This window comes from Setaria italica, chromosome IX (genome assembly GCF_000263155.2).
Source record: "Setaria italica strain Yugu1 chromosome IX, Setaria_italica_v2.0, whole genome shotgun sequence".
In the NCBI taxonomy this organism is placed as follows: domain Eukaryota; kingdom Viridiplantae; phylum Streptophyta; class Magnoliopsida; order Poales; family Poaceae; genus Setaria; species Setaria italica.
The window spans coordinates 16,047,360-16,119,182 of record NC_028458.1 but is presented as its reverse complement, the minus strand read 5'-3'; the positions used below and the strand labels follow the sequence as shown (position 1 = coordinate 16,119,182).

Here is a 71,823-nt window from a genome sequence, read left to right as displayed (position 1 = left end):
TTTCTTCGAAAAGGTACCATATGTTGAATTTGAATAATTCGTGATGGATCCTCCTTAGACAAACACACAAGACATGGGACAACCATTTAATACTTGGATGTTTTGAAACCTCTGATAAGAGATCATGCAAAAATCATAGCAGTGTTCAAACAATACTTTTGGATTTCCACAACTCTCTGTTCAGGTTTTTCTTTTGTATCTTGTGATGTCACTGGTTTGGGAACATACAGATATTAATCCCTCAAGGGCCAAGATTTCAGAAACGGAATATGATATTCTCGAACTTGGAGGTTTCTCCTAAAATTTTTAATGCCATCAATACCACACTAAATTCTAATCAGTTTAGTAAAGCAGCAAGAGAAACATTGATCTAGATAGCATGGAATTGATGAAAAGCACAACCAAACCTTTTTTTTCTCTCGAACACATAGGAAAGCTGCGTATCTTTGTATTATAGAGAGAAAGAAAGGACAAACCCATACCCTCTCTTCTCTCACCTAGGAGAGAAAAGCACAACCAAACTAAGGTGCATTTCAGTCTTTCCTTTCTTCCCAAATTCCTTGGCTTGGACTATGATACTACTCCCTCTGTTCATTTTCATTTTGATTAAGCATACTTTGACCTTAATTTCTTTTATAGCATATTGCCAATTATTACAACATCAATAGCATATTAAAAGTATCTTGATGTACAAATAGTGATATAACTTTGTACACTATACTTGCATAAGGAATTATGAAAAATAAAATCCAATCAAAACACGACATATAAAAATGGATGTTGGAAGTAGCTATTATATTGGGTTTGCAATGTGCACATTTCTAATGAAGTGGGGATTGTGGAATGGACCACCTCCAATGTGTGATCCTAATGGCCGCACCATGGCACCAACCCACTTGCTTTACTGAAGGACTATTTTTGTTGCACTAAATCATAGAAAAACCAAGAGGATTCTTCAAACCAAACACCTATAACTAACTCCATGGAACCTGTGAGATTAAAGTCTGTCTGTTGACATGCTAGTGGCGGTAAAAAGGTCACAGCATAAACAAAAAAAAATCATGAATTCTGATGGTCACTAGAAGTCTGTCTTGTGTTCTATGGAAAACTAAGCCGTGAATCGCCACAATAGTTCAGAAAGCAGACATCAGCTAGGCTCGGAGGATGAAACCAAGGTGCTGACCTGGTAGAAGTAAGACGATCCGTCGGCTTCGGCGAGGGAGCGGTAGATGGCGCGGCGCTGGTGGAGGACGAAGCCGCCCATGGAGACGGAGCCCAGGGCGAATCCGAGGAGGCGCTCCTGCGCGCAGATCCAGACCCCCAACCCACAAGAAAAGGAACCGAATCAGCCACAATAATCAAACGGGGTCCCGTCGATTTCTCGATACTCAAGGGGTTAGGCCGGGTTACCTGTGCGAGGATGCTGATCATGGTGGTGACGGTGGCGGCCGCCGGCGAGACGTGAGATTGGGCGTGTAGGCTTTGTTTTTCCTTGCCCTCTTCGGCTACGGCGGTTTCCACGGCGCTGGGTGATGTGCTCGCCGGTGATGTGGAGGTTGGTAGGCTCCGAGAATGCGACGCTCATGGGCCGTTGTGGTGTGTTAGTGGGCCGGGCTGGTCCCAGCTATCTCACACTCATCTGGATTATCATTTCCCTTCCTAAAAAAAGTACGGAGGAATGTACCCTTGTCGCCGTCTGGACCGGCGGTAAGGCTATTCCGCCGATCCAACAACCGCCGCCTGGGCCGGCGGTAAGATCCTTCCGCCGGCCTAGCAGGTGACAATAGTCTAGTTTTGCAATTTTTTTGTTTAACCATATATTTTTGCAAAATGTTAAAATAATAAATATAAAAATAATAAAGTTTCCTAAAAAAAAAGCACATCACGGCTATAGTGCTTTGCCTGTCTCCATCCAACGGCTAAGAGGGTTGTAAAAAATGAGAATTCAGAAGGGAAATGTAAAAAATTTCTTGGCATGTGAAATTACCATCGCTATCAGCAGCTAATAGGGGCTACATCCAACCCAACTTAGTGCTCAAACGATATTAGAAGAGTTAAACAGGCATGCATACCACTGCAAAGCCTACATCCACAGCTAGCCTTCACAACCATTGCGGTCATCAGAACAAACCATGAGGCTGTGCTGCATGATTAACCAGGCAGCATCCATACTGTGGCTGACAATTTGGCATCAATACTTGCCCGTGACCATTGAGCATCAGGAACTGGGTATTTACATTGGAGCATCCCGATCGTGATCAACACGCTTTGAATCTGAGCTCTGATTTTTAACGAGACGTGTGAGCTAAAGCTAATCACGAGAATAATCCAAAAGCCAGCACGAGCTTAGATGTTCCTACGCTATTTACAGACCCCATAATCATACTACTGCAGGATGGTACCCGGTCGGCGGTATGTTCTCCAGCCTTGGCATGTTACTCACGTTCCTCCTGGAGCCCCATTCCTGGCAGCACTCCAGAGCTAGGCGAAGGGCGGTGCCCAAGCCGAGAACAATAAGAACGCCTGCAAAAATCAGGAAGGTGAGGTAACTCAATTAACAAACATCCAGTGCGCAGAGCTATCTTCAAGTGAACCAACGCACAAGTAGCAGCAAGATAATCAATCAAATGAGAATATGACTCCAATATGTCTTGTTATTATAGAACCAAAAGTATGAAGCACAACAAACATGGATTGCCAATAAACTTAATGGGATAGATCCCATGGACACATTACGGCCATTATCTATCATTAGCTACTCCAAGAAATTAGATAACCACTATCTATCATTAGCTACTCCAAGAAATTAGATATGATTGTTGAAGCCTATAGTTATTCCAGAGAACTCTGTTTTGAGTCACTTGTCTTCCCTTGAAAATCTGTAGCTTTCTTTTGAGATTCTAAAGCCTAAGACTTCAAAATTAGTACAATAGAAAAAATGTGTTTAATAAGCTGCCCATTTAATGAAATGATGCTAGGAAACAGTATCAACAATAACAACATTCGTGACTCAGTTTCATCCTGTGACTTCTGATTTTGTTTTTACATGAAACAAGTGTAGTTCCAAACTCCTATTTGCCAATCTAGCGATGGTAGGTTGGACATTTTGCGTATAAAACAACAGACTGAATAATAGTCGATTGTCGATGAAGAATAAACTGTAAGGTTAAGTCTCATGAAGCTAAACCTTACCCTGCCTTCCACTTATCTCTTTTTTGGAGTTCAACAAATGGTAAATAATAACAGAACTGTTAAGGATATTGGAATATGGTAGAGCAAAACATTGTTCCATACCAATTATTATGTTGACAGGAAGTGCGGAGACGCCCAGGGAAACAGATATTAGCACGTCCAATAAGAGACCGCCAATCAGAATTGCAAATGCAACCCAAAGTGGGCTAAACCATCCCTACACATAAAGAGAAGAAAATAAAATATGAAGCAGAACGAAATGCCCGGGTTCAAAAAATTGAAAACTTGCACATGATTACATGATTGCTAATTCATTTTTTGCAGATACAGAGCCAAATTAGTGCATTTGTTTCTTATTTATCGTATCCACAGTCATAAAAATACCCTTTCACGTCCTCCTCGTCCCCTTCCATAAGTCGAATCAACCCTCCAAACCCAATAACTTGTCTGCTGAATGAAAACAAGTAAATTTCACAACTAGAAAGAAGAATTCGACTTGCAATTTTATCAATACTGTTACTACTCAAATTTCAAGCTGATGTTAATTTATGTAATTGTGTATCAGAGGTCTTCCAGAACAAAGTAAATTGAAGTTGTTATACTTAACAAGGTACTTCAACAGATATGAACTGACAACAGTTACTTTATCTTGGCTATACATAAACATAGATCAGTTTCTTAGTTAAGGCATAATGACAATGGATAGACATATGAAATAGGAAGCATACATTCTCCAAAGGAAAAAGTCCAAATTACTCCCTTCAAGTATAGCAAAAGTCCAGATAACCCTCTAAACTATGTTTTGGTTCAATTTACCCCCTAAACTATGCTATTTGGTTCAACTTACCCCATAATCCAATTTGTCCTTTTTGCTTCTCCATACACAAGTTGAATTTTAATTTGAGACTTTGCAGGGTGGTAGTGAACATCATAATCTATATTAAAAAAATATTTTTTGAATTTGTCATCATTATTTTTTATATAATTTTGTATCTCAAGGATAAATTTTATTATTAAGTATCCTACCCTATCGAAATAATGACAAAAAATTCATGATATATTTTTCTAACATGTATTATGATGTCTGATATCATCTTGCAAAATTTGAACTGAAGACTCCACTTGTGCATGGAGAAACAAAAAAGACAAATTGTGTTAAGGGGTAAATTGAACCAAATGGCATAGTTTAGTGGGTAAACTGAACCAAGAAATACTTTAGGGGTCATCCAGACTTTGGTTATACTTGAAGGGAGTAATTTGGACTTTTTCCTTCTCCAAATGGTCCAACACACATATTGAAATATATGAAGTACATAACAGTAAACATACACTTGCTTGTGTCTCTGGAGGGGGGATATTGACAGCCACCTGTCTGTATAGCAAGGAAAATCAGCTCGGCAAAGCAATTCAAAGCAACAGCCACCAAGAACCATCTGTGTAGAAAACTTACTGGCATATCTCACACTTGTTTGAACCTCTCGTGCGAAACCAAACATCAATGCATGTGCGGTGTGCTTTAGCAAGATCACCACGACATCTGCATCCAAGATCTACCAGAGGTTCTTCTGTCTTCTGCTGACAGACTCTGAATACGTGAAAAAAATATTAATCCTCCAGGAAAAAAGGAAGGTAATACCAGCAAAGAGTCAGGAACATATAGATATTGAAGTTAAAGCAAATGACAGTATACAATGAAGAAGGGCCTCTAGATTTGTGTTTTACATGACTGGACCTAATGATCAAATGGCATTGCAATGTCTAACATTAAAAATGTTTTTGTATACAGAGAAACGCCACATTAACTTAAAGCACTACACAAAACATAGCTCAATGGTGCAACACTAGGCCACCACAAGAGAACAAAACTGTCAATGCCAATGCATTGTTCATGTAAAACAAGGGTAACCAATTGGTCATAGGTACCTTAAGTCCTTAACTGGGACCTGGGCTTATTAAGAGTAACGAGTATTATTCCTGTTGAACAAGTGACCCAAAGCGCAAACTCCCTTAGCACTACTAACCAATATTGATTCCAGGTGGCTGCATTGGGAACAAAATAACCAAAATAGGGCTCCCATGAATATCTATAAATGTCAAAATAAAGAGCCAGGATGATTTGACCAAGCGAAACGGAATGGATGTGGACATGTGGTATTACTTGTAACAAGTATATTAAAAAGATCCCACAAGAACATCAATAAATGCCAAAGCAATGGTGTGCAGTCCATGCTTACAGCACCAAAAATGTTCAACCAGATGTTGATTATCACTTTATAGCATGTGTTCCATATTATTTTTCATCCGCAGCCTCCTAGCTGCTAGTTAGCCCTTAATAGCCAAGAGATAAATGCTACATATATTTATTGAATCCATGGTGTACTGATCTATCATAGTACTGTACGTAAAAGATGTTAGGACCTCCAAGCTTGAGCATAAAGTTGATGTATTCATTCTGAATATCCTTTGCTTCTACATGCAAGATTGCAAGGTCAACCAACTGCATTGGGAAGCATAACCTACCTTCCCTATGATAAAGCTCAAATACCTTCATCAAGATCCTAAAGTAACATAACTGCCAGCAATTCATGTAGTCCCTTTTGCACTCCATAACAGCCTAATCAAACTAATGTATGAGCTTCATGAGAATTAGAAGTTTATCACTTTAACTAAATCAGCACACATCAAATGCACTGGTAAGGTCACAATACTAACGAAGAGTCGGGTAAATTGTCAATTAACATATTCAAAGACTTATTGCTTGTAGGTGATAATTGATGAACAACATTCATCTGCACTGCAGCCAAAAATCCATTCGTGTTATCAGAATCAGAAAAGCCAGCTAGGGAAATCACAAGTCCATACAACTACAAGACAAACAGAACAAGTTTATCCATACAACTACAATAAATTCCCTGCAGGAGCAAGTTCAGCAAGCAGTGCCCCAAGACAGGGATCACCAAACGCCATCGCAGGTAAATCATGGATGGATAGAACGCGCCGCTGCTAAACCTAACGAGGTCAACATACAAAATTGGAACACTTCCAGGCAAAACACACTCCCGTTCCCTTCCGATTCGCGATTCAACGAAATGGTCCGAGCTTGGGCACAGCCGAACCCAAAACGACGGGTTACCTGCATTGCTCGTAGTCGTCGAAGCTGTCGGACCTCGCCAGCTCGGCCTCCTTCGCGGCCGCCGCAGCAGTCACCGACACTGAGGCGGCCATGGCCTTTACGCCATCTGCCTGCGGGGAGGACGCCGGGGAGACGCCCTTTGCATCGGGCACCTGAACCTCCTCCCCTGGGCGCGAGATCACGATGGTGACCGCCGGCGCCGGAGCCTCCGTCTGCAACGCTACCACCTCCTGCTGCGGCGCCGGCGCCTGAACCTCCTCCCCTGGCCGCGACATCACGATGGTGACCGCCGGCGCCTCCGTCTGCAACGCCACCATCTCCTGCTGCGGCGCCGGCACCAGCGTCGCAGCTGGAGCTTGCGGCAAGGGCGGCTGCGGCTCACGGTCCGGCTCGGGGCCCGGCCCTGGGTCTAGGGCCGCGCCGGGCGCCGATCCGTCCGCGCCGCTCGACATGGGTGGCCCGCCGGCTCCCACCTCCTCCTCCTGCTGTGCGACTAGCAGTCGAGCACCTCGCGTGCCGTGCGAGGAGGGGAGGTGGCGCCCCCTTTTGCGTGTTGGAGGGCGGGGCACGGAGCACCTACTCCTGCGGCTACTGGCTGCTCGGTCTCGCGACGGCCAGGGGAGGGGGGATGGGAGGCGGTGGGGACCTACGCCGACGGGGGAGATCAGATGGGGACGGATGGGATGGGGAGCTGCCGTTGCGGATTGGGGATAAGGACGAGGGCTTTGCGGGGGAAGAGGGTGTGACTGACCGGTGGGCTTACCAAGACATAGGACCCAGATATCAGTGGCTTTGCGTCGTGCAGGTACGAGTAAGGAAAGCTGCGACGCGTTTCGGATCTGGAGAGGCGAGAACGGACTTGCGTCTCTGGTGAGTGTGCCAGTGACAGTGCGCGCAGCCAAGTACGAATGAGGGCTGTTTGGTTCCCCGACTTCCAACTATAACACTAGGTATTCTTTTTACCTATCACATCAAATTTGCGGCACATGTATGGAGTACTAAATGTAGAAGAAATTAAAAATTAATTTGACAATTTTATTGTACTTTGCGAGATAAATTTTTTGAGCCCAATTAGTCAATATTTGGACAATAATTCACAACAAACGAAACGCTACAGTGTGCTACACTGCTACAATAGTGATTTTGCATCTTTAATAAGGCCTGAGCTTTTGCCATTTTCTCTCCTCGAACCGATCGAAATGAAATCGTAGATTAAGGGGCCGTTTGGATACCAGGGGCTAAACTTTAGCCCTGTCGTATCGGGATGTTCGGATACTAATTAGGAGGACTAAATATAAGCTAATTAGAAAACTAATTGCAGGATTCCTAGGCTAAATCGCGAGACGAATCTATTAAGCCTAATTAATCCATCATTAGCGAATGGTTACTGTAGCACCATATTATCAAATTATGGACTAATTAGGCTTAATTGATTCGTCTCGCGATTTAGCCTAGAGGTTGTGTAATTAGTCTAGGTATAATACTTCTAATTAGTGTCCAAACATTCGATGTGACGGGGGCTAAAATTTAGCCCCCTCCTCCTAAACACCCCCTAAGACCCCGTTTGGATACTCACTGCTAAAGTTTAGCACCTGTCACATCGGATGTTTGGATGCTAATTAGGAGTATTAAACATAGGTTACTTACAAAACTAATTGCATAGATAGAGTTTAATTCGCGAGACGAATCTATTAAGCCTAATTAGCCCATGATTTGATAATGTGGTGCTACAGTAACCATTTGCTAATGATGGATTGATTAGGCTTAATAGATTCGTCTCGCGAATTAGCATAGGGTTCTGCAATTAGTTTTATAATTAGCTCATGTTTAGTCCTCCTAATTAGCATCCAAACATCCGATGTGGCACTGCTAAAGTTTAGCACCTAGTATCCAAACACACCTAAAGCTGCCAAAAATTCTAGAAAAGTTTAGCAAATTTTTGAATTTTACTTTACTCCGTACGTTAGTTAATTATTAGGACCTTAATATAGCTACAACTACAAGAGGTTAAGGTTGAGTGAGAAGAATAACCAGCGAGGATTGGTGTTCGACTAGGCAGTAAAAGCTAAATAGCCGATCAACCAGCATTTAGCCAATTAATCAGATACAATGATCGATTAGACCTAAAAAAGGTTGGCATTTGATCGGTCTAAACATCCGTTTAGACGAACATGGCTGGCCGGCTAGCTAGCTCTTGCCTAAATGACCACTTGGACTGGGGATGCGACGTTGTTGTGATGAAATTAATGATGCGTAAGAGTTTATAATTGTAGAACTAGAGGGTAGTAAGCATATTTAGGTATTGATAAAAAGGAAGACAATATTCAGTTTGTGCACCGCAAATGATTTGAAAGGTTCCTCTTCGCTTCAACTATAAAATACGGTGAAAGATATATAATATTCCCTCCAATCTCAATAAATAGTAGTCTCGCACAGAATCTCTCTCTAGGCGAGAAAGCCCCAGCCAGCTCGCTGGTGACCGCCCGGTCCTGGTGTCCACCCTCCCCGCTCCCACCCACCACCCACCACCAATGGACGGAGCCGACGATGGCTGGGAGGGGGAGGATGAATCCTCGCACCTTCCTCCGCTTGTTGCGGCGGCTGTGGCCGCCTTGGCAGGGGTAGCGTCCTCCTTCCAGCACCCCTCTTCCCCTCCCCACCCGGCTTCCCCGCTCAACCTGCTAGCTACCTCCTTCGAGCTGAGACAAGAAGCCCCCTCGGGAGGGACCCCAGATTGGCTCAGGTACAGTGCATTGTCCGACTCCGATGGGCCAGATGCGATGTCGCCTTGGTCGCCCGCTGCTCCTGCGCGTCATCGCAGAAGGAGGTTGCTTGCGAGGATGGGCCACCCTCTCACCGGGAGGCCGCCCCACGTGCCATCGCCGGAGGATTTATGGTCGATGCCCGGAGATCTGGAGGCATGCCACCTCCTGGGGTGGCGCTGCTGCCGGGTGGTCGCCGGCTAGCACCGCGGTTGCAGCGGGGGTCGCTCCGACGGCACCTGACCTGAGGAGGGTTGGGAGATGGCTTGAGGTCGTCGTCGCTGCTGGCAACGCAGAGAGCGCCCGTTCGCTCGCCCGCCACCTCACCCTGTTCCTATCGATCTGGTTCGTAGATGCTTCAACTGCCTCGCCACCGATCATGTCGCGGCAGCCTGCAGGAACCCCTCACGTTGCCTCCGCTGCAGGCAGGAGGGTCATCGATCATGCCACTGCAGGAGGGGTCGCTCTCCACATCACCAGGAGGCATAGCGACCACTGGTTCATCCACCGTCACCGGTCGCCCATGGTCGCTCCACTTCGTCCGACACAAAAAGATCAGCGCATTCGCAGTCCACGAGGCGATCCTTCTCCCCTCCGACGGTCTGCGCACCCTCCTCGCCCAAGGTGGGGGATCAAGACATGGTTGCAGCCGATGACGACATCTCCAAGCCCTCACCGCCCCCATCGCCGCGGCCTCTGGGCGACCTCTCTCGGCGACCGGCAAGGGAGATTTGTGTAGTGCCTCGATCGCATGAGATTGATACTACTGAAGAACGGCTGTCCACCTACGCCTTGGTCGGCATGGTAGGAGGGACACGTCCTGCAGTTTCGCCGATCCAGGTGGGTCACTTGCTCGAGGAGTTCCACGCGCTCATGCCGGTGAATTCTCTATCTACCAGTTCGAACCAGAAGATTTCCTGGTGGAGTTCACTTCGTCGTCTGCTGCGGACCGGGTGCTCCACTCCTACCTGTCGGCGGATGCCCCCTTTCAGCTAGTTTAGAAGCGATGGCGTCGGCAATCCATGGCAAGCCTGGCGTCGCCCGGGTGCTGGTGGAGCTCAAGGGTATCCCTGCCCATTCCCGCAACGTCAACACTGTGTAGATCGTCCTGGGTTCGGCATGCTCTAGCTTTGTTGAGGCGTCGGCACCACTAGCTAGTAATAATCGTTGTTCTCTTTATGTTGCTTCTTGGTGCATGCATCCTGATCTCATTCCGACGGAGAAGCTGCTGTTCATCCCGGAACCACCTGAGCCCTACATGGAATGTGGGCTCTTCCTCAAGCCACACGAGCTCATCCACTCCAAGCAGGACGGGCTATGGTATTTGGTTCATGTGCGTATTGTTGAATTTCAAGATTGGTCGCTGTCAAGTGATTCTTCGGATGATTCCCCGGATTGGTTTGGTAGCTCCAATGATGAGGAGTACCCCAGCTCCAGGCACGGTGGCCGCGACCACCCATGGCTGAGAACCTCCAGGTTCAACCATGATGGAGCTTCCGGATCAGGTGGGGGTTCATCCCTGGGTTCGGGCTGGGGACCGTCCTTCTTGTCAGCGTCGAAAGGTCTCTCCAGTCGGGCTTGGAGCCTGGCAACCCCGATGTGCTTCGAGCAGTGCACGATTACCGTAGTGGAGGAGGACAGATGCGGTGATGCTGTCGAGCGGGGATTGGCACCCGAGTCCCAACGGGGGCCATCCCTCGATGCGGTGGCCATGCTTGTTGGGCCCAACCGTGAAGTCAACAACTTGGCGTGGTGGGGTTGTCTGCATGACCCTATGATAGAGGAGGCTGGTCGCTTGGCTAGGCGACGAATTTGCCACCCCCTTCAACGATAGGTGCTACCCGACAAGGGGCATGCCTGGGAAGTTGAAGACCTTCCCCCAGATGGGTGGCAGTTTAAGCCTACTGCTACAGGAGTTCTCGACCCCATGACGGTCGAGGCTGCGCTTCTGCCCGTTGGGAGAGGCATGCTGCCCACATGCTACCCCCCCCTTTGCTCATCGGGAAGTAGGGAGGTGGCTTTTGATGATGGGCTGGGCCGCCAATCACTTCCAGGCGTGGAGGAGATGGGCTATGAGGTGGCCCAACTTCCTCCTCCACCGGATCCGCCTACTCTAGCCCAATCGCTCTTGACTCAAACCGGCCCACAACCAGACAGTAAGCTGGCGCTCCTTGAGGCGGTACGTTTTGCTGACGTCCCTGCTCCTGAGCTGCCAGATTCGCCACTCCACGGTAGCTTCGTGATGCAAAGGGGATCTAGCTTGGCCCTGCCATTGCACTTTCCCCTAAGGTCTGTACACCAGTCAGGGCTAATGTCTCTTGATTCGCGTTGGACGTTTGCAGGATCATTTCGCCGGGAGCCACGTGCCTCACCACGTCGCGTCGCAGGGCACGCACTCCTCTAACTAGGCCATCACCACTACTGCGGCGAAGCAAGAGATTGGCGAAGAAGTAGAGGGATTGTGCCACCAAGCCGGCTCTCCAAGCACAAAACATCCTCATGAAGCGACTAGGGATTTTGTCAAGATCTGGGCTGTTGGACGCCGCTACTTTCTAGAGATTCCTGGAGGTTTTCACTGCCATCCTCAATGTCTTGCAATGTGAGACCCTCAACACCTTGCATCCTGTAGCTGGGCCATCATTCGTGGTGACCATGTCAGAGATAGAGCCTTGATCTCGTTGCCTGGGTAACTGGTCGCCAATGGTTTATTTATGAATTGTGAAAATATTTTAGTTTGGAATGTCCATGGGCTCAATGCGCGAGCTAAACGGAACATGTTACGTGAGGTGGTCGCTCAAGAACGTGTTTCTCTTGTTATGCTGCAAGAAACTATGTTGGATGACTGTAATGATGCGATGATCTTAGATTTATTTGGGGCTAGGTTTGATTACTTTACTCTACCGACCACAAACACATGTGGTGGGGTGCTCTTGGCATGGCACCGAGACACCTGGGTGATCTCAAACCCTCTGGTTCGTGATTTCTCACTCACGGTCGGTTGAGCTCTAGTAAAGAAGAATGGTGGATGACATGTGTGTATGGCCCCCAGTCAGATGAAGATAAAGTGGCATTACTGGAGGAGCTACGAGAGGTTTGTACTAGATGCTCAGGTCAATGGCTTGTGTGTGGCGATTTTAATCTCATTTACAAAGATGAGGATAAGTGCAATTCCCGCCTCAACCGCCATATGATGAACTGTTTTAGGCGCTTCCTCGATGACACTGAACTTCTTGAGCTGCTTCTCCATGGTCGCTTATACACTTGGAGCAATGAACATGTTGACCCACTCTTGAGAACATTGACCGTGTCTTCGTCTCGGATGACTGGACCGAATCCTTCCCAGACCACAACCTCATGGCACTCTCGTCGAAAGGATGAGATCATGCGCCGCTGCTCCTCCAAACTAGCTGTGTTCTCAGCTCATTCTGGAATTTCAGGTTCAAGAACATGTGGCCTAAGTATGATGGATACTTGGAGACGGTGGCCCAAGCATGGTACTGTCCGTGGCTGGAGGTTGATGCGTTTCATGTTCTTGACTACAAGCTACGTAACACGGCAGTCGCACTCAAGAAGTGGAGAGCCAAACATGTGGGAAGCATTTCTGCAACTTGCAATTGCTAAGGAGCTGGTCTATAGGTTTGATTCTGCTCAAGACCATAGGTCTCTAGCTGATCATGAGCGTGCTCTGAGAAATAAGATGAAGCTTAGATGCCTGGGTCCGTCATCGTTACTCCGGATGATAGTACGACAACGCTCTTGCATTAACTACTTGGCTGAAGGAGATGCTAACACAAGATTTTTCCACCTGCAAGACTGCCATCATAGCCAAGAAAACAACATTGCATCACTGCGGGTAGACGACATGGTGGTTGTCCAAGATGAAGCAAAGGCAGAGGCTGTGTTTAACCACTTTGACGAGATCTTGGGCAATAGGAGCACCAACACGGTATCTCTGGACTTCGATAGTACAAGCCTGCATCTGGTCAATCAGGCTTACATGATCCTGTTGCACAAGAAATCGGACACCTTGTGTATTGCTGACTATCACCCTATGTCGGATTTATAAGCCCGGCGGTCCACCAAGGGGTTACCCAAGTGGTTGATTTGTAGGTGAGGGCGATTGCAAAACCAAGCACTCGAAGGTGATCGCGAGAACACAAGGGACACGAGGGTTTTAGACAGGTTTAGCCCTCCGGAGAGTAACACCCTACATCCTATATGTGTGGATTGTATTGCTGGTATGAGATTGGATGCCCTCGGGAGGCACCCTTGGCCACCTTATATAGGTTGATGACCTAGGGTTACAAGTCGGTTTGAATCTAATCTACTCGGTAGTTACATAGAAGGTAATCTGAGTCGGACTAGAATACGCGTTCCACGATATCCGGGCAGATTTGAACTGTCTTATTGCCTTAACGTGTACTCCAAGTATCTTCATGTTCTCGGCCCGCACGCCCTAGACGGGCGGGCCCACTTGTTAGGTCTGGCCAGTATCCTGGTCGGTAGGGACCCATGGGGTACCCATATCCCTCAAGCTCCCGAGCGATGTGTAGGCGAACAGGAACTTGAGGTCATCATAGCGAAGCTTAAAATGAAGTCGGTTGAAGCTGTGATGATGTCATGGTGACGGAGAGGCTGCGTAGTGCTCAAAAAAGAAGAAAATCCGAGTGAACGCATAGCCAACACGCTGAGCGAAGTTGAGTGCCGAGTTGATGGATGTCGGGCATCCAACAAGTCGAAGCGAAGGATATGGAGGGCGTTGCAAGATGCACTCCATAGGAGTAGCCCCCGAGCATTGAAGCGATTAGGATAATCGGTCCAATGGTCAAAGAGGAAAAGTTGATCCCTGAAGCAGATCCTAGTGCCCGAGCACAAGGATAGGCACAACCATAGAGGCCCACCGACCGAAAGTATGCGCCCAGCTCTTTGAGGATAAGGACTGGTGCAACGATGGAGACACGACAAAGATGCCTGCCCACAATTACTGCGCCACCTGAGCAGCTACAAGATTCCTGTTGGCCTTTATGGAGGTCAGGCCAAGCATCACATGAAAACTCTTCAACCTTATCGAATTAGGAGAATCTTGTAATGAGCCCTCATGGCCCCACTGTAGCACCTTGACTATAAACGAGCGACCATGCTATAAATAGATCAGCATTCAGCGCGAAGAGCCATGGCCCAAATAATAGCACTCGTAGGCTAGAAAATTGTAGTCTTTGATAGAAATAGCACCCTCCTGAAAGCCTGATGCTAGAAGAATTTTCATGAGGAAAACTAGGATACTCCTTCCCTTCGCAGTCTCTTCGATGAAGTCAAGAGGTAATGATGCTTGAAGAATCCTCGTGATGAGGCTATTTTGTGAACCCCGCGAGCTTCTCAGAGACACCGTTAGTGGGGAGGTGTTCTATGTAACTTTTTTGTATTGTAGCTTCTTAGCTGGTATCCTGGAATATCAGCTATCTTAGAGGTGCCACAGGCATTTGTAACATATATCGGCGGTAATTGTTCTAGGGAATATAGTTGTATCTGAGTATATATATATATATATATATATATATATATATATGTGTGTGTGTGTGTGTGTGTGTGTGTGTGTGTGTGTGTGTGTGTGTGTGTGGGCGCGCGCCCCCTACATCCAAATGTGGGGATCGATAGGGCCGCGAAGGCAGACCAACTTAAAATAGGGCGTCGAGCCCCCGAGTACAAGGACTGGTGGAGCCGCGGAGGCACACCAACTAGAAATATATAGGATGCCCAGCCCTCGAGGACGAGGACTGGTGGAGCCGCGAAGGCACGCTGACTAGAAATAGGGTGCCCAGCCCCTCAGGACGAGGACTGGTGGAGCCGCGAAGGCAAGCCGACGAGAAATAGGTGCCCAGGCCCCGAGGACAAGAATTGGCAGGACCACAGAGGCACGCTAACCTGAAATAGGCGTCCAGCCCCTGAGGACGAGGACTAACGGAGCCACGGAGGCACAACCAACCTGAAATAGGCGCCCAGCCCCCGAGGACGAGTGTTGGATTTATAAGCCCGGCAGACCACCACGGGTTACCTAGCTGGTTGATTTGTAGGTGGAGGCGATTGTGAACCCAAGAACTCAAAGGTGATCACGACAACACAAGGGACACGGGGGTTTTAGACAGGTTCGAGCCTCCGGAGAGTAATACCCTACGTCCTATATGATTGGTGGTTTGTATTGCTCGTGGGTTCAGATGCCCTCGGGGAGGCTCTCTTGGCCTCCTTATATAGGCTAACGACCTAGGGTTACAAGTCGGTTTGAATCTAATCTACTCAGTTGTTACATGGAAGGTAATCTGAGTCGGATTACAATACATATCTGGCAATATCCGGGCTGATTTGAATCGCCCGGCCTCCTTGAGTTGTACTCCAACTATCTTCACGTCCTTGGCCCACACGTTCTGGTTGGGCGGACCCACTTTACAAGGCCGGCCAGTTTCCTGGTCGGTGGGGACGCATGGGGTACCTATATCCCTCAAGCCCTCGAGCAATGTGTAGGCGAATAGGAACCTGAGGTCATCGCAGCGAAGCTTGGAATGTTGTCGGCTGAAGCTGCGATGGCATCATAGTGATGGAGAGGCTGCACAGTGCTCAAAAAAGAAGAAAATCCGAGCGAACGCAAAGTTATACGCGCAGAGCGAAGTTGAGTGCCGAGTTGATGGGTGTCGGGCATCTAGCAAGTCGAAGCGAAGGACATGATGGGTGTCACAAGACGCACTCCATAGGAGTAGCCCCCGAGCATTGAAGAGATTAGGATAATCAGTCCAATGGTCAAAAAAGAAGAAGAAATTGATCCCAGAAGTAGGTCCTTGTGCCTGAACACAAGGACAGGCGAAGCCATGGAGGCACGCCGACCAGAAGTAGGCTACCAGCCCCCGAGTACAAGGACTAACGGGCCCATGGAGGCACATTGACCTGAAATAGGTGCCCAACCCCCGAGGACGAGGACTGGCGGAGCCATGGAGGCACGCCGACCTGAAATAGGCGCCCAGCCCCCGAGGATGAGGACTGGTGGAGCCACGGAGGCATGCTGTCCTGAAATAGGTGCCCAGCCCTCGAGGATGAGGAATGGTGGAGCCACGGAGGCACGCCGACCTGAAATAGGCACCCAGCTCCCGAGCGTGGGAGCTGGACGAGTTGTGGAAGCACGTCGAGTCACATCCCACCCCGAGCTAAAGAGATCGACCGGGCGATGGGAGGCACGCCGAGTCGTCTGCGGCGCCCAGCCCCCGAGCCTGGGAGCCGGACAAGTCATAGAAGTATGTCGAGTCACCTACCGCCCCAAGCTAAAGAGGTCGGCCGGGTGACGGGAAGCACGTCGAGTCATTTGCAGCACCTAGCCCCCGATCCTGGAAGCCGGACGAGTCATGGAAGCACATCGAGTCGCCTTCCGCCCCAAGCTAGAGAGGTCAGCCATGCGGCAGGAGGCACGCCGAGTAGTGTTTGAGCTGTAAAAGGACAATACAGATATTATGTAGCATAGTATAGATCATTTAATAATTGAACAACTCAAAAGTTTAATTTGTTGCAGAAGTAAACTTTTGCACATCCTGCTCTTGTAGGTCGTGTAATTTTCCCGGGTAGTTAGCATGTTACGTTTAAGCACCTAGCCCTACTGACCATTGCTCACGAAGAGGACGGCTTATCTCAGACTATAGCATTTGGGCTGACCCGATGCTCGCATATAGGAGACGTGCAGGATGAGTTAAGGTTTCACTGATTAAGGCGTGTGCTACCCGAGTACTTTATCAACTGTTAAGAGGGACGGACAAGCTGCAAAGCAATCAGAACTGCGCGGAAAAGCACCAGCATGAGCTAGGCACCCGTGGGCTGTAGCCCTCAACTGCCCGTGTAGTGGACAGATCAAGCTGTATAAGCAGTCGGGGTGCGATCAAGGTGGTCAGCGAAAGTCACAGAGACACAGAGGAGCCGAGGCAGTCAGCGAAAGTCACGGAGACATGGAGGAGCCAAGGCGTATGTAGGTATACAGAAGCCGTAAAATATTTAATTAAAAATAAGACTTAGCTTGATTCGTGGTCGAGTTTGAGAGTCGACATCATGCCCAAACGAGCAGCCGTTGGTGAATAGCTGTTAACGAAGCCGATGTTGGGTCCAGATGGTCGAAGTGGTCAGTGGTGCTAGCCGCAGGAGCATTAGTGTGTAGCGTTGTAGTCGCGGCCATAAGATGTCGCAGCCATAAGATGTACGGATTAGCATTACGTGGTAGCGCCCGCTGAGGTGAGGATGACCTCCGTGGCTCCGACGCCTGCACCACCTCCTCCCAATGCTTGATATAGTGAACCATCATTGATGGCCGCACGAACACCTCATTAGGGGAACAATAGGAAAGATGACCTTCGGTGACCATAAAAAAATAATGATGTAAACTAGATCAGTTATGGAATAGCAGATAGAATAGAATCTTCCTGCTTGTTGATACGTGTTGCACGTGTGTGCTGATCCATCCTAGGGGTGCACACGCCAGCATTGATCAAGGCATGCCAGCCGACTACCTCACGTGTGCAGATGATGTGCCAAGAAGTCCCGCCGATAGTGCTCGAGCAACCTCGAGGCCCCGACGGTCGAATCCAAGTGGGTCTCGATCAGGAAGACGAAGCCCCACACATAAACCCGTGCAAATTAGAAACACAAATCAATCTGTAATTGGCTACCAGAGGACCAAATCAATCTGATTTTGAAAAATATGAACGAGTCACCCGATCAGGTTGAAGGGTGTGGGTGGGTGGGCGCTTGCGAGGAAATCCTTCATGCTCTCGGGGAAGATGACGTCGGGGCGGGATGCCATCGAGCTCGATGGGGATGATCTCACAATCACCCCTACCTGGCGTGCCAACTGTCGGATTTATAAGCCCGACAGTCCACAAGGGGGTTACCCAGGTGGTTGATGTGTAGGTGGAGGCGATTGTGAAACCAAAAACTCGAAGGTGATCACGAGAACACAAGGGACACGGGGGTTTTAAATAGGTTCGGGTCACCGAAGAGTAATACCCTACGTCCTGTATGATTGGTGGTTTGTATTGCTCGTGGGTTCAGATGCCCTTGGGAGGCTCTCTTGGCTGCCTTATATAGGCTGATGACCTAGGGTTACAAATCGGTTTGAATCTAATCTACTTAGTTGTTACATGTAAGGTAATCTGAGTCGGATTATAATACATATCCCGCAATATCCAGGCTGATTTGAATCGTCCGGCCTCCTTGACTTGTACTCCAAGTATCTTCACATCCTTGGCCTGCACGTTCTGGTCGGGCGGACCCACTTGCCAGGGTCGGCCAGTATCCCGGTCGGTTGGGTCCTATGGGGTACTCATATCCCTCAATGAGGACTGGCGAACTATGGAGGCATGCCAACCTGAAATAGGTGCCTAGCCCCTGAGGACGAGGACTGGCGGAGCCACGGAGGCATGCCGACCTGAAATTGACACCCATCCCCCGAGGACGAGGACTAGCGGAGCCACGAAGGCACGCCGACCTGAGGTGCCCAGCCCCCGAGGACGAGGACTGGCGGAGTCATGAAGGCACGTCATTGAAAGCACAACGAAAAACCCGCAGATTCTATCCCACGCATGCCACGTTAATGGAAAAGCCAAGATTCCGCCCGACGTGTTACGCCGCAATAACGGGCAGCCCGCAAATTCCGTCCATAGGTTACGTCATCACGCCCCTCAAAAGTGCAAGGGGTCACATTGTCATTTCATTTCCATCCGTAACACTCGCAGCACCACCGCCACAGTCCACTGAGCTCCTCACTGCTGCGCTCACAAACCCTAGGCCGCGCTGTCGTAAGTTCCAAAGCTGTTCACGCGCATTCCGCCACCACCACCCGAGCTGTCGTGTCGCCGCCTGAGCGCATCAAAACCCTAGCCACCATCATATCCAAATCCACCGGCTTAGAGATTGAAGAAATGGCGCAGGTGAACGTCCCAGATCCAACGACGGTGTGGATAAAGTCCGTGATGACCCAGAAGCGCATCCAGGCCGTCATCAACCAAGGCCTCCCTCGGGCCGCAGGCGCTACTGGATTGGAAGCCGATCGCCGGCCAAGAGTTCCCATCGGAGGACAATATGGAGATGGTAGTCTTGACACCGTTCTTCGCGCGCGGGTTCGGGGTCCCATGCAGAGACTTCTTCCGCAGCTTGTTATCAAGGTAGGCGATGAGATGTGAGTCATCATTCTTGGTAAGAGCAGGTGGCTTCATGTTGGGCTAGTAGACAAATCTTCCTTGTGGAGTTGATGTGCTTACCAGACCCTGCTATGGACCTGATAATGGGGTCTCCACGTCCAGGTCCAAGTAGTAGTCGGGGTCCTCGATCGTATCCGTGTCGGATTGTAATCTGGACAGGGTAGCTTGGTAATTAGCAACCGTGTTTCGGAGTCCGAACGGGAATCAACTTTGGTTGTAGTCCAATTCGCACGATGGCTTAAGCGTCGGCTCGTGAAAATTAGTCCGATTGCCAGGAGAAGTCGAGTTTTTCTCGGACTCATCCCCCCAGCCTCTAACTAAGTCAGAAATTGAAAATTTGCCGAGTTTATCGATGATATTGTTCAGAGCTTGACGCTGGAGCTTCATGGCTTGCTACTTCTTCTCCGGGGCTGGCGCAATATGGCGGTGGAAGTTTCCAGTGCCGTCTGCAATGCAAACCCAGGAGCCGAAGATGAACGTCGCGCCCGCTTCGAACGCGACAATTGGCTTGATGATGACTTGAGCCATTGAGTTTGGTAGTGGATTCTCAGCGAGATCCCCTATCTAGTGCGCCAGCTGTTGGTGTTTAGACCCGGCAACCTACTGAGATTAGGTTTGGTTTGTGGGGCTCGCCAAGATTAGGAACTCGAAGATGAACTCAGACACACGATTTAGATACACGATTTAGATAGGCTCAGGCTGCTAGATTGTAATACCCTACATCTTTTGTGTTGGTTGGATTGAATTACTTTAGAGGGGGTTACTGCCTCTCCTTATATCTCCGAGGGTAGGGTTATAGGTCGGTTGATTTACAAGAATACTAGTCGGATTCGACTAGGCGAGTTCTACTCTAATTGCTACAAGTAGTTTTCCTAATCCTCGACTAGTTCCTATCCTGCCACGTAGACCACGCCGTCCTGCACCGTAGTCTCCATGTCAGACACGTCTCAGTGTCCAACCCCGTATCTAGGACTGTCCAAATCCTCTGATTAGCTCATAGATGCATGTACGATACCGGGCACCCCAGCATCCTTCCTATCTAGGCATTCCTTTGTCGGTCAAAAAGTTAAAAAAAAAAGATGAGCTTCAACCTCTGGTGGATCAGGTTTCCCAAGGGCTGCCGACATGGAAGGTAGGTATGATGAGCCGGGCAGGACGTGCTGTTTTAGTAAAGGTGAAATGTCTGCAGTTCCAGTACACACAGCCATTGCTGCCGCTATCTCCCCTTGGGCCATTGGCTGCATGGACAAGCGTAGGCGAGCTTTCCTGTGCCGTGGAATGAAGACGGTGTCGGGCGGCCACTGCATGCTTGCATGGCCCAAGGTTTGCCGCCCACCAGAGCTGGGTGGACTCGAGGTGACCAATCTGCAGATCATGGGCTACGCCCTGCACATGTGCTGGCTTTGGATAAAAAACGGAGGCTAATAGACCTTGGACGTTACTTCCAGATGATGTGGAACATCCAGTTGCTCTGATGTTTCACTACTCTACCTCGACGATCGTAGGAGATGGCAAACGAACCTTGTTTTGGATAGACAGATGGATAAATGGCCACTCTGTTGCGGAATTAGCCCCCTGCCTGATTTAGGCAGTTGGAACACGAAGCAGAAGAAGCGCCCGGACTTTGAGGGCCTACAGGACCGCCGATGGGTGAAGGATATTACAGGGGCGCTCACAGTGCAGGTCATTCTGGACTACCTTAACATCTGGGAAGCCGTTGCTGAAATAGCTCTTGATCCTAATACTGCGGACACCATTTTATGGCGATGGACCTCAGGCAACAAATTCTCAACTGCACCGGCATACCAGGCGTTCTTCATTGGCCAGTATGCAGTCCAAGAGGCCAAGGTCTTGCACAAGACAAGAGCTGCGAGGAAATGTAAGTTCTTCGTCTCGCTCTCATTCCATGGTCGTTGCTGGACGGCAGCTAGAAGGAAATGTCACAATCTTCAGAATGACGACAGCTGCATTCTTTGTGGACAAGAACCAGAAACAATCACGCACCTCCTGGTTAGCTGCTCTTATAGCAGATCGGTTTGGCACTCCTTGTTGGTCAAATGCAACTGGCAGCACCTGACGCCAACATCTTCAGAATACTCACTTGCAGATTGGTGGACACGGGCATGGAAGAGGATGGAACAAAACAGCAAGGAAAAGCTTTGACTCACTCGTGGTCCGTGGTCCTGGTGGCTTGGTCCATCTGGCTAGAATGCAACGCCCAGACCTTCAATTGTCGCCAACGGATAGCTGAAATGTCTATGAAAGACATAGCGTAGGAGGTCGCGATTTGGGCCCAAGCACGCTTTGCACCCATGGCACCGATTGCACTAGCTTTGGATACGCTGTCGGGTCGCGAAGATGTTGCTGTGTAATTAAACTTAGCATTGATCTTTTTAAGTGAGTCATCACTTTCTCTGTTAGATTGTAACATGTATGTGCTGTGTTTATTGCGTGAGTGGGCCATGTATAGCAGGCCCAGGCCGGTCCATCTCTGGGCGCCGGCCCTAGGTGATTAGGGTTAGGCGCCTGCCCCTATGCAGGCGCCTATATATATGTACTGTATCCCCGTATCCCTAATCAATCTACTAGTTCCACGCAATCCTATTACTTTCATGGTATCACGAGTCCGGGTCACCCCCGATTCTTTTTCTTCCGCTTTCTAGCGCGCCTCTCGGCGCTGCTTGCGCGATCCCGCGCCTCCGCGCGCCGCGCCTCCCCTGCGTGCTCCCCACGCCCCGCCCCTCCACACGATCCATGGCCGGCTCCTTGCCCGCCTCTCCCGCCGCTGCCGTGGCCGCCGCCGATGCCGCGCCCCAGGAGGCCGCTGCCGACGCTGCACGCTTGGACGCCGCTCGCGCCCAGCGTTAGCCACGCGCAACGCTGCCCTGGCCTGCGCCGCAGCCGCCGAGGCCGCGGCCGCCACTGCCGCCTAGGGCCGCAACGACGCCGAGGCTCGCCTCCGTGAGGCCCTGGCGCTCGCCGCCGCGGCCCGCCAGGAGGCCAACCCGGCTTCCTACAACGACTCAGTCATCCACGACGACACCGACGACAACCTGGACGCCCGCCGTGCCCTACTAATGCATGAAGCTGCAGCCCTTCTTCAGCTCCATGCCCAGGCTGCCACTGTCCAGAATGTACGCAGCCTCGTCCTCGTCGTCCTCGACTCCGACGGCAGCTACTCCCGTTGGCGTGAACAGTTCCTTCTCGCCGTCGGCAAGTACTCACTGCAGGATCACGTCCTCCGCGACCCTCCGGCTGTTCCCTACGCAGATTGGCTCCGCATGGCCTGCGTCGTCCGTTCGTGGCTCTACGGCAGCATCGCCACGGACCTCGCCGACATCATCATGGCCCACGGCAACCGCGGAGCCACGGCCCGCACCACCTGGCTCGCCATCAAGGCGCAGTTCCTTGGCAAGAAGGAGACGCGCATCATCATCCTCGACGCCAAGTTCCGCAACTTCAAGCAAGGGGATCTCAGCATCATGGAGTACTGCAAGTGCCTGAAGGGTATGGCCGACGGCCTCAGCGATCTCGGGGCGCCTGTCGACGACAAGCTCCTCGTCGTCACCCTCGTCAGCGGCCTCGACGATGACTATACTCGCTAGGATGTAACAATTTCTTCTCCTCCTCTTAATGAAAAACATGCTAAGGCAGGTCGCTAAAAAATAATATTCCCTCCAATTCAAAATACATCTATTGCGAAAGGGTCTCTTCTCTAGCTGAATTGGTTAGATGGCCTCAGTAGCACTCCTTAGGTCCTGGGTTCGACACTTCTGTGGGAGCGAATTTCAGGCTAGGGTTAAAAAAATCCCCTTATCTGTCACCCTAATCAAAGCACAGGTCAAGGTCTAGCCTATGTTGTAGCTATGGTTGGTTTGGGCTCTCCTACTTAGAGGTATTTGCAGTGGTCGCCAGCCCAGTGGTAATCTCACAAGGGTTACGAGCCATGTTATTGCCGGGAAGGAACTTGAAAGGTACTGAGAGACGTTCCCCAAAACTGTCACCTGCTACTGCTAGTGCCACCTCCACCATCCATTGTAAAAAAAATTATTAAGTTAGACTGGTTCTTCCGAAAGAAAAATATTTGAGTGGACGTGGGAGGCTCCACATATGATGTGAATTTTCGTCTGTAGACGAACCATATGCGATAGATGCTAGTGTATAACAAAGCCAAACACAGTGGGGTCAGGCTAGACGACAAATCCTCTCACTTTCACTTTTAAATTATTAGATCAGTCTCAATGCATAATTTCGTGACAACTATGTCTACTGGATTTTACAGTGACGAAACTTCTCTCACATACGATGAAACTTCCTCTACTCTCTCCTCATAATGAACTTGCCATGTCAATAAAATTGCTGATGTGACATATTATTCAATAGTCATGAACTCTTAATAAACATGCACTTAGACTAGCCTTATGGAGCACCGAGAAAAGAAAAAAAGATTAACATGAAGATGACGCTATTGGCCTATTGCTTATCATATTTTAGCAGGCCCGTCATCACACAAGCATGCGCATGCGATCCATCATTTCATGGTGCTAGCATTAATTATTAGTTCGCATTGGTGGAAAACGAGACTTTAGTCCCAGTTGGATAGGGCTATAGATCCCAAAAATCTAACGGGAACTAAATTTTCTAGACAAAAGGAGGTTCTTTAATCCCGGTTATTCACCCGGGATTAAAGATCATCTTTAATCCCGGTTGGTATTACTAATCAGGACTAAAAAGGTTAAAAAATTTTTTAAAAAATGGGCCGGCGGCCTCCGCCCACCTCCGCTCCACCCTCACCCATCGCCGCTCAGCCGCCTGCCCGCCCGCACCCGCTGCTCGCCCTGCCCTCACCCCGCTGCTAAGGATGGCAACGGAGCGGGTTCGGATCGGGTGGAGTGCCTAGGCACCCAAAACCGAAACCCGAACCTAAAATCCGAAACCAAAACCGAAACCGTTTCGGGTGAAAATCCATCCCCGAAACCGAAACCCGAAATTAAACAGTACAATATAGTGTAACAGCATCAATACAACATAGAGTTTATGGAGAACAGTATCACCGTTAATGTACAATGTACTAGTAACAATACAAGTTTGGGTTCTGTTTTCCCTCCCTTCCTCCGTTCCTATTGCTCAAACCATAGCAATTGGAGAACAAAGAGCTTCACAAAATCACAAAAGACATTTCATGATGACCATAGCACAATAGCATCAACCACTAATGCATCAGCTCTTTGATAACTAGTAGAGCAACAAGCACATAACCAATACAGTAGCAACTTGAAGGTTATGGACAAGTTCAGGAACAATTGAAATTACAATTATTACAGAGATAACAATACAACAATGCCAACTTGGGGAATTAAACTTCGCTTGATCAGTTCATCATTCATCCATTATTGTGGAATCATCTTCATCCTGTGAAATAAAAATAGAGAGAATAACTCTCTAAAATGTTGAACATAGTGTAAATTCACAAGTTGAAAATAGAACTATAGAAGCAAACAACAATACCATTTCTTCATCTTTTTCGTCCAGACAAGTCATCAAAGCACCAACAAAAGTAGATTGAGAACCTGCATTGATATAGTATTCACAAATTAGTTTTATTACTTATCCGGAATGCAGAACACATACTTATAGAAATTGCACTTTATGACTTACCCAACATGTCAACATGAGACCATGCTTGCATGCACATAAGTGCTTCTATCATTGATGGTGCAAGCCTACTACGATGTGGACTAATTATTCTCCCACCTGTACTAAAGACTGACTCGGATGCCACCGTTGTCACAGGAATAGCAAGGACATCACGTGCAATCATTCGTAATGTTGGGTATTTCAGCCCTGCATGTTGCCACCACTGGATGATATCCAACTCTTGTGTCCTAGGCAGCAGTGGCTCTTCCAAGTACAAATCTAACTTTGTATGCACATAAGTGGAGGTCACAGCTGGCTGCTTGGACATGTAATCATCAAAAGTGTCCATCTAATCCTCATCGTCCATCTGAGTAGGAGCACTAGGTCTAGTTTGAGCACCATCTGTTGTGGCAACATCCTCCATAGCACCTTGGTAATCCAAAACCAGATTGTACAACAAGTCTTTCACTTTGTTGACAGCTTCCATAGCTACACTTTCTAACCCATGAATTTTGAGAAAAAGAGCATTCAACAGTTGCAATTTAAACCTAGGATCTAGGACAGCAACAACAGCCATCAAACCATGCACATCTGACCAGTACTTGTTGAATTTTTCTTTCATTTTAATAGACATTTCTTCTACCTTAGGAGTATCACTGCTTTGCCACTTCCTAATTGCAAAAAAAAATGTTGCATATTTTGGGGAAGAAAAGGTTAGCTGTGACATATCTAGTTGCCTGATAGTAGCTCAGTTACATCATAGAACATCTTTAACCTATCACAAAGCTCTCTAGCAAGCTTCCAATCATCTTTAGATGGAACACATGGAGCACGAGAAGCGAGGCGCTCAAAAACATCTTGGTAAAGTAGTGCAGTGTTAAGCATGTTATAAGTTGAGTTCCATCTAGTTTTACAATCAAGAGCAATTCTTTTTCCATATTTTCCTTTCATTTGTGCTGCCATTTTCTCAAACTTCTCATATCTTTTAGGAGTGACCGACCAGTATGCAACACTATCACGCACTATATCAATTCCATTCTACATGACACTCATTCCATCTTTCACAATCAAATTTAAAATATGTGCATCACAACGCATACGAATTAATTTGCCCTTCAACATACAAGAGAGGAGTGGTAACTTGCCTTCCATAGCAGCCTTGTTCTTTGCAAGGTCATCACCATCAGTGCCAATCATATTCTTCATAAGGTTTCATTGACACTACAATTTTTAAGAGTTATAGTGGACAAGTTCCTCTCAATATGCCAATCTAGGAGAACTTCATGAAGAACATTAGTTATAACCTCCGCTGTATGTGGCGCTGGAACATAAATAAACCTAGAACAAGAAAATATCATAAGTGAATAAGTGATTGTGGTGGACACTTTGCTCTCAATGGAATAAATGCATAACACAAGAAAAAAAATGACATGTTTAAAGTTACCTAATAAGAAAACTTTTTAGCTTCCAATCTTCATCTAGAAAATGGGTTGTAACTACCATGTAACCTTTCCTCTGGTGGTTTGCTGTCCACAAGTCCGTAGTAACAGCAACACAATAACTCAATTTCTTGATATAATTCACCATAGATTGCTTCTGAACTTGATACATATCCAAGATATCCTTCCTAATTGTGTTTCTATACCTTGAATGCTGGCTACAACACTACACAAAACTTGCGAAATCCAATATGGTCCAACATGGAAAGAGGATACTCATGGACAATAATCATTAAAGCAAGTTCTTTCCTAGCGACATCTTGATCGAACACATACTTCTCTAATGTGACTGTGCCATCTTGTAGGTTTGCAGATAATTTAAGAGTTGACTGTGTTAAACCTTTTCTAGTATATCTGTCCTGACATACGGCAATATGATTCTTCAAGTGAGTTGTACCATTTCTTGTCTCCCCACCTAATTGTTTTTTTACACCATTTACATTTTGCTTTCCAAACCCCACTAACATTAATCAAATCAAAGTCTTTCCATACTTCAGATCTTAGCTTCCTCTTAGTACCAACAGGAACATCATCTTCTACCTCTAAAACATCATTTGCAGAATCAGTTGCTATCGGTGCTGCTGAATTGGATGGCGGTGTTACTGAATTGGCTGCAAGACATCGACGAGTTTGAGGATGATAACCCACTGATTGAGATGCAGCAGCAGCTTGAGATCCACTCGAAGCACCAGGAGCTGACATTGCTCACTTCCTTCTGTTCATTTTAAAAGCAAAGTTATCAGTAGATGGGAATTTGGATCCAATCTGACAGGTTAGATGTTGTTCACTAATTTGATGGGAATTTTAAAACTATTTCCTATCAGATTAGATGCAAGAACATGCTATAGTACTATCTGCAACCATTTTCTGATTGATAGGTTAGATGCAATACTACATAGGAATGCAGTTACTTCAAATTTAAAGATCTGTCAGCACATAAGGTACAAGGAACACAAGAACATGCTATAGCACGAAAGGGAATCAAAGAATCTAGGAGCACCTCTGGACATGCTATAACATAGGAACAAGATCAATGCCACCAAGAGTCCAAGAATTAACAGTAAAATTCGAGATCTAGGGAAAGGGAAATAGGGAATAGGGATGTGCCGTACCTCTGGACTGCTGGAATCACGACGAGGTGGAGTCACAGAGGAGCAGCAGCTGGGGACGTGGGGTGCTGGCGTGCTGCCGGACTGCCATGCCGGGGTGGAGCACGACCGGGGACCTAGGGACGGCCCACGGTGGCGGGATGCTAGCGGGAGGAGTGAGGCCGCGCGGGGTGGGGGACTGCTGGACGGGGGATGACGGCGGGGTGGACTGCGGGTGCGTCGATGCGGCGTGTGCCGTGCTGTCCATGTGCGGTGCGGGACTGCGGGGACTAGTGCGTCTGCGCGTGGCGCCGTGGCCACCTGGCGCCTACGACTGCGGTGCGGGAGCCTGGAGCCGGGAGGCAGCGGGACAGTGTTTCTTGCATTTATATACGTAGGGTTTCTATTGGGCTTCTATTGGGCCAAGTTGTTTCGGGGCTCCGATGGATAACTGCGGGCGATTTTATAAAACCGCACCAAACCCGCGGTATTTCAGGTCTCTGAACCCGAAAAACCGCAGGCGAAATTTGGGAACCGAAATCGAAACTCGCGAACCCGAAACCTGCGAATATCCGACCCGAACCCGATCCGCTGCCATCTTTACCCACTACCGCTCCTTACTGCCAGTGAGGGGGCGAGCAGAGGGGGAAGGGGAGGGGCAGCAGAGGGGAGGGGACGACGGCCGCGCAGAGAGGAGAGAGGACGAGAGGGAAGAGAGGAGGCACCGGTGGAGGGAGAGAGGAGGCGTTGCGCGAGGATAAGGGAGGGGGAAGAGTGAGGAAAAGATAAGGTGGACAGAGAGGGAGTCGCGTGGGACGGGGGGCATTTTGTCTCGGTTGGAATTACCAACCGGGACTAAAGGCCCCTCCCTTTAGTCCCGGTTGAAATTACCAACCGGGATTAAAGGTTTAGTCTTGGTTGGTAATTCCAACCGGGATTAAAGGGGAGCCTTTAGTCCCGGTTGGTGTTTCCAACCGGGACAAAACACCCCCGGTTGGTAAGTCCAACCGGGACTAAAGGGAGGAGACTTTAGTCCCGGTTGGTATTTCAACTGGGATAAAATGCCCCTTAAACTTAACAATAATGGTTGTGCACTTGTGTGCGCCACGTATCTTTTTTGAAACTGTTAATTCCGACTAAAATTTAAAATGTGAAACAGTATTTTTAAAGAAAAAAAGAAGAGAGCCCGGCCTGTTGGGCTACGGCTTAACAGAGCCCAGCCTGTTGGGTGGGCTGGCGGGACCGCGGGAGATGATGGGAACTTTTTTATTTTTATATATATATTTTTTAATTTCTTATAAATATATAGTCGGATGAAAAAATTGCAAAACTAGGCTATTGTCGCCGGCTGGGCCGGCGGAAGGGCATTACCGTCGGTCCAGGCGGCGGTTGGGCCTAGTTTTGCAATTTTTTCATCCGGCCCAGCTGGCGACAAGGGGTATACTCCTCCGCACCACATTTTTAAAAAATCATAACTAATTCATATCAACTCGGATGGAGATAAACTTTATATGAAACTTGTAGATCTCGACAAGATCTACAATGTTGTAGTTAAAATTTTTTTCATTTGATATCATATTGGTGCTCAAATAATCGACACAAGTTTCAAATCTAAAATTCAATTTTTAGATCTGAAATTAGGCAGCACACATTCAAAAAATGATAACTAATTCATATGAGCTCAGATAGAAATAATCTTTATATGAAAATTGTATTCCTCAATGAAATTTACAACTTTGTAGTTCAAACTGTTTTCATTTGGAGCCATTTAATTGCTGAAATAATCAACACAAATTTCAGATCTAAAAATTGAATTTTAGATCTGAAACTTGTGTCAATTATTTGTGCACCAATATGACATCAAATGAAAAAAAGTTTGAACTAAATAGTTGTAGATCTCGTCGAGATCTACAATTTTTATATAAAATTTATCTCCATCCAAATTGATATGAATTAGTTATAATTTTTTAAAAGTATGAGGCGGAGGGGTGTACCCCTTGTCGCCGGTTGGGCCGGCGGTAAGGCTGTTCCGCCGGCCCAACCGCTTGGCAGATAGGCTAGTTCATTAAGTAAAACCTCTTTTTTGACTGCTTAACTATTTTCAATCGTAGCTAGTCTTTCCTACCTTACTTAACTGAATTGACTTAAGGTACGTACCTACTTCTCGCTGCTTCGTCGTCCGGCTCCTCCAAAATTATGTTAGAATCGGCTACTTTATTGTGACCATCCCTTGTCAGTTGCTCGCGAGACCCACTATCAAGAAGTGTATCCACGGCTTCTTGTACCAATTTTTCTTCCAACTGCTCCTCGGATCTGCTGACCCTAAAAAAGGTCTTCCCATGCCGGCGGCGATAAAGCCCATCCGCCGGCCCATCTGGCGACAATAGTCTAGTTTTACAATTTTTTGTTTGACTATATATTTTTGCAAAATGCTAAAATAAAAAATATAAAAATAAAAAAAGTTCGAGATGATGGAACAGTTGACATGGAAATCCTATCAATCTTCCGGAATATTTTTTCCATCTTACCTTCCAATGTTTCCGGAATATTTTTTCAATCTTGAGCCTCCACCGTCCGATCCTCACGCTCAGTCACATACTTTTTCTTTTCCGTTCGTTTGATTTTCCCGTTCCGTTCCAATTTGATTTTCCCGTTCCGTTCCAATCTGAACCTCACCTTCCTCCGCTCGGCGCCAGTGACCCGCTTCGCCTCGCTCGCTCACCTCGCCGTCCCATGCCGCCGCTCCCACCTCGCCGTCCCCTCGCCCCTCTCCGGCCGGCGGCGGCCATCCCCTCGCCGCTCCCGTTGGATCCGTCTCCGTCCTCCTCAACCTTATCCCCGCCCCTGCACAGCGCACACGCCGCCGCCATCCCCATGCTCGACGTCGGCCTCGCCGCCCCGGCGCACGTGCCGCCCCCCGCTCTCTGCCGGCCCGCCGCTGAAGCCGCCACTGCCGACGGCCCTATCCGCGGCGCCTCCTGCCCCACCGCGAGCGTCCTCAGCGGGCCCGCCGTCCTCAGCGCGCAGGCGGGCCGCCCCTCCGATATTATGCGTCTCCGCTCGACCATCGGCTCACGTTCACCTCTTGCTGCCCTGGGACACGGAGATGCGCTGGCCGCAGACGCCAACTTCTTGATGCCCTGTCTCTCTGCGCCCTCCAGTTCCTCGATGAGGGAAAATTCCAAGTCGCGGGTCTCTCCACTGATGAGTTTTTTTTTTTCCCATTTTGCAATAAGTTTTTTTGTTCCCTGTGTGCCATGTCTCTCTGCGCCCTCCAGTTCCTCGATGAGGGAAAATTCCAAGTCGCGGGTCTTTCCACTGATGAGTTTTTTTTTTCCCATTTTGCAATAAGTTTTTTTGTTCCCTGTGTGCCATTGGTCCGCTGTGTGGTCTGGATTGCAGGGAAGGAGAGCGCGGCCAGGAATCTAGGTGATAAGGAGTGATGAGAAATTACGTCAAGCACCTATGGTGCGTGTTCAACACCTTCCAAACTTTCAGTTTTCCATCACCATTGTGTCCGTTCTGAGCATGAATTAGTGGTGCATTTGACCGTATCTATCTTTGGGGTTATGTGTTGTCATCAGGTGGCTGGTGTGGTGCCTCATGCAAGCTGCTTTTTCATCACGTTGAAGATCAGTATGGACATCATTTGTGTCATTCTTCTCCCTGTTCAGTAATTTGATTGATTATGTGCATCATTTTATGGACACCAGAAACTTGAGGCTTTATTCTTATTGGGATTGTGATATTTCTATTTTAGTTTCCATTTAAGTAATCAAATTAGAGGCTACAAGTAAAATTGATATGTTGAACTTGTTTATCTGAACGACAAACTATAACTGTTTATTCTTGATAGGATCGATCCGGCTCAAGTGGTGCCTCAGTCTACAAGTGAATTTTTTTTTGGATGGTAATAATGGCATTCTTCTAGATCAGGTGAGAATATATAGTGGCTTCTTTTGCTGTCAGCCTACTCTACTATGCTTTGTTCTCAGTAACTCTTATACTTGATCAGCATTTTTTTATGGGCAGTAAAGTTATATTTTTGTTACTAGTTACGCCAACTTTCACGAAATTCAGTTATTTGAACTGGAAAGGGGCTGCTGCTTGCCATCCTTTAATTGTTGCATCAGATATGTTAGTTGGTTTCAACATTCTTCTCGATCAGCGTGAGGTTTCAACATTTTAAAGCATTGTATTCAACATTCTTCTGTGTGAAATACTACTCTATCGTGTTGGTTAATTGTTGAATTAGCTTACAAATCCAGAGTAGGATGATTCTTTTTCAGTGCTCTTCTTCTAGTCTAGCTGTTAGAAGACTACACAAGTGCAAAAAATCTTAGCATGTTAATGATAATCTTAGCTCTTCTTCTAGTGCTCTTTTTACACCTTCCATTGCTAACTATGCTTCTGAGGAACAAATGATAATTGGATTCTTACCTTGCTTACTTTCTTCTACGTTTTTGCAGTTAATGTAAATGAAATATGTATGAGTTGTTCAAAAAGATAAGCAGTGAAGTGGTTGATGATGGCTTGATTAATAAGGTATGTAGCTTCTGCTATTTTCTTTGAATGGAGTGGCAATGAATGGAAATTTTGTTATCCGTCAAGCCATGATGCCTAATTTCAACAGTTTTTAACACACTCAAACATTTTCTTCAAGTTATGTGTTGCACAACATTTATTTAAGTTGCCCAACATCTTTTTAAATGCACCAACATTTCTTGATATCAATCAACATTTGTTTGACATGCACAAGTATTTTTTATATGTGATTCAAACAATTTTTATACTCTAACCAACATTTTTCTTGAGAATGACTAACATTTCTTTACATGCACAAACACTTTCCTTTAACATATTTCTGGACACACACCAGCACTTCTAGATATTGACCAACATTGTTTTTACATATATCAAGGTTATAATATACAAAAATTGCATCTTTCTAACATTTTGTTACCATTGCACGACTAGTAAATGTTTTCAACATTTCTAACTGCATGTTCATCTATTATGATGAATATTTCCAACATTTCTAGTTTCCAACATTTTTTAGTTACCACTAATATGAAGGTCTAACAATTTGGCAGAAATAGGTTCAACTATTCTGAATATTCAACCTCGTATTGTTCAACAATTTTTTCACCATTAGGTTCATCAGTTTTAGAAATTTAATCTCTTACGATTCAATAATAATCTTGTCAAAGTCATTACAATCTTCAACATTTCTAACTGTTCCTTTTCGACATCCCAACATCTCTAAAGCTTACTATAATTCTATGTTTATTATTAACAGGTGCTCCAGTTCTTCATGAGGAGATGATTCATTTTAGGGTGCTTAATGTTTCTTAGTTGAAGATCGAATAGACCGGGAGTTTACTTAGTTATTTATTACTGATTTGTTAGTTCTCAAATTTCTTTAATAACAAATTCCTTCCTACTTGTGTTTTTTTGTTGGGCCTATCTTGCCAATCAGATGTAAAAATTATATATTAGTATATTAAACTTGAAACTTTAAGTTGCAAGTGCCCACCTGTTAGTATCTCACTTTAAATCTCGTGGCCAGCAAAAAAGTCAAAAAAATGCAGCAGTCAGTTATGAACCGGTATCACGCGGGAAAAAAGCGCCCTAAAAAAGTCCAAAAAGTCGAAGGCGCGCTCAAATATAATAGCGCCCTGCTATATATCCAACAGGGTTAAAGGAGTCTGACGCGGAACGAAACTGAACTCTGCAGCTGGCCTTGCTGGGCTTTATAGTTTAATTCCTTAACCATCTTCCGGTAGACATAGGAGCTCCTGGTTGACACCCGCAAAAGCTTGCGCATTGGCGTGTGAAGCAACCCTAGCCCAACTATAGGTATACGTCCGTGCATTTCTACGGGTTCAAAAATACGTATCAACCTAAATGCCTTATGTATATTCTTTGTGGTCCATATGAACTACAATCCGATTTACATGTCAACCTAAATGTCTCATGTTTGTTCTCTATGGTCCGAATGAACTACAATCCAATTTATACGTCAAGTGGCCCTAGCCTTTGAGCTGTTGGTTGTGAACTCCATTCGCCTCGTTATTCACCAATGCATGAACATCAGCATGAATATGTCGAAGTGTGGATGGCTCGCTCATCCTCACGTAGAGCAGTAATTGAAAAGAAAGGCTATAAGAATCCATCATAAATTGAATTCGTTTTCAATTATGGGCACAATTATTCACCTTCTAGCTACTGCATTGCGATGATTGCCGGCTTGAAAATAGTATGAAATAAGAACAACACCATTTCCGAGAAGCTCGAACAATTCATCCGACGCAACTACAAATTAGGCCGTCGTACGTTCCGGTGCGCTGGTCAGCAGGAGTTCAAATTTCAATCAAAATTGTTGTGGTGGTTTATCCGATGCCCTTCTTCTTCACTGTCGGAGCATCCGATGCATCAATGAAATACGGTCCCACCTGTCATAACCGTTTGACCTTGGTTGACCTAACTCATTCCTCCTTTCTCACCCGTGCCTGTACGCCGCCGACCCAGGCAACCACAAGCGTACAAATCATCGTAGTTTTTTCCTTAGAATATTCCATCTAAGGTTTGTCAATCCGTGGATCGGCAGCGAACTAACTAGGATTTTCTATCTAGCTCAACAGATCTAATCCTAACATGAAGCATAGATTTCATAAGAAGGGTAACCTTGATGTAAAGATGAATCATGAGAACATAGGTTGATTGCATCCACAGCTATATGTATATAAGATAACACCACCAGGGGCACCAAGAGCCTATCATCTTCTAGTTGTAATCCTAGCTAATAAGCAAGCACATGCATCTCATCCAAAACAATCTTTAAACTACTACCCCCGGTCAACCTCCCGAAAATCCCACCCTACACGAAAGCAAACCCCATCACGATCCCCCCTATCGGTGTAGGCAGTTTAAGGGCACAAACACATATGAACATATCTAGCTATCATGAAGGATCGACATACTAGATCTAATTACCATGATTACATAAAGCATGCTAATTAGTCTAACCATGGATTAGGCTAAGGAACAAGTATATTCATGATAGAAAGAAGAGCATAAAAGGAGGCATTGAGTCGCTAACAGATCTGATGACATGAAGAACATTGCTCACATAATAGATGTATTTATATCATCACCTCCGAGTGCATACGATTGATGATCACAACTAGCTCCTGAACTCCACCATGGCACAACCGCGCAGGGAGGCCATGGTGTTTAGAGTCGGCCTAAGCCATATCCTAGACAACTTCGAAGACTTGTAGCCCTTAGCTCCCTCTGGTGTGTCCCCTTTGTTTCGTCAAGTTCCGGTGGATTCCTTTCGAGACTCGGTGAATTTTCTAGGTATTTATAGTCTGGAGAGCGTGTGGTGAAAATTGGAAAGCGAGACGGTGAGAAAACACCCAAGGACGATCGGCCTAGGGTGGTCCAGGCCGATCGGCATGGGCCTTCCATTCGTCGTCTCGTGCCCTCCTTCGTCGCCAAGTCTTCTCTAATGTTATGGAGTCTTACTTTCACTTGCATGTGGAACTGGCACGTCGGTAGCTTCAGAATGAGATTGATCTTCAATAACTCTCCAAATATCCGCTTGATCCACTTTGATTCTTCTTTGAAGTGATCCTTGCCATATCTTCACAAACTTAGCCCTTAAGTAATCTTGGAGGAGTGCTTGCTAAAAATGAGCGTCGGAGGAGGCCAGAAGACCCCTGGTGAAGAGTATCTTGGCCCCATAAGTGGGTTTTGGTGAGTTAATGACATAATCTCAAGTGTCTAATGGACTTTCAAGTGTATGAACAGGTTTTAAAAGATTGGTTGACACGTAGCACTTGTGATAACCCTCAAAAAGGAAATGATGATGTATATGGCATACCATGAAGGCTAAATTATTTTTTGTTTGAATTTGAGTTTAGGAATGCCGTACTCTTAGATGTGTAATCTTTGATCTTTATGTTGAAAAAGGTCATCAAAATGACCTAACCAACCTATGAGAGACACCTTGCACCTCCACATCACATGGGGATATTTAAAATGATGTTGATTTGAGAGCTCCAAAGAATTTCGGAGAAAGTTCCGGAATAATCCAGAGGTCCCGGAGTTTTCGGAGAAAGTTCCGGAACTCTCCAGAACTTAAAATTCCAACAGCTAGTTTCGGGGGTGAAGGGGCATAAATACCCCCCACCCCTCCCACAGTTACTCTCTTGACCTAACTCCATGCTAAGCTTCAAAAAAGCATTCAAGTCCCCCTATTTACTCCCCTTTGGCTTCTTTTGTGATATTTGGTGGGGGATTTAAGGATTCAAGGGAAAGGCAAGAGAGAGTGCTAGTGAGCTGATTACCTATCTCTTGAGCACCTTGTTCTTCCTCAAGCCGGTGATTTCGTGTTTGTTACTCTTGGAGCTTCAAGCTCTTAGCCGGCTAGGCATTGCCCATGGAGCATCCAAGGTTGTGGCTGCCTATGGGAAGTTTGTATTACCCTGATGATTGAGGAAGTGACTCTAGCTCAATTTTTGTGGTCGCTAGAGTGAGGAAAGTGGCTTAGGGTGAAAAGTCCACCCTTTGTGGGTTCCTCAACGGAGACGTAGGCTTCTAGTGTGGAGCTGAACTCTGGTAAACAAATTCTTATGTCTCTTGTGCTTATTGTTCTTCATTTTGTTCATATTCGAGCATAGAACATATTTCTAGGGTTTGTGCTTGATCTCCTTTTCTAGGAGATTGCTTGCTCTTCTATCTTGTTCTTGAGGCTTAGTATATTCTATTGCATATCCTATTTTCAGCGATTTACTTTTGATCAAGTAGTGCATATGGTTGTAGTTCAAAATCGTATTTCTCCGGAGATTCCGAAGATTTCTCCAAAAATTCCGTAAGTTACGGAATTTTCGGAACAATCTCTGGAAACACCAGAAGTTTCTAATAAACTTGTTCAAGTTGTGTAAAATTTTAGGTTTGACTATTCAACCCCGTCTAGTCGACATCCTAGATCCTTTCAATTGGTATCAGATCTTTGGTCTACGGATTAAACCTTAACCACTTGGAGTATCAAGATATCAACACTGGTAGGTCAAGATGTGCCACTCGAAGGTGATGTCACCGATCCAAATGCAGTCCAAAAACCCATGCTGCCACAAGGAGCACAAACAAGTGCTCAAGGAGGAGGTGCCAGTGGAGCAAGCACAAGCGCGGGAAGAAGACAACTTGATATTGAAGACTCCTCCGATGATGACTCCGACTATAATGATGCAAGATCAACTTGCTCTGAGCATCGCTTTTCAAGAAGGGAGTTTCACCAAATCCCTTTCAATTATGCCTGTTTAAATCTCAACACCTCAAATGGGTCCATCAACTTGGGAAAGCCTCCTTACTTTGATGGGGTAAGCTATTCCAAGTGGAAGGACTCAACGAGGGGGTATTTAATAGGGGTCAACCCCGCTCTTTGGAAGATTGTTGCTACAGGTGTCAATTTCTAAAGAAGAAATGAAGATACTTTCATCACATAAGATCAAGAGTTTGAGATTCGATACAACTTTCAAGCTTTGCACATCATTAAGAGCTCATTGTGTGCTGAAGAGTTTGACAAGATAGATGGGTTGGAATCCGCCAAGGAAGCATGGGACACTCTCTTCATCAATCATCAAGGGACAAGGAAGGTTATGGAAGGAAGAATTGTTGGGATACGAGGTAGGCTACACTAGCGCAAATCAAAAATTTCTACCGCGTAAACCAAGAAAACTGCCGTATAAGGATCACGGGATAACCACTCGACGCACTGATGCGGAAGATGTAGATTCACATCGATGCAGCGAAGTCGATCAGCGTAGTCGAACGTAGTCGACCACGTCGACGTCCAGCAGCTCCTCAGCACCTCGTCCACGTGCAGCAAGATCGCCCTCGTGCTGTGCCTCGTCGTGGCTCGTCGGCGGCTCGTCGTAGCTCTTCGGTGGCTCATCCAAGTGCTGCAGGCGCAACACCTCCAAGGTATCCACACGTGCAGAGAGAAAGCGTTGCAAGCCGGACTGCTAGATCCGCGAGTTGCAATAGGCGAGGGCGTGGGCGGGGCGACAGATGTGTTTCGCCAAAAAGGTGTAAACCCTAGGGCACCCCCACCCCTCTATTTATAGAGGTTCCTGATGAGCCTCTGGGTCCGAGGCCCATTAGTACTTCTAAACCTAATCCAACTTGGATCACATCCGAATCGGGCTTCCAGCCCCTTAAGTGTGTGACCCTATGAGTTCGGATACGTATAGACATGGTCCGAGTGCTCCTACTTGGCCCAATAGTCGGTAGCGGCCTCTAGCAAGACGTGTCAACTCCTATACGCACACGAAGATCATATCAGACAAACCGTCACAACATTATGTACATGCTATTCTCTTTGCCTCACGATATTTGGTCTAGCTCCAAGCCGACCGCTGTTTCTCGATCCTGTGATTCAAAATCCCTTTGTAGGTTAACTCTTAACCGTACGTAGATGGCCATGCATTTTCAGATCCGATCACTCGAGGGGCCTAGAGATATCACTCTCAATCAGAGAGGGGCAAATCCCATCTTGATTGACCATGTCTCAGCATGCTTCCTGACAAACCCGAAAGCTACCTTTATAACTACCCTGTTACGGTGTAGCGTTTGATAGCCCCTAAGTGAGTCGATTCACATCTCGAGTACATGCGACAATCTCAGGTCTAAGGATAAAGCGTACTTGTTGTGTAAAGCGAGAACTACTTCTCATGTTAGGTCAGTCCTAGCACATGTCTCCACATGTGCCCACATTATTAGTTTAACATCTCTATGTCCATGACTTGTGAAACATAGTCATCAACTAATACATGTGCTAGTCTAATATTCATGTGTGTCCTCACATGAACTCCGACTAGGGACAACTTTAGAATAACCATACAAGTAAAGAGTTTCACATACAATTCACATAATTGCAAATCAATTCAAGTAGCCTTTAATGGATATTCAATGAACACAACATATAAATCATGGATACAAATGTAATATCATCATCTCTATGATTGCCTCTAGGGCATACCTCCAACAAGAATAAGGGTATTGGAAAGTGAGTTTAATCGCTTCATCATTCGTGAGAATGAGACACCACAAGAGATGTACAATAGATTAAACTAGATTGTCAACAAGATAAGATCTCTTGGAAGTGACAAGTGGGGAAGAAATGTTTATAAAATTGTCTAAGTGAATGTGGTCCAAAATACACCCTATGCTTGTGCAATAATTAGCGAGATGAAACCTATGAAAGTTTGTAAATGAAATATTATGCATTTGCATCTCATGTAGAAGCTAACCTCGCCAACGGAACGTACGAGCTCGGACCGGAACATGAAGAAGGATGCCCTCCTACTGAGCTGAACATGATCAAGGCAAATCAAGGCCCGAACCAAAGTTTGGAAGAGCCCAAGGTTGAGTTAGGGCAAAAAGGCAAGCCCCGGAGCATAACCTTGGTTCTAAACTTATGCACTACTTATGCTAGTTATGCTTGTGCATTAAGTTCATAGGAGTTGCTTGAAACCTTAGTTGCATGCTCGTAGTACCCATGTGTTGAATACTAGCATGTTAAGTCGCGTAGTTGCTATGCTAAATAGGGACACGGTAAAAGTCAAGTGATTTCCTGTCACTCGCGAGCTATAGGAGTTGCTTCTTTACTTATGTTGGAATCATAAGGTTGGCCGGTAGGGCTTGGTACTCTGTTCCAAGATGGTTGATGCCTTGTCTGTATAGAGGAAAACTGCTACGGTCGAAACGTGTGGAAGTCTTGGTCAAGTTTTTGAATGTACTAAACACATGCTGAGAGTATGGGGAATTAGTAAACCTAGTACATGATTGAACCGACATGGACCTTTCCCTCGCTCTCTCTGGAACTGAGTTCCCCTGCTGCACCACGTGGGTACAAGTGCAGCCACGGTACGGTGTCCTTCCAGTACCAGTGGGGCCTTGTATCTAAGGGAAGTGGGATCTAGATAAACGTTGCAAATTGATGGGAACCGTTGATATATGTGAACCCGTCGTGGCAGTAGCATATGTCATGTGTTTAGGTCCACCTTGCAAGGTTAACAAATTCAATTCGAATCGTTTGCCTCTCACAGTTTGGGACTGCTTGACCTCTTTTCTTGCATTGAGTAAGAAGGTGAACAATGATGATGCTTAATATCAATGCTTAATTAATTTGCTTGTTCTACCATGTTTGCTTAGAATAGGTGCTTACCTAGGATGGATAATCAACTAGAACCTGATGCTAAAACTTGAAAGTAAGGATCCACTTTAGATGCTTTCGGCAAAACAAACCCCTCAGCCAAAAAGCCTTGCATGTGTAGGAGTCGGTGGAGTAGATACCACCTGCTGGGTAAGTCTTGCTGAGTATTAGTATACTCAGCCTTGCTTGTGGCTATGTTTTCAGGTAATGTTGACTTGATTGCTAGTGTGACTTGGCTGTCTCAGATCCCTCCGGGATGGACGGTTGAGTGGGACCCATCCTCGGTCGGTGAGGATCGTGGTGTTTGATATCATGGCAGGCTTCACCATGGTATTTTGTATCGACGTTAGACTTACCGTTGTTTTTCGCTGCTTTTGAACTCTGAAACTCTATCTTTGTGCATTTGAACTCTTGAGTTGTAATAACTTAATGTGGGACCTGTAATAATTTATCTGGATTGTTGTAATCTCTGGACTCATCTTCGTGCGAGTATGCTTTGATTCGATCCGAGTTAAGTGGTTTTATCAAGTGAAACTCGACAGACTACCATTTTAATTCGGTTAAAGTGACCATTCGCATTTGAAGCGAGGTTGAGTACACTTTAGTCGGGTTAACTTGGGTGGTTCCGCTACACTTTCCTGCCTCCGATCGTCATCAACTTCGGTCCAATTGATCTACTGGGTGTCCTTTAACTCAAAATTCTTCAACATGTGTAAGATCATGGGGTAATACCTCTATTTGTCCTCGGGGTTGTATGGAGATCTTGATTTGTAGTCGCCGAACCTCTTTGTGACATCAATCTGTTATCTTTCATATCTTGATGTTGCACTTTCATGAATGGCTGGCCAACGCTACTTTAGGTTGCATATTTGCTTATCTAGAATGATCATCTTGCCTTGTTCCTTGTTTGATCGATGAGTACCCCTGTGTAGTGACTAGTATGTAGGAGGGAAAGTGTTGGGCATGGTTCACATCCACTCACGATAACACTTAGATCTGTTTCGTTAACTCTTGGCGATTGGATCTACAAGTGATCCTAGATCTCTAGGACAAGCGTTTTATCTATCTTGTTCGCATCATCTACTCTCTCTACTCACTTTGATCTACATTGCTTAGTTCTTTGTTTAAGATCAATCTCATCATATACATAAAAGTCTTCTATTACTTAGATTAAAACCTAGTTAAGCATGCAAATCAACTTGTTCCATGGATTGATAAACCTTGGGGGAATACTCTAAGGGAAAAGCTACAACTGATCCGTGCGCTTGCGGTTTACAAATTAGCATGCTAACTGACGTCAATAAGCCTTTCTAGCGCCAATGCCGGGGAACAAGTCAGTTTTGCTACGTTTAACTTTGTATTTGATTTTGTTAACCTCTAACATCTGACCTTTTTTTTGGAAACAAAAATCTTTGTTTATGTTTTTGGTGTTTAGATGGCTCTGATCAATCAGCACAAGGAGGAAGGGGAGAACTAAGGGATTATGCTATTACCATTGACCGATCAATTCGACATGCAGAAATCCGACTTGATACTTGCAGCCACACAATATGAATTGAATCAAGGAATCATCGAGATGGCTAGAAGTAATCCTTTACAAGGACTAAAGATTGATAATCCATACATGCATATTGAGCGATTCACGATGCTTTACAACACGCTAAAACAAGAAGGAGTTCCGTCAGCTTGGTTCAGGTGGAATTTGTTCCCGCTTTCATTTGCAGGAGAAGCAAGATGATGGTATGTAGAAGCTTCTTTTGATGTGAAGGGTAATTGGGAGACATTGATGAAAAAGTTTTGCAAAAGATTTTTCTTTGTAAGCAAAGTTCAAAACCTTCGGAAGGAAGTCATCAATTTTGTGCAAGGAGAAGATGAAGGAATAAATCAAGCCTAGGATAGATTTAATAGATTACTCGAACAAGGACCAAAGCTTAGATTCTCAGGTGATGTGTTGTTGCATACATTCTATTTTGCGCTAACCCAAAAATGTCGGGAGTTTGTTCAAATGTGTGCAAGAGGAGATCTTATTGAGAAAATGCTCAGGGAGACTACCCAACTTTTATAGAAGATTAGCAGAGGTGCAGCCATAAACAGAGAATTATAACTATCAATCTAGAGTGCAAATTCAAGAAAATCAAGGACAAATACTTGCTGGAATTTTCAGAAAAGAACTTTAGAAGGATACAAGAGAAGAACTTGTTGTACAAAAAGAAGAAGAACTGACACACAAGAAGGAAGAACTAACTTGACACATCAAGAATGACCAACTAGAAACATATGAAGCCTGAAGTCTGGCCAATGCAAAGCCCTTGTGGGAGTTTGAAGAAATGGACTGGATTCCTATTGATTTCAGTGAAATATTTGATAAGCATAGACCATATCCAAATCAAAAGGGGTCAGCTAGAGCTGTAGAAATAGATTTCCCACCAGAGAGACACATTGGGTATGTGCTTAATAAAGAAACAACAGGAGAGATAATACAAAAGCTTTTTAGTGAAGAAGACATAGACCCAGATTATGTCACTGAGGTAAAAAAGAATTATGGGAGCAAAGCCCAAAATATCGCCATTAGCAAGTTTGGCTCAAGTTTATGCAATCGGAACCAATCAAGATGAAGGAGGGTGTTTGCCAACTCCTCATATCAATTGCACTATTGATGGTGGACGCATCGACAAGGTATTTTGCGACATTGGAGCACATGTAAGTGTTATGTCTTCAAATATTTATGATAAGCTTTTCAGCCAAACCTTGAAACCTTCTCCAACCCCGATCACATTAATCATGGGAGATGGTAGAACAGCCAAACCTTTGGGTGTGCTTAGAGATTTAGATGTTGCTATCTCGAGGAAGGTTATACCAGCAGATTTCTTTATTATTGATGCTTGTCATGGTGAACATGATGATATAATCCTTGGTAGAATTTTTCTTAAATTGGTTAATGTTGTGCTTGATGTTGGGAAGGGCAAGGTGACAATAAATATTGATGGTGCAAAATACACATGATTTTCTACCTGCTTCTCGTCAGATTCTGCCTCTATCTCCTGATAACGGGGAGGTAGAGAGTGTGTGCTTTGCTAAAAATTTCAGGGATCCTCTACTAAGAGTAATGGAAAATAACGAGAATGACCAAGATGATGAATTGGAAGAAGCAACCGATGCATTATCACCTCAATGTGGGACTTTGGAGGATGAAAAATTTGAAAACATTGGAGACTTGACGCAGCAAGAATCAGAAGCACCAGATGTTGAACAAAAACCACTACCCAAGGGGTTGAGATATGAATATTTGGAAGATGACAAGACGTATCCAGTCATTGTCAACGTCGAGCTGACCCAAGAAGAAACCGAGAAGTTGCTGAATTTATTGAGAAAATATTGAAAAGTGATTGGATATACGATTGAAGACTTGAAAGGAATTAGCCCAACCTTCTGCACTCATCGTATACAATTACAAGACCAATATAAACCAGTTGTGGAGAATCAAAGAAGGTTGAGCTATGCCATGCACAACATAGTGAAGAAAGAGGTGATCAAGTTGCTTAATGCAGGGATAATCTATACAGTACCTCACAGTGAATGGGTGAGGCTAGTGCATTGCGTGCCAAAGAAAGGAGGGTTGACTATAGTAACAAATGAGAAGAATGAGCTTATCCCTCAGAGGAAAGTGACACGATGGAGGATATGTATTGATTACCAGAAGTTGAACAAGGCGACTAGGAAGGATCATTTTCCTTTGCCTTTTATTGATGAAATGCTCGAAAGGTTAGTAAAGCACTCTCACTTTTGCTACCTTGATGGATATTCTAGTTTCTTTCAAATTCCAATACATCTTGTGATCAACACAAGACTACATTCATCTACCCCTATGGAACTTTTGCTTATAGAAGATGCCTTTCGGTTTATGTAATGCACCGACATCTTTTCAACGTTGCATGATGGCTATATTCTCATAATTTATTGAAAATATTATGGAGGTATTTATGGATGATTTCTCAGTGCATGGTATGAGCTTTGATAATTGTTTAGAAAATCTTGATAAAGTTCTCAAACGATGTGGAGAAGTTGATCTAATCCTGAATTAGGAAAAGTGCCACTTCATGGTGAAGCAAGGAATAGTGTTGGCACACGACATCTCTGAGAGAGGAATAGAAGTTGATAAAGCAAAGGTTGAAATTGTGGAAAAGTTGCCTCTGCCAACAAACATCAAGTCATTGAGAAGTTTTCTCGGACACGCTGGATTCTATAGGAGATTCATCAAAGATTTTTCCAAAATCACAAAGCCATTGACGCAACTCTTGCAGAAAGATGTTAACTTCTAATTCAATGAAGACTACCTCCGAGCTTTTAGAACATTAAAGCAAGCACTTATCAATGCACCTATTATTCAACCTCTGGATTGGAATCTACCTTTCGAGATAATGTGCGATGCAAGTGATTATGCTGTTGGAGCAGTCCTTGGACAAAGAAAAGAAGGGAAAGTATACGCAATTTACTATGCTAGCAAGACTTTAAAATAGGCTCAAATTAATTATGCAACTACAGAGAAGCAATTGCTTGCAGTAGTATTTGCTTTTACTTTTGAAAAAAATCAGATCATATATTGTGAATTCTAAGGTGATTGTTTACACTGGCCATGCTGCAATTAAGTATCTTCTGTCCAAGAAAGATGCCAAGCCACAACTGATCCGATGGATACTATTGTTACAAGAGTTTGATGTGGAAATCAGGGACAAAAAGGGATTAGAAAATATGGTGGCAGACCATTTGTCAAGGATGTATCAATGAGATGATGGGAAAGAGTCTATTGAAGATTGAATGAGAGATGATCATCTATATAGAATACTTGACAAGGACGGTTGGATGAATGACATCATCAGGGCAATAAAAAGAGCACCTTTGCATCACTTGGATAGAATGAAAAAAGAAAGGATATTGCTGAAAGTAAGAAATACTATTGGTCAACGCCTTACCTATACAAGTATGGAGCAGATGGAGTATGGAGGAGATGCATTCCAAGAGAGGAAAGAGAAGCAGTGCTTAGAAAATGTCATTCATTAGAGTACGGAGGACATTATGGACACTTTAGAACTCAAGCAAAAGTATGGGCAAGCGGATTTTATTGTCCAGAGATGCATGAAGATGCAAAAAGATTCATTGCTACTTGCCTGGAATGCCAAAGAACAGGAAATATTCCATCAAGAAATTCTATGCCTCTGAACTATAATTTGCAAGTGGATTTATTCGATATTTGGGGTATAGATTTCATGGGGCCATTCTTGAATTCACATGGGTGCGAGCATATCTTGGTTATGGTTGATTATGTTTCTAAATGGGTGGAAGCTATTCTATGTCGGAAGGCATCAACAAAAGAATCAATCCATATGATCAAGATGATGATATTTCCTAGGTATGGAGTGCCCAGAATTTTGATAAGTGATGGAGGATCGCATTTCACAGGAAAGGATTTTAGCAAATGTTTGAAGAAATTGGGGATTGAGCATAGAGTGTCTACAGCTTATCATCCTCAAACAAATGGCCAGGCTGAAACTTCAAAGAAGCAGCTCAAAGTTATCCTGAAGAAGATGATGATCAAAATAGGGAAGGATTGGTCAAAGAAGCTAGATGGAGCATTATGGGCATATAGGACAGCTCATAAAACACCTATAGGTATGACCCTGTATCAATTCGTCTATGGAAAAATGTGCCACCTTCCGGTTGAACTTAAACATAAAGCTTATTGGGCTATAAAGGAAATGAATCTTGATGTTGATGCTGTGAGAATTAAGTGAAGAATTCAAATAAGTGAATTGGAGGAGATGAGGCTTAAAGCTTATCACAGTGCAACCATTTATAAAGAGACAATTAAGAGATGGTTCAATAAAAGGCTTCACAAAAAGGACTTCAAAGAAGGTGACAAAGTGCTGCTATACAACTCGAGATTTAAACTCTTTGGTAAAGGGAAATTGATGAGCAAATGGGATGGACCATACGTGGTTCATTCGGTGTCGCCAACCGGAGCGGTAACGATCACGGATGTCAAGGGAGATCAATATGTTGTTAATGGACAGCAGCTAAAGGCATTCTTGGAACCCGACGTCGTGCCCATCAACTATGTCAACATCTACATCATGGAGGAAGAAGGAGTTCGTCAAGCTTGACGACATTCAAAACATGTACCTTGTATATACTCTATCTTAATTATGTTATTTTTCTTTCAAATTTTTGTGTGGGACTCCAAAATTAGATATAATTTTAGATGAATGCATTACCACGAAAAAAATGAAGGTCAGAGGGGACAAAAACCCACTGGGCCGATCATCCCAGTGACTCCCAGGCTGATCGGCCTAGAAGGTTTTCACCTCGGTTTCAGTTCCCCTCTCGCTAGTGTGGTAATGACGATGTATGGAAGTGAATTTTTGTGGGAAGGGGCAAAGGAGTTTTTGGAAATATGTGGATCCTCAGCCAAGACTTTAAGAATATATCCACCAAACTGAAAAAAGGAGCAATGAAGGGGAGCAGGAGCTCAGAGGAGAAGAGGGAGCAGCTGGCGGCCAAGGGAGAGGCTAGGCTGATTGGCCTACCCTTCCCAGGATGATCGGCCCAGCCCCTTCTGGTGGCTGCTAGCATCCCCCTTTGGATGGAGGTCAAGAGGTGTGAAGTTGGTCTCAAAACTCCATTGAGGACCGCTTGCAACACTTCCATCAGCGTTGAAGGCAAGGCGCCATCTGGAAAGCTCGCGGATTGCAAGTTCATCATCCTATCGAGCGATGACAAAGCACCCAAGAAGAAGGAGAAGGAGGCCGTTGTCACTCCCACAAGGCATTCAGGAAAGTTACTTGGGATCAAGCTCAAGAACTATGAGGAAAAGACCCCCAAGCTAGCTAACTTTGCAGGAGATAGCGATTGGGAGGACGATAGGAGCCTCGGATCATGGGGTGCTGCAGGCCGTGACGACGAAGAAGATGCCAACACATACTGGGAGTGGGCTAATGAGATGAAGAAAAGCAAGGAGCAAGATGAGCACCGTCAAGACAAGGGCAAGGAGAAGGCTCCAGAAGATGATGAGCCAGAACCGGAGGAGCATGATCATGCTTGTTGCATCACTTTGCAGAAAGAACATCCAGTACCTCTTCGACGCCATCGAAAACATCATACAAGCCATGCAAGAGCTGGACCACAAGGTGGAGTAGAATGACCGCCGCCAGGAAGACGACTTCAAGTTCTTGCAGAGGAACGTGAGGAAGCTCTTCAGGATGTGTGGCAACATAAGGAAGAACAAGGCTCATAGCGAAGGAAGCAGCAACCGTCCATTCTACAAGTAGTGTGGGTAGCATCACTAGTGTGTTTACGAGCGTCTCACCCCTTTTTAGTCATTATGGTTACGAAGAGGATGTCATAGATTTTAAGCTTGGGGGGGGAGGTTCGCTGCTCGTATGGAGTTTTTCGGAGTTTAGTTTTATCGAGTTGTGTGATAGTCTCTAAATTAGTGTTTTTGCTTTCAATAAAAATTGATAAAGTAGTAGTATTCTTAGCTTTGGGAAGACTTAGGCCTAGATCGCTACTTTTGCATCTTTGTTTGGAGAATCATGAATAAAATTCGAGGTTCGAGCGAGGGTTTTTAGTGTCTATCTTTGCTTTCTTGTCTTTTACTTTGCCTTTATAATATTTTATCATGAGCATTGTCTTGAATTCTAAATCTTAGTTGTGGAGTTTAGTAATTGATCTATCTTTGCAATACCCATGCTTCATGATGATCTAGTACTTTTGTTTTGATTATGCTTTATGAGTAAGGTTTAAATTGGAGGTGATTTAAAAATTTATTGTTTATCAAACACCTCTGCAAAAATAAGATTGATCAAGTTCTCTAACCAAGATGAAAGTTGTTTATCCTATCCAATGCCTAAAAAGATTTATTCGTACCACCAAAAGCGGAGTTGATACTTTGAATTGAGTTAGGATCACTCTCTCTTGGATTGTTTTAATTTCGAGCACTGATCATATTCTTCTACTATCTTTTATTGCTAGCCTCATCAATATTCAGTAATGAGAGTTCTTCATTGGAACAATCATATGCTCTATTGAATTCGATAAACCCGAACCAAATATTTCTCAATTTTATTACCTATTCATTGAACACAACCCAATATTCGAAGATCTGTCCCATTTCTAGCCGTGAAATACAAATTTTTATGGAAACAACAGTATATGGAAGCCACACTAGAAAATTGAGCAAGAAAGGAAGGAGGAAGAGGCCAGGCTGATCGGCCTAGGGCCCTTCTGCCTTGGTTCACGTGAGAAAAATTATGGGAAGCTCTATGGAAGGATCTAAAACTAATTTTTATGGTGTGGTGTTCAGAGGAGGTTCGGAGAAAATATGAAAAATAAAAAAAGGAAAGAAAGAAGGGAAGAAAGAGAAAAAGTAATGAGAAAAAAGAAAAAGAAATAATCGGGAAAGAGAGAAAGAAATTAAGGATTTTTTACTAACCTGAAGATCAAGAAAAGTGCAAAGGATGATGACCATGTTTACGGAATGGATTTTCATTCCGACCATGTGCAATCCCATGACGAGGATATCGCTTGTGCCTTAGAGTCACTATATTTGTTTGCCTTTTCACATGTCCACCATTGTATATCTTCTCATCCTTGAAAACCTCACATTGTATGGATATTCTTATGATCATTGCCTCAAAAGGTAAGCAACCGTTAGAGAGTTTTCTTAATTTGATAATATAAGTGTTGATTCTTGCTAGCCTTATCCAAGCTCCACCATATAATGAGTGAATTTTTTAAGAGATGAGAGTTTGAAAAATAAATAGGATAGCCACATTTACATTGAGTGACATCAGAGCACCTAGGAGAGGATCTTGGTTTTAATTCTTGTTGCAGGGAGATTGCTTTATGAAAAAAGAGAAAAACCCTCCAAGGCGAACTAGAAAGTAAGTGTGATTGATTCTTGAGGTAACTTAGTTCTAATAAAAGCTGTGGAGTACTTTTGCTTTGATAAGTCTTTGGACGCCCATGCTTTGATTATCTTTGCGGCTCCGCTGATCTTTTGTTTGAAGGCTAGGTACTTGACTCACTTGCTCAGGTTTGATTCAAGATTTTTGTTCAACTCGTTGGAAGAGTTTATAGTTGCCTGACTTGCTTGAGGATGAGCAAGAGCTAAGCTTAGGGGGACTGTTGATGCTCGTTATTTGCACACTTTTAGTGTTATTTAACTAGTGTTTTCATGCTTATTCTTACACTAACCTGCCACTTGGCACATGAAATAACCTCATTATTGCATATACATTGTAGTTTGGAGCATGTTGTGTTTTGGCAGGAAATGCGACATAATCATGAGCATTTTCACAAGGAGCTCAATGAATATTTGGACATGGGTCATCAAGGGAAGCAAGCATGAGGAAGAAGAGGGCCAAGAGGGTCAGAAAGGGCCCAAGCCGATTGGCCTAGGACCATCTGGGCCGATCGGCCTGGCCCATTCCAGGGTTTGGTCGACCTCCCATTTCTTCAGCGTGAAGTCTACGATGATCTTTAGGGTTTTTTTCACTGACCTTGACCTAGAGTCGCCGCCTATTGGAGACTATAAATACAACCCCATTGGATCAAGGTGAGAGAAAGGAAGGAAAGAGGAGAACACCACGCAAACACCATCCACCGCCACCACAACTAGAAAAAATGGAGATAAGATTGGATCTAGATGAGGCCACGCGAAAAGGAGCACCATAGGAGGGGAAAACCCCCTGAGCCGATCGGCTCAGAGGTGCCCAAGCCGGTCGGCCTGGGTCTTTCCTGCCCCCGATCGTTGTCAACTTTGGTCCAGTTGATCTACAGGGCGTCCTTTAACCCAAAATTCTTCAACATGTGTAAGATCATGGGGTAATACCTCTGTTTGTCCTCGAGGTTGCATGGAGATCTTTATTTGTAGTCGTCGAACCTCTTTGTGAGATCAATCTATTATCTTTCATATCTTGATCAAAAGGACACATTGATCAAAAGGAATGTACCAAGGACACATTGATCAAAAGGACACATTGATCAAAAGGAGATCTTGATCAAAAGGACACATTACGGTTCACAAATTGGCATGCTAACTGCCGTTGAAACTACCGTACCAAGGACACATTGATCAAAAGGAATGTGTGGGTGCCCAAGGTTCTTGTGACTAACGCTCTAGGACCCAACTCTCATTGGGTATCTAAAACACAAGGCTAATTTGTTTTGTAGTCTTACTCCGCTAGTGGAACTAAATGGGTGATTAATACTGAATGCACCAATCATATGACCGGCGAGAAGGTAATGTTCTCTTCTTGTGAAATGAAGAAAAATCCAAAATAAAAGATTTTGTTTGGTGACAATAGTGAAGGAACCATTGTTGGTCTAGGTAAAATGGCTATCTCAACTGAATACTCAATTTCTAATGTTTATTTGGTTGAATCTTTGGACTATAATTTGTATATCCATGTCACAACTTTGTGAGATGGGTTACAATTATTTGTTCTCTAATAAGGGTGTGACTGTTTTTAGAAGAAGCGATGACTCCGTTGCTTTCAAGGGTGAACTCAAGGGAAAGCTTTATCTAGTGGATTTTGCCTCGGATAAAGCTCAACTCGATACATGCTTAATCATAAAGTCTAGCTTGAGTTGGCTTTAGCATCACCAACTAGCTCATGTTGGGATGAATAATCTCAATAAGCTTCTAAAGGGGGAACACATCCTAGGACTAACAAATGTGCACTTTGAGAAAGATAGAATTTGTAGTGTTGTCAAGCCGGGAAGAAAGTTGGTGCCCCTCATCCCTCCAAGAGCATTCTCACTACCACAAGACCATTGGAGTTATTGCATATGGATATTTTTGGTCCCATGGCATATGTTAGCATTGGGGGAAACAAATATGGCTTTGTCATTGTTGATGATTACTCTCGGTATACATGGGTATTCTTTTTACATGACAAGAGTGAAGTTCAAGGAATATTCAAGAAGTTTGCAACTAGAGCACAAAATAAGTTTGCAGTGAAGATCAAGAGAGTAAGAAGTGACAATGGCACCGAGTTCAAGAACACCAACATTGAAGGGTATCTTGACAAGGAAGGCATTGGTCATGAATTCTCCATCTCATACACACCACAACAAAATGGGATTGTGGAGAGAAAGAATAGGACTCTCATTGAAGCCGCAATAACAATGCTTGATGAATACAAGACTTCAGATCAATTTTGGGCGGAAGCGGTCGACACGACATGTCATGCTATCAACCATATATATCTTCACAAGATGTTGCACAAGACCGCCTACGAGCTTGTAACCGGTAAAAAGCCTAATGTGTCTTAATTTAGAGTTTTTGGTAGTAAGTGCTTCATTCTCAACAAGAAGCCCAAAAGCTCTAAGTTTGCACCTAAAGTTGATGAAGATTTTCTTCTTGGTTATGCCTCAAATACTCATGGCTACCGTATCTTCAACAAAATCACCAGTTGCGTTGAAGTTGCGTGTGATGTGACATTTGATAAATCTAATGGCTCTCAAGTAAAGCAAGTTGCTTCACATGTTGTAGATGATGAAGAACCCCCATCTAAAGCTATTGAGAAGATGGCCACAGGAGAAATCAAGCCTCAAGAGAAGAATGAGGATTGTGCTACAAGCTATGAGCCTACAAATCAAGAAACCGCTGCGTGTTCCCAAAATTCTGGAGAAACTTGCGAAAATTCCGCAAGTTCTGGAAACTCCGGACAAATCTCCAGAAACTTCGGAGATGCTGATGAAGATGCACAACATCAAGCTGAGGATGATGATTTGATTCAACATCAAGCTCCTAATCCACATCCAAGAGTTCATCTAAGTGTTCAACATGATCATCCCATGGATAACATCCTAGGAAGCATTCAAAGAGGGGTAACCACTCATTCAAGATTAGTAAATTTTTGTGAACATTACTTCTTTGTTTCCTCTTTGGAACCTCTTAAGGTAGATGAGGTGTTGGATGATCTGGATTGGGTGATGGCCATGCAAGAAGAGTTGAACAACTTCACTCGGAATGAAGTGTCCCTAGTGGAACGCCCGAAGCAAAATGTCATTAGAACAAAATGGATGTTTCGAAAAAAACAAGACGAGCATGGCGTGGTGACAAGAAACAAGGCTAGATTGGTGGCTCAAGGGTTCACTCAAATTGAGGGATTGGATTTTGGTGAAACCTATGCACCGGTGTCAAGACTTGAAGCTATTCGCATATTATTAGCATTTGCCACTAATCATGATTTCAAGATTTACCAAATGGATGTCAAGAGTGCCTTCTTGAATGGTCCTATATCTGAAGTGGTATATGTTGAGCAACCGCTGGGCTTTAGAGATCCAAAATTTCTCAACCACATCTACAAGCTCCATAAGGCACTCTATGGGCTCAAGCAAGCTCCTAGAGCATGGTATGAATGCCTTAAGGACTTTCTCCTATGGAAAGGCTTTGAAATAGGCAAATCCGATCCTACTCTCTTCACTCACAGTGATCTATTTGTGTGCCAAATATATGTCGATGACATAGTATTTTGTTCTACTAACAAAGTATGGTGTGATGAGTTTAGTAGGATCATAACAAAGAGATTTGAGATGTCCATGATGGGAGAGTTGAAGTTCTTTCTTGGATTTCAAATCAAGCAACTAAAGGATGGCACCTTCATAAGTCAAACATAGTACACTCAAGATATGCTCAATAAGTTTAACATGGAGAATGCCAAGCCCATCAAGATGCCAATGCCATCAATGGACATCTTGTTCTAAATAAGGATGGTAAGAGTGTGGATCAAAAGGTATATCGATCTATGATTGGCTCTTTGCTTTACCTTTGTGCATCTAGGCCTGATATTATGCTTAATGTGTGCATGTGTGCGAGATTTCAAGCCAATCCTAAGGAATGTCATCTAATGGCTGTTAAGAGAATTTTAAGATACTTGGTACACACTCCTAACCTTGGCTTATGGTATCCTAAAGGCTCCACTTTCAATCTACTTGGCTATTCCGATTCGGATTATGCCGGTTGCAAGGTAGATAGAAAGAGTACATCGGGGTCTTGTCAATTTCTTGGTAGGTCCTTGGTGTCTTGGAGTTCCAAGAAACAAACTTCCGTTGCCCTATCCACTGCCAAGGCCGAGTATGTTGCAGCCGGTCCTTGTTGTGCTCAACTACTTTGGATGAGGTTCACTTTGAGTGACTTTGGTTGTGAGTTTAGCAAGATATCTCTCTTGTGTGACAATGAGAGTGCTATCAAGCTAGCTAACAACCTCATAAACTATTCAAGAACAAAGCACATAGACATAAGACACCATTTCCTAAGAGACCACGAAGCCAAAGGAGATATCGCTCTTAGCCTTGTGAGCACCGAAAAGCAACTAGCCAATATCTTCACAAAGCCCCTTGATGAGCAAAGGTTTTGTGCTCTGAGGAGTGAGCTAAATATCTTGGATTCTCGTAACTTGTCTTGAGATCATGTGCATGATTGTGTGATCTAGTGTAGATGTTTCTTTTTCCAAAAGAAAAATTTTCTTGAAAAATTCAAGTGTGACTTTCATTGAAAAATATTTGGAGTTCTTAGTTCTCTCACTTGGATCATTGTTCTTATTGGTTGATTGTTGGCTGGTCTCAAGTGGTAGAATATCTCATGATCATATATATTACTACCATATTTCTCTAAATCTATCTCAAATCAAATTCCACTCAAATCTATTTGTTGTTAGCCAGGGGGAGTGGAGTATCCGGAACTTTTTCCGGAAACTCCGCAAGTTGCGGAATCTCCAGAACTTTTTCTGAAAATTTCCGTAACTTGATGGGTTTTACTTTTTACCCCAAGAAGTTACCGATTCATTCTCTTTTACTCTTACTGCCGACTTCTCTCTCCTCCCCTCTCTCCTCCCTCTCACCTCCTCGGGTGATTTGGAGATTTAGCCACCAAAATCATGCAAGATCATCAAGGAAGGTGTCACTCAACAAGGAGATTCACGTGATGGTGTTGAATTTGAAGTTTGAAGGCTCTCTCATCCCTCTCCAAAAGTATCCCGAGTTCATCTCGCCCGATCTATCAATGTAGGTTGTTTCCTAGGATTCTTTTTGGATAGAACTCTTCTCTAGATAGAATAGACCTTGGATCTACAATTTCATCTCAATCCCATGACGGATTCATAGTGTATGACATATTAGGGTTTTGGTCTGTGAGTTCCAGAATATTCTGAAAAAGTGTTCTAGAATCTCCGCAACTTGTGGACACTCCGAACATTTTTTTGGAATCTCCACAAATCGCCACTCAAACCCCTCATGTTGATTACTCTCTGAATTTTTCATGTTTTCTTTCCCTCATATATTATTTATTCCATGTCAGATGGGAAGGGAGAAGAGGGACTCTCACACTCATGAGGTGTAAAGGAGAACCAAATCCCGACATGATCCAAATCCTCCAAGATATGCTAGTGATGACAGTGATGAGGAAGAAGAGGAAGTGGAAGAGGAAGAGCAGTTCACTGTTGTTCATCGGAACAAGGGGAAGGAAAAGGTTGGAGACGGCTCCTGTATTAGACCTCACCCTCGCCGCAAGCCCCAAGCTCCATACATCTCTCGGAGTGATCTCGTGCCTCCCTCCAAACCACCCAAGCTTACCAAAGGTCTAGCACATGCACTCTGTCCTGAAACTCCAGAATGGCTAGTTGCCACCTTCCCTCCCGATCAAAGAGTCATAAAACTCCAATCGTCCTCTGTGATCCATGTCTTCCCCAAGGCTATATTGAAAATCTTCCTAGGAACTACTACAAAAATTCAGTTGCATTTAGAGCTGAGAGAGATGAGAATCCCTACAGGTATGGGAAGATCGAAGGGATTGATGAAATGTTTTGGAATGAGTTCCATAGGGATTTCTACTTGACTTTGATGAGGAGGCCAGAAAACCAGGCCAAGAACAAGGCTCCTATTGTCAAGATGTGTTATGTGGATGGGCCATATTATGAGAAGTCAAGCAATGAGACATTCAAAGAAATGATTGCCAAGTGCAAGGAGTTTGGTCTCTATGATATCATGAGCTTTAGGTACAATTGGAACAAAGAGATCCTTGCTCAATTTCACTCTTCTTTCTACTACAACAGTGGCTCCAACTCTATTCATTGGACTACTATGGGCAAAAAGTATGCTATTGACTACATGACTTTCTCAAGACTCTTGGCTCTTAGCCTCACGGATGAGACTCATGATCCTATCCATGTTGAGTACAAGGTCAAGCCAAAGGATGCACCCTCCTTTTTCTATAATCCCATTCTTGCACAAGAGGGTAAGGCCAACAGTCTTTTACCATACTACTACATCTTCAATCAATTCTTTAGGGAGACTATTGATCCTAAGGGAGGAGATGCTACCACACTTCACTGCTATGCCGTTAATATCCTCAACCGTGTGGCACCCGGGGGCAAGCCTTTTTGCATCTTTGACTATATTTGGAATGAACTTCGTCGGGCCATGAATGATTCTAGGAAGAGTCTTCCCTATGCACCATAACTCATGTATATGATTGATAGGGGCACCAAGGTCATTCACCGAACAGATGTTTCCCATGAGCCTCTTCATGTTTGTCCCCGTGATGGTGATGCTCCTCGCCGCTCCAAGAAGACTCCGCACTATGCTGGTTCCTCTAGCCAAGCACCTCAATATGATGATGAGCCATATCCTTCTTCTCCTCCTAGGCAGCCCCACAAGCCAAGAGGTCCATGATTAAGAGGGTGCTTAGGAGCATGTTTTGTATGTGCAAGCATATGGCTCGTGAGATCAATGAGAATAGGCGTGACATCATTGAGATCAAGGCTTCTCAAGGACTTTCGGTTGACACCTATCATGAGCTGCCCGAGTTTGATGATCGTTTCGTCGAGTGGGATGTCATGGATGCCGCTAAGGCCATTGCTGCTACTCCTTCTCCTATCCCAGCTGCACCTGTGAGCTCTTCTCACCCTCGCCGCTCCATGCGCGCCACCTACGTTGAGGAAGAAGAGGAAGAGGACGAGGATGACAATAAGGAGGAGGAGGACGAGGACTACGACAACGACGAGGAGCTGCTACTATTTCATTTCCTTTTTGGCACTTGATGCCAAAGGGGGAGTGAATGGATGGATGAATTTGTGTATCGAACTATGTCTTTAAATTTCCTATGGTGTGTAAGACTATGTGAGAATGAGAATATGTAATGAGTGTGTTGTGATGCTTTAAAACTGCTATTATTTATCTAAGGATGCTTATGTGTTAGTTTAGAAAATTTCTATGATGATTGTTATTTGAGTATGGCAGAATGTACGGAGATTTCGGAAAAATGTTCGTAAATTCCGTAACTTGCGAAAATTTCCGGAGATTTCTACGGTATCTCCAGACAATCTGACATCCTTCTCTCATTTTCTTTTGTTGAATGCATAATCTGTCATGAGCATCACGATTATATGTTTTCAGGGCAGTCTTTGCATCCCACTATCTAAGATATGTGTTTCCCTCATGATTCTCACCAATGTTGTGCAAATTGACTTTTTAAAGGTCATTTTGGAATTCAATTCTCATGGAACACATTAAGGGGGAGTAACACATGATCTATTTCTATATTGAGATTCATTATATTCTTATTTGTAAGACTTAAGCATGTTGTCATCAATCACCAGAAAGGGGGAGATTGAAGAGTATATTGGCCCTCTAAGTGGGTTTTGGTGAGTTAAGGACACAAGCTCAAGTGTCTAACGAACTTTCAAGTGTATGAGCAGGTTTGAAAAGATTGGTTGACATGTAGATCTTGTGATGACCCTCAAAAAGGAAATGATGATGTATATGGCATACCATGAAGGCTAAATTTATTTTCAGTTTGAATTTGAGTTTAGGAATGCCATACTATTAAGAGGGATGCATAATCTTTGGTCTTTATATTGAAAAAGGTGCTCTAGATAACCTAACCAACCTATGAGAGACACCTTACACCTGCACATCACATGGGGATATTTAAAATGGTGCTGACTTGAGAGCTCTGGAGAATTCCGAAGAAAGTTCCGTAATAATCCGGAGGTTCCAGAGTTTCCGGAGAAAGTTCCAGAAATCTTCGGAACTTAACATTCTAATGGCTAGTTTTGGGGTGAAGGGGTATAAATACCCACTCACCCCCTCTCACAGTTACTCTCTTGACCTAACTTCATGCTGAGCTTCAAAAAAGCATTCAAGTCCCCCCTTCACTCCCCTTCAACTTGCTTTGTGAGATTTGATGGGGATTTAAGGAGGGATTCAAGGGAAGGGAAAGAGAGAGTGCTAGTGAGCTGATTTACCATCTCTTGAGCACCTTGTTCTTCGTGAAGCCGGTGATTTCATGTTTGTTACTCTTGGAGCTTCAAGCTCTGAGCCGGCTAGGCGTTGCCCATGGAGCATCCAAGGTTGTGGCTGCCTACAAGAAGTTTATATGACCCTGACGATTGAGTAAGTGAATCTAGCTCGATCTTTGTGGTTGCTAGAGTGAGGAAAGTGGTTTAGGGTGAAAAGCCCACCCTTTGCAAGTTCCTCAACAGAGACGTAGGCTTCTAGTGTGGAGCTGAACTGCGGTAAACAAATCCTTGTATCTCTTGTGCTTGTTATTCTTCATTTCATTCATATTCAAGCATAGAACATATTTTTACAGTTTGTGCTCAATCTCCTTATCTATGAGGATGCTTGCTCTTCTATCTTGTTCCTGAGGCTCAGTATATTTTGTTGCATATCCTATTTTTAGTGATTTACTTTTGGTCAAGTATTGCATAAGGTTGTAGTTCAAAATCGCATTTCTTTGGATATTCCAAAGATTTCTCCAGAAATTACGTGAGTTACGAAATTTCCGGAACAATCTCCGGAAACTCCGGAAGTTTCTGATAAACTTTTTCAAGTTGTGTAAAATTTCAGTTCGACTATTCACCCCCCTCTAGTCGACATACTAGATCCTTTCAGCTGGATGATCGGCTTGGGCTTCACTAGGCCGATCGGCCTGGACTACTTCTGAGCTTGCTAGCCTTGTTCGTTGCTTGTTCGGGGCTTTATCCAAAAAAATATACTTTTAGGTCCAATTTCCTAAAAAACAGAATATCCTCCAAAATACAATGCATACGCGAAAATAGGGTTATTTCAAGTGTCAAGTGGCGAGTTAGTATAAGAATATGTATGAAAACACCACTTAAATTGCACTAAAAGTGTGTAAATAATAAGCGTCAACAGTCCGCCACCCTCACCGCACGCCGCCTCCTCTGCCGTCACCGGACTGCCGTGCACCTCCGCCGATCGTCCCCGTTGCCGCGCCGCTGCTCCATTGTGCGGATTGCGCACCGCCCGTCAGCTAACCCTAGCTAGGATTTCTGCCGAGCCATCGCCGATTTCGGCCGCACCGCGCCGCCTCCAGTCGTTGGCTGCTGTCCATCGGCCCGCCGCTGCCTCCTCTGCCCTCCACTACTCTTCTCTTGCAAGACCTCTGCAGTGGTGATACTCCATCTAATCTGCCTCCAAATTTCTTTTGAATTTGATCAAATTTCGGTGCAAATTCATCTGTTGGGTAGCTTAGATGTGAAATTGGAGGTATCCTGCATGTTTCGGATTAGCTCTTCCATCTATCCATTAACTGAGTTATCACCTCATGCCTTTTGCTCAAGTTAAGGTTCAGTTTGTTCAAAATTTGAGTAAATTTGCTCTGTCTATGATCCTACATGATAATATCTTCTTGGACAGTATCAATCTCAGGGCTTTGAGTACTTTTCATTGAGCATCATCATGTTCTACTCGGCTCCATAATTTTTGCTCAATTTGTAGAACATTCTTGATGTATCATAATCAAAATTGAGGAAAACATTGGTTCTGTCCATGATATCAGTTTATCATAATCTTGTCCTAGGAGGAATCTCCCATGCACGTCTGTATGTGTTGAGCTTATCATCCACTAGAATTATAAAAAATTAGGCTCAATCATTCTTTTGCTATGCTTAAGGACTTGCTTACCCGTAGTTTTCATTACTTATTATATCCCTCTCTTGCCATTCTATAATCTTTCACCTTATCTCATGTAGATGGCAAGCGACAAAAGGAAGGGTAAGGTAGTTGTGCTGCCAAAGAAGAAGAAGAGCAAGTCAGATAAAAGGTGGGAGCGAGTTTTGAGAGTACCAGATACTCAGGGGCAGCCTCAGAGGGGCATCCGGATTGGTGAGCCTGCTCAGGGCTCTTCAGCTGCACAGGCAGAGCAGTGTCAGTTAAGTGCTCAGGCCGCACTCGTCAGACAGAGACAGCTTCACCTGCTCCCACGCAGCACTCCGGTCATCTAGGGTAGTGTTCAGAGGCCCGCTCAGCAGCGTGCCGCACCAATGTACTTTCCCTAAACAACGGTTACTCTCCCGGTCTCTGCTTATTAATTCCACGCAAGGCACCCTTTGGGAGATACGAAACGACGTTATAGTAACGTCACCGTTGCCGCGCACGTCATGCACACGGGCAAGATATCAACGTGCACCACGAATGTACGCAGGTCGCCATCTCCATTTCTTTGTCAAAAAGGTGGCACGCCAAAGCCAGCAGATCGATCGATCGATCGATCGAAACCATGCACCAATATGATGCACGGATCAACGTAGGGTTCGCCGGAGAAGCGAGGGCCACGAATGGACTCGAGCCAATTCGAAGCTGGGGAAGTAGCCAGGATTGGATCATCTCCGGCGTCGTAGCTGGCCGTGAGGGAAGAGCAGATGGGGTTCAGGCCTTCGGGGTTGTGATGGTCAACGGGGAGGTGGGGGAGGTGGGGGAGGTGCAGATGGCCGGAACGCGTGTGGATGCTCGGAGCCGAGCCGGCGAGCCGAGAGGACGAGTCCGCTAGGCATTGGGAAGACGAGCCGAGCCGAGCAAGGTGGGAGAACTGCGGTCGGATTGATGCGTAGTCGGTCCCTTTCTGTAGGTTGTTCTGTGGCCGGCTACAAAGAAACATTTCTATATATATATGTATGTATGTGTGTGTATATGTGTGTGTGTGTGTGTGTATATATATATATATATATATATATATATATATATATATATCCCATGTGCGCCGCTCGCGAGTTCACCTGCATCTGCGACTCTGCGTTGCGATCGAGGACAGGACAGGCAGCGGCTTTTACCTCTTTCGATATAGGCCCTGTTTGTATCCGCTTATTTCCCGCTTATCGGTGGAAATAAGCTATAAACCCACCCAAACGCTTTGATTGTTTCCCGCTTGCTACGTAAGCCGCTTAGTGCACAAGTTGGGAAACAACTGGCATCCGGCTTATTGTGTAAGCGGGCCGGGAGACGCTTCTCCAATAAGCGAATGAAATTTACCCCCGCTGCCCCTCACCCACCGACGCTCCAGTTGTCCACCCCGCGCCTCCCGCGACCGCCGCCGGCACCCGTCGGTCGCCAGGTCCCGCCGCCGCCGCTCGGTTCCTGTCCGCCGCCGCCGCTCCCGCGCCTCCCGCGAGCGCCACCGGCTCCCATCCGCCGCCCGATCCCGTCCGCCGCCCGATCCCATCGCCGGGTCCCGCCGCCTGCAGATCCCGGCGTCGGCGCTCGGTTCCTGTCCGCCGCCACCGCCCCCACGCCTCCCGCGACCGCCGTCGGCTCCCGTCCGCCGGGCTTGCCCCCACCGCCGGCCTTGGCCCCTGGCGGCTTGGCCCCCGCCGCCAGCTCCCGTCCACCGCCGTTGCCCCTGCAACCGACGCAGGTGCCGTCCGCCGGGCTTGGCCCCACCGCCGGGCTTGGCCTCTGGCGGCTTGGCCCCCGCCGCCGGCTCCCGTCCGCCGCCGCCACCCCTGCAACCGACACCGGGTGCCGTCCACCGGGCTTGCCCCCGCCGCCGGGCTTGGCCCCTGGCGGCTTGGCCCCCGCCGCCGGCCTTGGCCCCTGGAGGCTTGGCCCTCGCCGCCAGGCTTAGCCCCCGCCACCGGGCTTAGCCCCTCATATTCACAATAAAAATGAGCTATTATCAGTTCAGGTCAATTTACCAACCTGGACAGACAATCGACATAAAATAATCGGGATTGCCAAACACCCTGCTTATTCAGACAGCAGATTCTCCAGGCAGCAGGCTTATCAAATAAGCTTGCTTGCCAGATAAGCGAGTTTCAGAAAAGCGTATACAAACAGGGTCATACTCCACCGGGGATGGTGTTCCCTGGAAAGAGAGGCGCGTAAGTCGTCGTCGCTTCAAAGGTGAAACCAAAGAAGATAATCGTGCTTTTTTCAGATGGTTCGATAGAATTTTCTGAACGGAACTTGCTGAACGATTTAAAGGTGAAACCAAAGGAGTATATGTAGTCGTACTTGATTGAAACTAGGAACATGTACTGGTCCAAAGGGGACAACTGGATAAGCACCTCGTAGACTTCAAGCGCAAACGTATCAATGGAAGCAAGCGGCGGTCTTATTTCTCGGCTGTCGAATAAATGGTACTTTTTTTTTCGTGATCGTAGGTACCTAGCAATTGCATGGAGTTAGAGGGGAATGAGTTGTCAACCATATCCAGTTCAGAACAACCTGGGGGAAAAACTAGGGTAGACTAGACATTGTTTCCGAAGAAGAGAAATCGTATTGTTTATGTAATTCTTACGCAGAACGATAATTTCAAACCACTACTTGTAATACATCTTTACAACAAAAACGGCTGTATAGCATGAATGTCAAAGTCAACTCGAAGTCGTGCAAGCTGGTGTTGTCCTTGCAAAATCTAGTTACAAGAAAAGCTGAAGAGATTGAATAATCTCCGGAGAAACCACCAAAGAATGCACGAACTAATTAAGGAGAAGATGATGGGGAGAAGCAACCGTGTGGTGTTCAACATTGTGGCCTCAACCATGCCGGAGACCAAAACATGGCTCTAGTATCGATCGGATCCTAGCATCAGGTTCTATGATCCGGAAACCTTAGCCCCACCCTTTCATAACTATTTGCTTACCACTTGCATCTTCTATAAATTGAGAAGGTTTAAAATAAACCACCTCCATCCTAAAATATAATACTCCCTCCGTTCCACTATTCGTTTTGAGTTTTCTAGATGCCTAGCTTTTGGTATGCACCTAGATATATATTATGTCTAGATTCATAGTAAAAATTATATATTAAAAAACCAAAATGAATAGTAATTTGGGACGAAGGAGTAGAATATATATATATATATATATATATATATATATATATATATATCAACGAGTTCCATTATATTTTATATTGTCTATCTAGCTATCTAATGATAGATTTAGCCCCCTAAGTATGTCGAATTCTGGACCCGAAGGTTCAGATTGTATCTTCACTTCATTTTTTTTCGAACAAGTATCTTCACTTCATAGTCCATATATACATAACACTAACCCGGTCGATCGGTTGCGCCGTCTCCCTCTCCTCCCCGGCTGCCATCTTTGCTTCCTTCGGCTCACCTGAGATTTCTTAGAGGAAATCTCTCGAGGCAGGAAAAAGAATGCACCTTTCACCCCTGAAGAAACCAATGTTCAATTGACGTGAATTACGAATAAATTTCAAATAATATCATTGTCCCGATAATATCGCGCCAATGGCAACGAAATTCAGAGCTTGGAAGTCGTCGTAGGCAGAATTATTGTTTAGCAAGTCATGCCGGTCTTCCATGCATATGCCGTCATAATGACTTGTGTAAAATCAGATGAGCGGATTTGTAGATCAGAACACCGCGCCCAAACTCAGGCTGACGGTGGTTTCATGTTAATTGGCGCAATACTCAAGGTGCAGGGATTACATATTTATATCCCGAGTTACTTGGCCAGGACTCTTCGTTACAACAGATTCAAACTGGTTACAAGAGATATACATCAACCTATAGAGTCCCGGCGTATATACTCAAGATATGATTACATTATCTTTATCTCTAACAACTTGTGCACAGGCTGCCACGTTCATAGGGTATATATATATACATGTCGCAGAGATGGGTATTACCCTTCATCCAACTCATTTAGCTAGAACTCTCTAATTCTTTTTCTTTCTCCGATCGTGCACCTCAAAGTTGTACTGCGTTCAAATAAGCTAGACGCCGAGAGCATACAGTACAATGGGGTTCGTCTACCGGATCGCGAGCCCGTCGGAGTACCTGGCGATCACGGGGTACGGCATCAACGACGTGAAGCTCGCGAAGAAGGCATGGATCGCGCCGGGGCAGCGCTGCACCCGCTTCGACATCTCCCCCGTCAACTACACCTTCGAGGTGCAGGCCATGAGCGCGGAGAAGCTCCCCTTTATCCTCCCGGCCGTCTTCACCATCGGCCCCCGCTCCGACGACGAGGAGTGCCTCCTCCGCTACGCCAAACTCATCTCCCCCCACGACAAGCTCTCCCACCACGTGAACGAGCTGGTCAAGGGCGTCATCGAGGGCGAGACCCGCGTGCTGGCGGCGTCCATGACCATGGAGGAGATCTTCCGCGGCACCAAGTCCTTCAAGCAGGCCGTCTTCGAGAACGTGCAGCTGGAGCTCAACCAGTTCGGCCTCATCATCTACAACGCCAACGTGAAGCAGCTGGTGGACGTGCCCGGCCACGAGTACTTCTCGTACCTGGGCCAGAAGACCCAGCAGGAGGCCGTGAACCAGGCCAAGGTGGACGTCGCCGAGGCCCGGATGAAGGGCGAGGTCGGCGCCAAGGAGCGGGAGGGGACGACGCGGCAGAACGCCGCCAAGGTGGACGCGGAGACCAAGGTGTACACGGTGAAGCGGCAGGGGGAGGGCGCCAAGGAGGAGGCCAGGGTGAAGGCGGAGGTGAAGGTGTTCGAGAACGAGCGCGAGGCGGAGGTGGCGGCGGCCAACTCGGAGCTGGCGATGAAGAAGGCCGGGTGGGAACAGCAGGCGCGGGTGGCGGAGGTAGAGGCGGCCAAGGCGGTGGCGATCCGGGACGCCGAGCTGCAGGCGGAGGTGGAGCGCCGGAACGCGGCGAGGCAGACGGAGAAGCTCAAGGCGGAGCACCTCAGCAAGGCCGTCGTCGACTTCGAGATGAAGGTGCAGCAGGCCAACTGGGAGCTCTACAACCGGCAGAAGGCCGCGGAGGCGAAACTGTTCGAACAGGAGAAGGAGGCGGAGGCGCGCCGGGCGGCGGCTGAGGCGTCGTTCTTCGCACGGCGGAGGGAGGCCGAGGCGGAGCTCTACGCCAAGCAGAAGGAGGCCGAGGGGCTGGCGGCCATGGGCGAGGCCCAGAGCGCGTACCTGACGGCGATGCTCGGCGCGCTTGGGGGCAGCTACGGCGCGCTGCGGGACTACCTGATGGTCAGCTCGGGCGTGTACCAGGAGATGGCGCGCATCAACGCCGACGCCATCAGGGGGCTCGAGCCCAAGATCAGCGTGTGGAGCGGCGGCGCCGGTGGAGAGGGCGGCGATGCCAGCGGCGGCGGCGCGATGAAGGAGCTGGCGGGTGTGTACAAGATGCTGCCGCCGCTGCTGACGACGGTGCACGAGCAGACAGGGATGCTGCCGCCGGCGTGGATGGGCACTCTGACGGGCGGCCCCTCAACGTCTAGCTGATGAGGTAGATGTGAAATGTGAAGCTTTGTATTAATTTTCACTTTTTCAAAAGATAAAAAAAGCTTTGTGTTTGCCAGGTGAGTGAGTTTGCAGTAGCTGAGCTGAATCAAGGACATCGCATTAATGTAATGTGCTCCGCATTTGTATCTAAAAAATGGAAACCAGTGAAATTCTTTTTGATTGCTGTATATAACTGCCACATTGTGTAAACAAAATTAAATGAACAACTTGTGCATTTTTAATTGGTTGGAGAATCTGGACATGCAACCCTTTTTTTTTACTGCTCCCGCCTGTTGCAAATTATAGGTCGTTTTGACTTTATTAGATTCATAGACTTTGTTATGTACTTAAATATACTCTATGTCTAGATGCATAATAATATCTATGCATCTAGAAAAGTCAAAACGACATGTAATTTAGGATGGAGGAAGTACTATGAATGCCATTTTTAGTGAAAAACGGAACCCTGTAGCCTAGCTTTGCATCATTTCCCAATTTTTCAGTGCGCATGAAGATCAAGACCATATCATCTTGCGGTGTCCCATGACTAGGCGCCTGTGGCAAGCCATCGAATGGGACGCTGACCCGCATCTGTCTTCCTTCATGGACCTTCGGTACATGCCGCAACTCCATGAAGATATCTCTCCTAAAGCCCAATCCACCATCATCACTGCCATCACCTGGAACATATGGAAATCTAGGAACAACTCCATGTTCAATGGGAATTAAACCACAGTAAGTGCTTCTGACGGATTCCTGTACCACGAGTACCTCCAGGAAGGGGGAATTGATGACCCGTAAAGACGATGACATGAGGCCCAAGGCCTGTCAAGCCTCAGGTGCCCCAAAGCAGCCCAAGGATTCATCACAGCCCATCTCCCAGGCGAAGGTCGGGTGCAACAGGTCTCCTTTCGCCTCCCTACCATGCGGAATGGGACCCGCAGGGGCCAGAAGGTACCACCTACCCCTTGACCAGGGGCGACCGGAGACGCCTCCTGGCGCATTTAATGCAGGCTGAGGGAGGCAGGCTGGCTTCTGCCAATAGGCTTAGGGGTGCGGCCACACCCTTCGAACTGCCCCAGGACTGTCAGGATAGTGAGGCCATACGGCCCGTACGAAGTTCACGCACCCTAGCGTCATCATCACCCTGTCTGCCGTAATGATCCGTCAAGCGTCAGGCATGGCAGCCACGGCAGGCCAGGTACGGACCCATCAAGCGGGATGGGACCCAAAGCATGACGACATGACAACGAGTGGTTGCGAGGTGATAAAGAAGGTCGGGGAAAGCCATGGGGAGCGGCACGCCCCCTCCAAGTTGTTCGCTCCCGACCTGCCTCCGGCATCTCGGGTATAGACATCGTCAATAGCACCCGTCCCTTTCCCTGCTACGAGGTTGGCGCATGGGATGGGGCGTGCGATGGAGCAGGCCGAGCCGTGCGTAAGCAGCCCATGCCGCACAGGAGTTGCCGTACCAGCCGCGCGTAGCCCACAACCAACAAGGGGAACATGACAAAGAGGCTCCATAATGCCAAGAGGGGCTAGGCCACCCCGACCAAGTCACGCCACACACCCTCCTTTCTTCAACATTGTCGCCTGGTCCCCAGCCTATATAAGGGGAACCAAGCCTTCTTTCTCTCTCACACACATTCACAACCACACACACACCTACGCACGCCTGTTTGCAAGCATCCCATTGTAAGCCAGTGCACTCGATCCAAGGAACATGACTCCTGCAGAAACTGGATGTAGGGGACTCCCCGAACTAGTATAGTCCCTCTGTTCTTGTGTACTAGCCATCGATAGTGAGAAAAGCACGACGTATAATCACTAGTCGGTGGTACGAAACACCGATAATTGGCACGCCAGGTAGGGGGAGTCACGCATTCCTCGTTAGATTTTGATGGCTTCCTTTATTTTCAGCGACGGCGCTGCGTCGGGTGGCATCATTCACTTTGGGAGCCTTGAGTTCGTCGTCGACGCTGGGGGTGAGCTGCAGCCCGACCCCAACTTCCTCCTAGCCCAGGCTTTTCGCTTTGGGAGCCTAGACTTCATCACTGACCAGCTAGGTCATCTTCACCTCCTTAAAGAGGGGTTCCCCGTCAAGTCAGAGCCGAAGGGGAAGCCACCCTACAGTGACCCTGCTGCACTGCCCATTGACGGTGACGCCCTAGCGCATCAGATCGATGTGCACCTCGGGCTGAACCCTGAGCCGGAGGCCTACCAGTGCACCTTCTACGCGCTGGCCAACATCTTGACCCAGCTCTCAAGGGAGGCTCTACTCCCTCCGAAGAGTGAGTTCTAGGATACTACGGTCCTGCTGTCGTATGACCTCCGAAACATGGCTCAACTTTTCCAACTGGACCTCGAGCGCCGGCACTATCCCACCCCTGCGAACCCCACGTTTGTGGGAGCGGTGAAGCATGCACTGACATCCTTCCATGACCTAATGGAGGCACACTCCGCGAGCAGTTCATCATCACAGGTTGAGATTGTGCACCGCGACAACCTATCGCAGGAGTGCTTCATGGCTAAGCTCACCGCCCACACTCCGCCCGATGACCAGCACCCCCAGCCATACTAGCTCACCGCTGAGCAGCGGGAGGCTTAACTTCACAAAAAGGTGGAGCACCTGGCCACTGAGGCGGCGGAACTCAACGGTCGCTGCGCGTGCAGCTAGAATGTGACCATGCCGAGGTGAACATGCAACGTGGTGAGCAAGCGGGCAGCACAGCCCGTGTCCACTTCATGCACGACAAGGATAGCCTCCACCACTTCACGCAAGCTAGCCAAAACATGGCCGTTGCGGCAATGACCCTGCGTTCCATCCCTGAGCCGTAGGACCCTGAGGGCCTGCGTATCTATCATGAGCTCAAGGGGCTGCTCGAGGCCATGACGGTCCAGCAGGCGAAAAGTTCCCTCCAGTGAAGATAGGAGGTGAGCAGCAGCCACCGGATGCAGAGCGCGGGTGGCCCTCAAGCCTCCCGCACATCCGTGCCTCCCACATGTAGCCAGCAGGAGGTTGGCCAACCCGCATAAGGGGTGCTAGAGCCACAATGACCCGCCACCTTGGTGCATAGTCACCTAGGTGGCGCCCACCACACGCGACACATGAACAAGGCGCAGCGCTGCGAGCGTACCGAGTCTGACTAACAGTGCCATTACGACCGCAACGACCGCCACAACTATCCTGATCGCTACCACGAGGGCTCATGCTCGCTGACCCTGGATGGCCCAAGCTCGAAGGCTTTTAGGAGAAGGATACGTTCCACGCCCTTCCTTGAGCACTTCCGTGCCCTGACCAACATCAGCAAGTACGCCGGTGACACGAACCCCAGCATTTAGCTGGAGGACTACTGGCTCACTTGCCGAGCTGGTGGCGCCAACGATGACGACTTCATCATCCAGTACTTGCTGATCTTCCTCGCCGATTCAGCTCGAGCGTGGCTAGAATATCTCTAGCTAGGCTGCATCCACAGCTGGTCCGACCTCCGCCGAATCTTCATCGATAACTTTCAAGGTACGTACACCCAACCTGGCAACTCTTGGGACCTCAAGAGCTGCAAGCAAAGGCTCGGGGAGATTCTCCAGGAGTACATCCGCGGCTTCTCCCGATAGTGCAATGAGCTTCCCGATGTGGTCCATGTCGATGTGATCGGGGCATTCATCTCCGGGACCACCTCTAAGACCCTCGTGCACAAGCTCGGGTGTGCCAAGCCTTGCTCTACCAAGGAGCTCCTCGACATTGCCACCAACCACACCTTTGGAGAGGAGGCAGTGGTGGCGATCTTTGATAAAGGGAAGGGTGCGCCCAAGCGGAGCAGCGAGGAGAAGGGTGCCTCCTCCTGCCACAACAACAAGAAGAAAACGAAAAAGAAGCGCCATGATGGCGACCTCATGATAGCAACTGATTGGGCAGGCAAGCAGCCGCAGACGAGGGCAAACCCACCCGCGACCACTTTGAGAAGATGCTCGAGGGACCGTGCCCAAACCACAGTTTCCCCGTGAAGCACCTATACAAGGACTATGACCTTATGAAGTGTTACCTAAGAGGCGACCTCAAGGTCGGAGCAAAGGGGAAGCAGCAGTCGGTCACCAACGTCAACGCTGGGGACAAAGACGCCTTCCCTGAGCCCCGGGACTGCCTCATGATCTTCAACGGCTCTGACTTCTATGAAGGTTGCAAAATGAAGAACATGGCCAAGCAGGTATTAAATGCTCACCCAGTTGCTCTTACCTACCTAAAATAGTCGGATACGGTGATTATCTTTAACAGAATAGATCATCCTGACCATGTCGGGGCGCCCGGAAGGCTCCCCCTTGTTGTGGTCCCAATCATCGCCAACTCTCACCTGTCCAAGGTCCTCATGGATGGGGGCTCCAGCCTCAACATCATGTACATCGCCACCTTGGATGACATGAACATACCAAGGTTGGAGATCCGACCAACTGCGACACCTTTCCATGGGGTCATCCCGGGGAAGCAGGCGGTCCTCCTGGGGTAGATCGACCCGCCCGTCATGTTTGGCACTCATACCAACATTTGTACGGAGATCCTAACCTTTGAGGTGGTGGACTTCGAGGGGTCTTACCACACAATCTTCGAGATCCATGCTATGCAAAGTTCATGGTGATCTCAAACTACACCTACCTCAAGCTCAAGATTCTCGGGCCTTGCGGTGTGATTACGATCAGTGCTAACCCTGAGTTTGCACTTTTCTGCGAAATGGAAAATTGTAAGCTCGTGACACAGACCATCTGCTCCCTTGAATTCTTTGAGATCCAGCAGATCACGCAGGAGGTCGCCTCGGACTCCAACAAAGCCTCGAGCTCGGGGGCCTTCATGCTCATGGAGGACACCAAGGTGGTCCAGGTCGACCCCATGGATTCCAACAAGGTGGCGTGGATTGGCACCACACTGTCCTCACTCATAGACAAATTCTAGAGAATCGAGAAAGAGCGATTACTTTTAGGATCTGAGAAAACAAGCCAACATGAAAAAAAACTCAGCACCAAGAACTTTGCCTTTTTACCTCCAAGCAAACAAAGAGCCCAATCTGAAAACCAAGCGAACTTAGCCAGAGACCCTCCTCTCTCTCCCGATCCGACCAGGCCCCGACCCCTACCCATGGTCGTCCCGCTCGCACGAGCGCCGCTGCCGCGGGTCCAACTTCGCCCCACTCCCACCGTCCGGTTAGTCGCGCACCTACCCTCTCCCTCTCCGATCCTCACCGCCGGCTCCTCGAGGTCCAGGTCGGACCCATGATGTAGCTATCTGTTATCCTCCACCATTGAAAGCGGGCAGTGTCGCTGCTCCGTGAAGCCAGCCTCCACCGTTCCTACCACTTCAGGTTCGGTGAAGACCGAACTTTTGCTAGGGCCGAACAGGCCACTACCAACTTGGGACGGGCAGGGCTAGCAAGGGCACACCACAGACCCAAGCCCAGAGTCTGCACCAAACATCCACACCACCTTAATGCCCCCACTTGGGTTACAAGCCCGCACAACCGAGCTCGGCAAGGATGGCTCACGAGGACAAACATTTAAGCTAGTGCGGCCCTGCTTTGGATGGCGAGGTGGTACTGATCTAAGGAATAGGAAAATTTCATGTAGGTCCCACACCGCACCCACCCCTAGCCTTATCCTTTCTCATCTCTCTCCCGTCCGGTCCTTATCGTCTTCATCCCATCTCTCTCTCTCTCAAACTCTCTGTCTCTCCTCTCCCCTCTTTATATGGAGAAGGCGGCGCATGACCGACCCCAGTGGTAGCCTGGGGGCGTGGGGTGCCGGCGGCGGCCGAGGGTCGTGGGGCCGTAGCGAGGAGCCTCCCGGACGCGGATGCAACGGCTTGGCCACGGGCGCCGAGCCGCGTCGCACAGCGCGCTGCTGCCGCCGAGCAGGCCGCACGCACCACCCGCACAGCAGGCGGCTCGGGCGCGGCCAGGGCCGGGGCGGCGCGGGCGGCCGGCCGTGGCAGGCGGGCGGGCGGCGCGGCCGTGGCGGGCGGCCAGGGCTGAGGCTGCGCGGCCGAGGCCAGGCTGGGGCGGCGTGGCGCTGGCGCGGTGGGCGCGGGCCTTCTGCATCATCCGGTTCGACCTGGGAACGCGGGCAGCTGGTGGAGGCGTGCTTCCCGCCCGACACGCTGGCGGCGGCCTCGACCGCCTCATCACCTTCTCCTCCTTCCCGGACTCCATGTCCCACCACCTCCCACGCCACCGCTCCTCCATCTACGACTGACTCTTCTCCTTCCGCGTCCTGCCCAGAGGCCTCCTCAGCTCCATATCTCTGACAGGTGGGACCCACCTGTTACGAGCAGAGAGGAGCCGTAGCAGCGGCAGCATCATACGGGAAAAAATGGGCGGAGAGGGAGCCACGGTAGTGGCGGATGGATGAAAGAAACGGAAGAGGAGGTGGACAGGTGGAGTCGCGGAGAGAGGTGGGACCCACGACGGATGGAGAGGGAGATGGAGGTGGGACCCATGACGGATGAAAAAAATTTGATGGAAGCATTACTCGCTTTAATATTAGGGAGATAAATTATATAAATGGACTACACCAAAGAGCACTACTATCCTATCCTCCTCGTCAGGCTTCGTGCTGTCGTTTTAAGTAAATGTCAGCAGCTCCATGGCTCAACGCATTCCAGTGAAAAGGAACTCGACCGTTCGACGAACACTTCTCAATTGATTCCTCCTGTAAAAAAAGAGTTTCCATATAAGATATGAGTTGTCATATAAAGCCTCTTTATTCCCGGTTGGTATTTTCAACTAAAGATCACACCCTCATCCCACTAGCCATTACAATCGGGACTAAAGCTCCTTCGTCGGTGGTGGTTGTTTGACCCGGGATTAAAAGTTCTTTAGTCCCGGGTCAAAAATGACCAGGATTAAAAATGCTGGATGGAAGTTCGTTCCTCTACTGGTGCGTGCTGCCACAAATTTTTCAAGTATCTATCCATTACTATCTTAATACGTTAAAAAACGCTACCACATTCGTTGGTTAGGAGGGGTTAGAAATAAAAGGAAACTAGAAAGCGTGGGCCCCGACGTTGCCGCGCCATCGTCCTTGCAAGTGGTAACTGTTTTGTAGGCTGCACCCTGATTTGGATGTTAATAGTTACTATATGTAATGGGTGTTTAAACTTGGCTGTTAGGACAAGTACATTGGTGTTGTCTAATAGACGGTCTTATGCATTGACACGAATCTTGAGATGACTCAACAGTCAACTTGTAAAATGGGTTGTCTTATAAATTGTCTGGTAGACTTATATAATTTCTTAATTTGTGCACATCAAAAAAGAAATATTATGAGTTGCAGTGCAACAATAACTCGTACAATGGTTGTTCAGTTGTCTCGTAGTTCTACAATTTAGCTTATGAGACGGTTGTTTCGCAAAATAACGACCTCTTTCTCTCTCCTCCACATCATCAAAAATCCTACGTGGCACAATATGAGACGAACTACGAGACTTTAAGAAAGAGTAGATATGTAAGAAAGACAACCTTGAATGAACCTTTTTTATACCATATCACTAAAAGTTCTATGG

At 46.5% G+C, this 71,823-nt stretch overlaps 3 protein-coding genes and 1 long non-coding RNA gene across 6 annotated transcripts in view; 2 read left to right on the top strand and 2 right to left on the bottom strand.

Annotated features, from left to right (window-relative positions):
• LOC101783352 overlaps positions 1 to 1,596 on the bottom strand; it is a 2,453-nt gene extending 857 nt beyond the window's left edge. Inside the window, exons 1-2 of the mRNA XM_004982777.4 lie at positions 1,411 to 1,596; positions 1,184 to 1,300 (exon numbers count right to left, since the gene is read on the bottom strand). Coding sequence (XP_004982834.1) covers positions 1,184 to 1,300; positions 1,411 to 1,431 — 138 coding nt within the window. The 5' untranslated portion in view covers positions 1,432 to 1,596. The remainder of the gene's footprint in view (positions 1 to 1,183; positions 1,301 to 1,410) is intronic.
• A 361-nt stretch (positions 1,597 to 1,957) lies between these two features.
• LOC101782408 (E3 ubiquitin-protein ligase MARCH11) lies at positions 1,958 to 6,941 on the bottom strand. Of its 3 annotated transcripts, none has more exons than XM_004982774.3 (6): positions 6,326 to 6,941; positions 4,643 to 4,777; positions 4,522 to 4,564; positions 3,577 to 3,642; positions 3,295 to 3,409; positions 1,958 to 2,523 (listed from the first exon to the last, which is right to left on the bottom strand). In XM_004982774.3, exons 1-6 carry the CDS (start codon positions 6,775 to 6,777, stop codon positions 2,381 to 2,383), a joined length of 954 nt encoding a protein of 317 aa, XP_004982831.1. In that variant the 5' UTR covers positions 6,778 to 6,941; the 3' UTR covers positions 1,958 to 2,380. The 3 variants fall into 3 exon arrangements, with proteins under 3 accessions (XP_004982831.1, XP_004982832.1, XP_004982833.1); XM_004982775.3 differs by having other exon boundaries at positions 3,577 to 3,639; positions 6,326 to 6,940; XM_004982776.3 differs by lacking the exon at positions 3,577 to 3,642.
• Positions 6,942 to 30,453: 23,512 nt separating this feature from the next.
• Positions 30,454 to 33,066, top strand: LOC101782127. The gene is made up of 5 exons (XR_215842.3): positions 30,454 to 30,999; positions 31,116 to 31,167; positions 31,388 to 31,467; positions 32,001 to 32,076; positions 32,831 to 33,066. It is a non-coding gene; the product is annotated as an uncharacterized LOC101782127 (long non-coding RNA).
• A 29,664-nt stretch (positions 33,067 to 62,730) lies between these two features.
• LOC101781728 (flotillin-like protein 1) lies at positions 62,731 to 64,517 on the top strand. Its single transcript, XM_022822963.1, has 2 exons — positions 62,731 to 64,284; positions 64,358 to 64,517. The coding sequence occupies exon 1, from the start codon at positions 62,826 to 62,828 to the stop codon at positions 64,278 to 64,280; it is 1,455 nt and encodes a 484-aa protein (XP_022678698.1). The 5' UTR covers positions 62,731 to 62,825; the 3' UTR covers positions 64,281 to 64,284; positions 64,358 to 64,517.
• The last annotated feature ends 7,306 nt before the right edge of the window (positions 64,518 to 71,823 follow it).

Excerpts from the sequence above, each read along its gene's own strand:
- LOC101782408 (XM_004982774.3), bottom strand. The coding sequence starts at position 6,777 with ATGTCGAGCGGCGCGGACGGATCGGCGCCCGGCGCGGCCCTAGACCCA. Across the intron at positions 4,778-6,325 it reads GACGACTACGAGCAATGCAG|AGTCTGTCAGCAGAAGACAG; the intron begins GTAACCCGTCGT and ends TCACGTATTCAG. Across the intron at positions 3,643-4,521 it reads CTCCAGAGACACAAGCAAGT|CAGACAAGTTATTGGGTTTG; the intron begins GTATGTTTACTG and ends GTTTTCATTCAG.
- LOC101781728 (XM_022822963.1), top strand. The coding sequence starts at position 62,826 with ATGGGGTTCGTCTACCGGATCGCGAGCCCGTCGGAGTACCTGGCGATC.